The sequence below is a fragment of the Moschus berezovskii genome, chromosome 7 (genome assembly GCF_049115385.1).
Source record: "Moschus berezovskii isolate FMDL1 chromosome 7, NW_MosBer_1.0, whole genome shotgun sequence".
Taxonomy (NCBI): domain Eukaryota; kingdom Metazoa; phylum Chordata; class Mammalia; order Artiodactyla; family Moschidae; genus Moschus; species Moschus berezovskii.
Window position 1 is genome coordinate 3929811 of NC_142466.1, and position 72089 is coordinate 4001899.

General features: G+C 40.8%; 2 pseudogenes; one reads left to right on the forward strand and one right to left on the reverse strand.

The window, feature by feature from the left end:
* Window positions 1-2192: 2192 nt before the first annotated feature.
* On the forward strand, window positions 2193-54314 carry LOC129557832 (frizzled-3-like; annotated as a pseudogene).
* LOC129557831 (fatty acyl-CoA reductase 1 pseudogene) lies at window positions 17338-22417 on the reverse strand (annotated as a pseudogene).
* Window positions 54315-72089: the final 17775 nt, after the last annotated feature.

Consider the following 72089-nt stretch of genomic DNA (forward strand, 5'->3'; position numbering starts at 1 on the left):
GAACAAAACTAGTGGAGGTGATGGAATTCCAATTGAGCTATTTCCAATCCTGAAAGATGATGCTTTGAAAGTGCTGCACTTAATATGCCAGCAAATTTGGAAAATCCAGCAGTGGCCATAGGACAGGAAAAGGTCAGTCTTCATTCCAATCCCAAGGAAAAGGAATGCCAAGGAATGCTCAAACTACTGCCCAATTGCACTCACCTCACACGCTAGCAAAGTCATGCTCAAAATTCTCCAAACTAGGCTTCCGCTATTTCTGAATCGTCAACTTCCAGATGTTCAAACAGGTATTAGAAAAGGCAGAGTCACCAGAGATCAAATTGCCAACATCTGCTGGATCATGGAGAAAGCAAGAGAGTTCCAGAAAAACATCTATTTCTGCTTCATTGACTATGCCAAAGACTTGACTGTGTGGATCACAATAAACTGTGGAAAATTCTGAAAAAGATGGGAATACCAGACCACCTGACCTACCTCTTGAGAAACCTGTATGCAGGTCAAGAAGCAACAGTTAGAACAGGACATGAAACAACAAGCTGGTCCCAAATAGGAAAAGGAGTACATCAAGGTTGTATATTGTCACCCTGCCTATTTAACTCATATGCAGAGTACATCATGAGGAATGTTGGGCTGGATGAAACACAAGCTGGAATCAGGATTGCCAGGAAAAATATCAATAACCTCAGATGTGCAGATGACACCACCCTTATGGCAGAAAGTGAAGAGGAACTAAAAAGCCTCTTGATGAAAATGAAAGAAGAGAGTGCAAAGGTTGGCTTGAAGCTCAACATTCAGAAAACAAAGATCATGGCATCTGGTCCCATCACTTCATGGGAAATAGATGGGGAAAGAGTGGAAACTGTGTCAGACTTTATCTTTTTGGGCTTCAAAATCACTGCAGATGCTGATTGCAGCCATGAAATTAAAAGATGCTTACTCCTTGGAAGGAAAGTTATGACCAACCTTGATAGTGTATTAAAAAGCAGAGACATTACTTTGCCAACCAAGGTCTGTCTAGTCAAGGCTATGATTTTTCACATGGTCATGTATGGATGTGAGAGTTGGACTGTGAAGAAAGTTGGGCCGAAGAATTGATGCTTTTGAACTGTGGTGCTGTAGAAGACTCTTGAGAGTCCCTTGGACTGCAAGGAGATCCAACCAGTCCATTCTAAAAGAGATCAATCCTGGGTGTTCATTGGAAGGACTTATGCTAAAGGTGAAACTGCAATACTTTGGCCACCTCATGCGAGGAGTTGACTCACTGGAAAAGACTCTGATGCTGGGAGGGATTGGGGGTAGCAGGAGATGGGGATGACAGAGAATGAGATGGCTGGATGGCATCACCGACTCGATGGACATAAGTTTGAGTGAACTCCGGGAGTTGGTGATGGACAGGGAGGCCTTGCGTGCTGTGGTTCATGGGGTAGCAAAGAGTCGGACACGACTGAGCGACTTAACTGAACTGATCAGAACTGTGGTTATGATGATAATTTTAGTATCGTTTTATTTTTGGGGCCACTATGTTTTCTTTTTGTTTCCCAGTTTTAGCTTTGTTTACATCATGATATTTCAGAGTTCAGAGAACTTCAGTGTATGTTTTTAAGTTTTTCTTTTAATGTAAAAAGAACAGAAAGATATGAGACCAAAGTGTTATCTCTTCCTTTTCTTGCCTCCTCAAAATGTGTACCACTGTGTATGACAACTCTATACCTCTCCTACCCACTGCTTTCATTTTTTTTTCTCCTCTCCTATTGATAATATTAGTCGACAAAAATACAGAAATTGAAGTACATAAGGCAAACAAAATTGAAATCTCTTGTAATCCCATTATGAAGCAGTAATCAGGTTTCTGAGCATTTGACATGTATCTTTTGTGGGTTTTTCTATGTAAAATGGACTGTACTGTCATTCTCAGCCAGGCCTTTTCATTAGTATTGCCTGTAATAATTAAAATATCTGTATAGATTCTGCAATACACCTCATACTTAATAAAATCAGAATCTCTAGGGGTAGGGTATAGAGGGTTTTGTTGAAAAAACCAAAACGTCCCTTCAGAAAATTTTAATTGCCTTCAGAAATCTTTGCCTTCAGAAAAAACAAGAATATTGCCATATTATACGTGAAGAAAACTTTGACTTGTATACAACTCTCCAGCTAATGATTTAGTTTGAGGTTTTTCCTGTCCATTCCGCCCTGGGCTGAATTTGGACTGCTCTCGGGATTTCTGACATCTCTCTGTGCACTCTGTGCTCCTGTCTGTGTGGAGTACTGACGTGTCACACCTCCCTGCCGCAGGCTCTGTCAGCGGGTTCACAGTGAGTGCTCAAAGCTCATGGAGCTGTTTGGTGTTCCTTGGCCTGAAGATATAGAATACAGTAGGTACAAAAATGATAGATTTTTCATGGACCATGGATTTTTTTGAGGCATATTTAAAATTATTTGTCTTCTTTTTCATCCGTTTTTAAGAACTTTTGAAGTGTGTGTATTACTTATAATTTTGAACAGAAGTTTCATGCCTCAGAGCTGTTCATTTAATTAGGAGTTTGGAATGAAATGAAAAAGGTGAAAAAAGAAAAACATTTCTATGAAGAAAATTTTAAAATAATTAAGAAAAACATAATCAAGATATTGATTATTGATATCTTTCCCTTACAGTTTTTTTTTCTTTTCTTTTTTTTCTGGTTGTAAAAGTAATGCCATTTATAAAAGATTAGAAGATATAGAGAATATAATCATTTGTTGCCTCATTATTAAATATCTTTAATGATATAATGGGACTTGAATATCTTTTATGATTTTGGTGTTAATGACTTTAGTAGATCTGCCATTTCTGTTTTTCTTTCTTTCTTTTTTTTTTTAATTTTGTCTTTTGACTATGCAACATGTGGGATCTTAGTTCCCTGATCAGAGATAGAACCCATGGACTCTGCACTGGAAGCACGGAATCAACCACTGGACTGCCAGGAAAGACACTTGGTTCTGTTTTACTGTCATGTATTAACATACCCAGACCCAGAAAATGTCAGATACTTTTCAAATCACTTCCAATATATAGATTGCAAGCATTTCCTAAAGGTTTGAGGATATTTACCTGACAGTCTTATAGATTTGTATAAGAGAACATAATTGTTGTAATAACGTGTATGGTAGTAATACTGCATTTTTTTATACTATAATGTTGTGCCTTTTTGTGTTCTTAAATGTTTCAAGGATAAACCATAGACTGTCTAGCTTTGTCCAATAATATTTTGCAGTATTTGCTTCAGACTTTTTTTTTTTTGGCCACACCCAAGATCCCACATGGCTTGCAGGATGTTAGTTCCCCCAACTAAGGATGGATCCTGGGGCCCAAACAGTGAGAATACCAAGTCCTAACCGTTGGACCAGCAGGGAATGCCCCAGATTTCTTCAAGAAGGGGAACACATGTACACCCGGGGCGGATTCATGTCAATGTATGGCAAAGCCAACCAATATATTATTGTAAAGCAATTAGCCTCCAATAATATATATATATATATATATTAATTAATTAAAATCTTAAAAAAAAAGAAATAAAACAGTACAGGTAGAGTTGAAGATTCCTTCATTAGTATCCATCTTGATTTCATTTCCTTCTTTTCTCCCCAAAGATGAGATAATCATTGTGTTGAATTTGTTGTTAATTCTTCTTATGTTTGTTTTTGCACTTTTACTATACATTACAAGCATATCCATAAGCAACATTATATACTTTTTTACATTTCATATATATATAAATATATAATGTTATATATGTATCTGTGTTTATATCTGTATCTGTTGTTTATATTTGTTAGTCTGGTTCTTTCCTCATAAGTGTTGTGTAATGGCCAATTTTGTTAATATCACTCTCTGTAGTTTAGTCATCTTCTATTGATGGTCATTTAAGTTATTTCCAAAGGTTTGTTATTATGGGCAGTGCTGCACAGAACACCTTTTTTTCTTTTTCATGTTTAAAATTAATTTTATTTATCATCTGTCAATAGCCCTTGGAGATAGGTGAAAATCCCACGTTGTTACTGTCATTTCATAGATGGAGAAACTTAAAACATGTATTAGTTACTTGTAGTCAGTTCACTGTCAATTTGCTTTCTTTCATTTGTATACTCTATTTTTCACCTATTTGACATACGCTCTTGTCTAGACTCATCAAATCATTCATCCACTGTCTCCCCAAAACCTTATAATATTTATAGTTCCTCTTTTAGAAATCTAAATTTATCAGTATTTATAACAATAGTTATGAATTACCTCGGCAGGAATCCTATTTTGTGTTTTGTGTCTAGCTCCTATTGTTTAGTGGTCTTTTTATTTTAATAGATTATGTACAGTTATAGAAATGTCATTGTGATCTCTGTTTTGATGGTGTTAAATCTGTTTTATGTCCTCACTATTTTGCCTGGAGTTGCCTAACTCTGAATTCCTCCTTCAATTCTGACAAACTGATCTTCCATAATAACCTTTCATCTTTCACATCTCTCATACCCTTGTTCATACTCTAGCTGCTCGTCAGTTTCATGGATACCCCAGAGTTTTGGGGTTTTCCCCCACTTTTCCTAATAGCACCCTTCCTGATCCCATTTCTTTTCTTACTTAGGTTAAACTTTGTTGTCTGTCACAAAAAAAGGACTTTTGCTAACAATTTCAACTTATTCTGTCTACTGTGCTTGTTCAGATCTCTAGCTGGACCAATTCAACTAATTTCTTACAAATTAATTATGCTGCATATTTAATTATTTAAACCATAGCAACTCCTTTTTTTTTTTTTACTACAGTCCCAATTCTATCATTGTTTTATTATACTTGCTTTATCACATCTGTCCATCCCTCTACTGATCTACTAATCTACATTATTCTTTGAGTGTATTTCAAAATAAATTAGAGACAACAGTTATTGTCCTCACAAATATTTTATCAGGTCCTTTACCAAACATTTGTCTATGGGTTTTTTTCTATTTAAAACTTTACAAGGAAATGCACAAATCTAAAGATAGCACCTGAGTTTTGATGAAAACCTGCAGCTTAGAAAGCCAAATTCTTCGAAGGGTGTAGAACTGGATCGTTACCATTGCCTCACACTCTCATGCTCCTTGCTAGTCAGCCCATGTCTGTGCCATCCTCTGGAAGCAACTGCTGTTTTGCATCCTTCCTAGATGACTACTGTGTGTGTTATAGAGCTTTGTACAAATGAAGTCATACGTTGTATAACTGTTATTTTGCTTGAGTTAAGATTGCTCTTCTCTGCTCTGTTTTCAAGACTCACTAATGGTTTCGTGTACATTAATAGTTATTTCCTTTTTCTTGTCTTCCATTGTATAGATTACTGTATTTTGCTTATCCATTCTCCTATTGATGGACATTTTAAACCATAGCCGCTCTATTTGCTCTTTGTCTTCAGTCCGTTTCCAGTGTGGTTAACGGGAAATTTTCTATTCATTCTCCTCAGCACTTATGCCAAATCTATGTCACTCACTTCAAACCTATATTTCATTTCACCGTCATTCCGTATGTGACCCTTACTCCCCTCAACCTCAGTCTGTCCTTTCCTGAAAATCACTTCAGCATTTTGTTTCAAACTATTGTGGTCTGCTACATCTCAGTCCAGTCCTTCTCCATTTCCTTTCTTGCATCTTCTTCTTCTTCCTGGTGCTTCTTAGCAATCTGTTTCTGTTCTTTTTGATTCTACATGCTTCCTCTGGATAATTTCATCTCACTGGTTTTAACTGTTCCTCACATGCTGATGCCTCTTAAATCCAAATCTATAGCCTTGTCATCTTTCTGGTAAGTTCCAAATTTGCCTAACAAGCAGCGATTGGATATCCTAACCTGAATTTGTCTCAAGTACCTCAACTTCAGCATGTCTAAAATTGATTTTACTCCTTACCATTTTTTTTTAATTCCTATAAGGCATATTCCTCCTTCATTGACCCAAGCTCCCACATCCAGTCAGCTGTAGATTCTGTTGCTTTTATTTAACTAATTTCACAGCTGTCTCATTCTCACTGCCTTATCTGCTTTTAGTTATGGCTCATCAGATATCTCTGCTCTCAATTTTGTAAGGCTCAAATGTCTTCCAAGCTCCTTCTAGTCATCTTTCTAATTAACTTGTATGCGGAGTGAGTGCTCAGTCATGTAGAACTCTTTGAGACCACGTGGACTATATATATAGCCCATCAGACTCCTCTGTCCATACTGCCAGTACAGGCAAATAGTGATTCAAAAATCCTGTATTGAGGGACTGATATGAATTCTTTAATAATTTTGATTGCTTCATAAGTCGTTCTGCTGTTTCTTGTATTGTGTTTACAAGTTTGTGCCTTCTTTTGAACTCAAGTATAGAGTGTTTTTTACGGATTTTTCTCTTAAAGCCCTGGCTTACTGCAATGTTCTAATAAATGCCTCTGTGCAATACGTTTCTGTAATTTGGCTTTATAATCCAAGCCTTGTGAATAAAATGGTTTATATTAATCAGTATAAGGTTATACGTGTATTTGGCAAACTTAATATTAGTGACAGTTTATGAGATTGATAAGCCTCAGTGTAAGCTTATACATGTATTTGGCAAACTTAATATCAGTGACAGTTTCTTGGAAACTATTTGATCCACGTAACTAATGAATATCTAGTTGATGGGAGTCTGAAGGCTTAGAGACTGATGCTGCCAAGAAAACTGAAAATGCAGGAAGTTCATGAGAACAGTACTTCTGATCATGTGAGAATGTCTGCAGCACATCCTGTTTTTTTCTATACTGTGCATGTGATTCTTTCTCAAGTCTGGAAGATTGTCAAAATGAAGATTTCTTGGGCCCCAACATAGGCATAATAAAATAGAATTTGAGGTGGTGAAGAATGTCTCATCCTCTCCTACCCTCTCCCCATGTCCATAGTTTCTTCTCTGTGTCTGTTTCTCTGCTGTTGCCCTATAAATAAATTATTCAGTACTGTTTTTCTAGATTCCAATATATGTGTTAGAATACAATATTTATCTTTCTATTTCTGACTCACTTCATTCTGTTTAATAGGTTCTAGGTTCATCCACCTCATCAGAACTGACTCAAATGCCTTTCTTTTGATGGCTGAGTAATATTCCAATGTGTATATATACCAAAAATTCTTTATCCTTTCATCTGTCAACGTACATCTAGGTTGCTTCCATATTCTAGCTATTGTAAATAGTGCTGCAATGAACAATGGGATACATGGGTCTTTTTCAACTTTGGTTTCCTCAGTGTATATGCTTAGGAGTGGGATTGCTGGGTCATATGATGGTTTTATTCCAGCTTTATAAGGAATCTCCATACCATCTTCCATAGTGGCTGTATCAATTTACATTCCCATCAACAGTGCAAGAAGGTTCCCTTTCCTCCACACTCTCTCCAGCATTTATTGTTTGTAGATATTTTGATGATGGCCATTCTTGCCACTGTGAAGTGATATCTCATTGTAATTTTGATTTGCATTTCTCTAATAATGAGCAGTGTTGAACATCTTTTCATGTGTTTGTTAGCCATCTGTATGTCTCCTTTGGATAAATGTCTGTTTAGCTCTTTTTCCCATTTTTTGGTTGGGTTGTTTGTTTTTCTGGCATTGAGTTGCATGAGATATTTGTATATTTTGGAAATTAATCCTTTAGTCAGTTGTTTCATCTGCTATTATTTTCCCCCATTCTGAGGGCTATCTTTTCACCTTGCTTATTGTTTCCTTTGCTGTGCAAAATCTTTCAAGTTTAATCAGGTTCCGCTTGTTTAACTTTTGTTTTTATTTCCATTACTCTAGGAGGTGGGTCATAGAGTATCTTGCTTTGATTTATGTCATGGAGTGTTCTGCCTATGTTTTCCTCTAAGAGTTTTACTGTTTCTGATCTTAAATTTAGGTCTTTAATCCATTTTGAGTTTATCTTTGTGTAGGTGTTAGGAAGTGCTCTAATTTCATTCTTTTACATGTAGTTGTCCAGTTTTCCCAGAACCATTTATTGAAGAACCTGTCTTTAGCCCACTGTAAATTCTTGCCTCCTTTGTTAAAAATAAGGTACCATAGCTGCATGGGTTTATTTCCAGGTTTTCTATATTGTTCTATAGGTCTATATTTCTATTTTCATGCCAGTACCATACTATCATGATGACTATAGCTTTGTAGTATAATCTGAACTAAGGAAGGCTTATTCCTCCAACTCCATTCTTTCTCAAAACTGCTTTGGCCATTTGGGATATTTTGTGTTTCCAAATGAATTGTGAAATTTTTTGTTCTAGTTCTGTGAAAAATGCGATTGGTAATTTGATAGGGATCACGTTGAATATGTGGATTGTGTTTGGTAGTATAGTCATTTTCACAATATTGATTCTTCCTACTCAGAAACATGGAATATCTCTCCACCTGTTTGTGTCATCTTTGATTTCTTTCATCAGTGTCTTATACTTTACTGTGTACAGTTCTTTTGTTTCCTTAGGCAAGTTTATTCCTAGATATTTAATTTTTTTGTTGCAATGGTGAATGGGATTGATTCCTTAATTTCTGTTTATTATTTTTCATTGTTAGTATATAAAAATGCAAATGATTTCTGTGTATTGATTTTGTGTCTTCAACTTTGCTAAATTCACTGATTAGCTCTACTCATTTTCTGACACTGTCTTTAGGGTTTTCTATGTACAGTATCATGTCATCTGCAAACAGCGAGAGCTTTACTTCTTTTCTGATCTGAATTTTTTTTATTTCTTTTTCTTCTCTGATTGCTGTAGCTAGGACTTCCAGAACTATGTTGAATAATAGTGGTGAAAGTGGACACCCTTATCTTGCTCCTGATCTTAGGGGGAATGCTTTCAGTTTTTCACCATTGAGAATAATGTTTGCTGTAGACTTATCATATATGCCCTTTACTATGTTGAGGAAGATTCCTTCTGTGCCCATTTTTTGAAGAGTTTTAATCATAAATGGGTGCTAAATTTTGTCAAAGGCTTTTTCTGCATCCACTGAGATGATATGATTTTTTTTTCAATTTTTTTAATATGGTGTATCACATTGATCAGAGAAGGCAATGGCAAGCCACTCCAGTACACTTGCCTAGAAAATCGCATGGACAGAGGAGCCTGGTAGGCTGCAGTCCATGGGGTCGCTACTAGTGGGACACGACTGAGTGACTTCACTTTCACTTTTCACACATTGGAGAAGGAAATGGCAATCCACTCCAGTGTTCTTGCCTGCAGAATCCCAGGGACGGCGGAGCCTATTCGGCTGCCATCTATGGGGTTGCACAGAGTCGGACACGACTGAAGCGACTTAGCAGCAGCAGCTTCACACTGATTGATTTGAATATATTGGAGAATCCTTGCATTCCTGGTGTAAACCCAACTTGATCATGGTGTATGAGCGTTTTGAGGTGTTGCTGAATTCTGTTAGCTAAAATTTTGTTGAGGATTTTTGTATCTATGTTCATCAGTGATATTGGCCTGTAGTTTTCTTTTTTGTGTGTTCTCTTTGTCTGGTTTTGGTATCAGGTTGATGGTGGCCTTGTGGAATAGTTTGGAAGTGTTCCTTCCTCTGCAATTTTTGAAAGAGTTTTAGAAGGATAGGCATTAGATGTTCTCTAAATATTTGATAGAATTCTCCTTTGAAGCCATCTGGTCCTGGGCTTTTGTTTCTTGGGGGATTTTTGATCACAGTTTCAATTTCGGTGCTTGCAATTAATTGGGTTGCTCATAATTTCTATTTCTTCCTGGTTCAGTCTTGGAAGATAGAAGTATTCTAAGACTCTGTCAATTTCTTCCAGGTTATCCATTTTATTACCATATAGTTGTTCATAATAGTCTCATAATCATTTGTATTTCTGTATTGTCTGTTGTAACCTCTCCTTTTCATTTCTAATTTGTTGATTTGATTCTTCTCTCTCTCGATGAATCTGGCTAAAAGTTTGTCAATTTTGTTTATCTTCTCAAAGAAACAGCTTTTAGTTTTATTAATCTTTACTATTGTTTCTTTCATTACTTTTTCATTTATTTCTGTTTGGATCTTTGTGATTTCTTTCCTTCTACTAATTTTGGGGTTTTTTGTTCTTTTTTCTTCAGTTGTTTTAGGTGTAAAGTTAAATTGTATATTCCATGTTTTTCTTGTTTCTTGGGGTATGATTGTATTGTCATAAACTTCCCTCTTAAAGCTGCTTTTGCTGCATCCCATAGGTTTTGACTTGTCGTGTCTTCATTCTCATTTGTTTCTAGGATTTTTTTTATTTCCCTTTTAACTTATTCAGTAAACTGTTTGTTATTTAGAAACATGTTGTTGAATCTCCATGTGTTTGTATTTCTTACAGTTTTTTTCCTGTAGTTGATATCTAGTCTCATAGCGCTGTGGTCAGAGAATATACCTGATAAGATTTCAATTTTCTTAAATTTGCTGAGGTTTGATTTGTGACCTAAGATGTGGTCTAGCCTGGAGAATGTTCCATGTGCCCTTGGGAAGAAGGTGTATTCTTCTGCATTTGGATGGAATGTCCCATAGATATCAATGAGATCCATCTCATCTAATGTGTCATTTAAGACTTGTGCTCCCTTATTAATTTTCTGTTTTGATGATCTGTGCATTGGTGTGCGTGGGGTGTTAAAGTATCTTACTCTTATTGTGTTATCGTCAATTTCTCCTTTTAGTGTTTGTCTCATGTATTGAGGTGCTCCTATGGTGGGTGCATAGATATTTTTAATTGATATGTCTTCCTCTTGGACTGATCCCTTGATCATTATGTAGTGTCCTTCCTTATCTCTTGTAATTTTTTTTTTTATTTTAAGGTCTACTTTGTCTGATATGATCTAGTGGTTTTCCCTACTTTCTTCAATTTAAGTCTGAATTTGGCAATAAGGAGTTCATGATCTGAGCCACAGTCAGCTTCTGCTCTTGTTTATGCTAACTGTATACAGCTTCTCCATCTTTGGCTGCAAAGAATATAATCAATCTGATTTCGGGGTTGACCATCTGGTGATGTCCATGTGTAGAGTCTTCTCTTGTGTTGTTGGAAGAGGGTGTTTGCTATGACCAGTGAGTTCTCTTGGCAAAACTCTATTAGCATTTCCCCTGCTTCATTCCATGCTCTAAGGCCAAATTTGCCTGTTACTCCAGGTGTTTCCTGACTTCTTACTTTTGCATTCCAGTCCTCTATAATGAAAAGGACATCTTTTTTTGTGTGTTAGTTCTAAAAGGTCTTGTGGGTCTTCATAGAACCGTTCAACTTCGGCTTCTTCAGCATAACTGGTTGGGGCATAGACTTGAATTACTGTAATATTGAATGGTTTGCCTTGGAAACGAACAGAAATCATTCTGTCGTTTTTAAGATTGCATCCAAGTACTGCGTTTCAGACTCTTTTGTTGACCATGATGGCTACGCCATTTCTTGTAAGGGATTCCTGCCCACAGTAGTAGAAATAATGGTCATCTGAGTGAAATTCACCCATTCCAGTCCATTTTAGTTCACTGATTCCTAAAATGTCGACGTTCACTCTTGTCATCTCCTGCTTGACCACTTCCAATTTGCCTTGATTCATGGACCTAACATTCCAGGTTCCTATGCAGTATTGCTCTTTACAACATCGGACCTTGCTTCTATCACCAGTCATATCCACGACTGGATATTTATTTCGCTTTGGCTACATCCCTTCATTCTTTCTGCAGTTATTTCTGCACTGATCTCCAGTAGCATACTGGGCACCTACCGACCTAGGGAATTCCTCATTCAGTATCCTGTCACTTTGCTTTTGATACTGTTCATGCAATTCCAAGGCAGGTATACTGAAGTGGTTTGCCATTCCCTTCTCCAGTGGACCACATTCTGTCAGGCCTCTCCACCATGACCCGTCCGTCTTGGGTGTTCCCACACGGCATGACTTAATTTCATTGAGTTAGACAGGGCTGTGGTCCATATGATCAGATCAACTAGTTTTATGGGACTATGATTTCAGTGTGTCTTCCCTCAAATATTTTAGAAAAGGAAGAGGAACCAGATATCAAATTGCCAACATCCGCTGGATCATGGAGAAAGCAAGAGAGTTCCAGAAAAACATTTTTTGGCTTCACTGACTATGCCAAAGCCTTTGACTGTGTAGATCACAATAAACTGTGGAACATTCTGAAAGAAATGGGAATAGCAGACCACCTGACCTGCCTCTTGAGAAACCTGTATGCAGGTCAGGAAGCAACAGTTAGAACTAAACAGGGAAAAACAGACTGGTTCCAGATAGTAAAAGGAGTACGTCAAGGTTGTATATTGTCACCCTGCTTATTTAAGTTCTATGCAGAGTACATCATGAGGAACGCTGGGCTGGAAGAAGCACAAGCTGGAATCAAGATTGCTGGGAAAATATCAATAATCTCAGATATGCAGATAACACCACCCTTATGGCAGAAAGTGAAGAGGAACTCAAAAGCCTCTTGATGAAAGTCAAAGAGGAGAGTGAAAAGGTCGGCTTGAAGCTCAACATTCAGAAAAGGAAGATCATGGCATCTGGTCCCATCACTTCACGGGAAATAGATGGGGAAACAGTGGAAACAGTGTCAGACTTTATTTTGGGGGGCTCCAAAATCACCGCAGATGCTGATCGAAGCCATGAAATTAAAAGACGCTTACTCCTTGGAAGGAAAGTTATGACCAACCTAGATAGCGTATTAAAAAGCAGAGACATTACTTTGCCAACCAAGGTCCGTCTAGTCAAGGCTATGATTTTTCGCGTGGTCATGTATGGATGTGAGAGTTGGACTGTGAAGAAAGCTGATTGCCGAAGAATTGATGCTTTTGAACTGTGGTGCTAGAGAAGACTCTTGAGAGTCCCTTGGACTGCAAGGAGATCCAACCAGTCCATTCTAAAAGAGATCAATCCTGGGTGTTCATTGGAAGGACTGATGCTAGAGCTGAAATTCCAATACTTTGGCCACCTCTTGCCATGAGTTGACTGAATGGAAAAGTGTCTGATGCCAGGAAGGATTGGGGGTGGGAGGAGATGGGGACGACAGAGAATGAGATGGTTGGATGGCATCACCGACTCGATGGACGTAAGTTTGAGTGAACTCCGGGAGTTGGTAATGGACAGAGAGGCCTGGTGTGCTGTGATTCATGGGGTCGTGGAGATTCGGACACGACTGAGTGACTGAACTGAACTGAACTGAACTTGTCTGATATGAGGATTGTTGCTCCAGCTTTCTTTTACTTCCCATTTGCATGCAATATATTTTTCCATCCTCTCACTTTCAGTCTATATGTGTCTTTAGGTCTAAAGTGGGTTTCTTGTAGACAGCATATATATGGGTCTTGCTTTTGTATCCATTCAACCAGTCTGTGTCTTTTTGTTGGAGCATTTAATCCATTTGCATTTAAAGTAATTATTGATATATATGTTCCTATTGCCATTTTCTTAATTGTTTGGGGTCTTATTGTTTGTTAGATTTTTTTTCTTCTGCTATATTTCTTGACTGTATAAGTCCGTTTAACATGTGTTGTAAAGCTGGTTTGGTGGGACTGAATTCTCTTAACTTTTGCTTATCTGAAAAGCTTTTTATTTCTCTGTCAATTGTGAATGAGATCCTTGCCAGTTACAGTAATCTTGGTTGCAGATTTTTCCCTTTCAGTTCTTTAAATATATCCTGCCATTCCCTTCTGACTTGCAGAGTTTCTGCTGAAAGATTAATTGTATGGGGTTTCCCTTTTATCTTTCTTGTTGCTTCTCCCTTGCTGCTTTTAATATTCTTTCTTTGTGTTTAGTCTTTATTACTTTGATTAATGTGTGTCTTGGTATGTTTCTCCTTGTGTTTATCCTGTATGGGCCTCTTTGAGCCTCTTGGACTTGATTGACTATTTTCTACTATAATTGCTCAAAATTTTTCTCATACCCTTTCTTTTTCTCTTATTTTTCTGAGGCCCCTATAATTTGAATGTTGGAGCATTTGCTATTGTCCCAGAGGTCTCTGAGACTATCCTCAGTTCTTCTCATTCTTTTAATTCTTCTCGGTCTTTGTTAATTGATTCTTGCATTTTCTCCATTTTGTTTTCAAGGTTTTTTATCATCTTTACTATCTTTATTCGGAATTGTTTTTCAGATAGTCTGTCTATTTCCTCTTCATTTATTTGGAATTCTGTGTTTCTAGTTTGCTTCTTCATTTGTGTAGTATTTCTCTGCCTTTTCATAATTTTTTCTTAACTTGTGGTGTTTGAAGTCTCCTTTTCCCAGGCTTCAAGCAAAGTTGAATTCTTTCCTTCAACAAGGTTGGATTCTTTCTTTTGGTTTCTGACCTCCTAAGGCTGGTCCAGTGGTTTGTGTAAGCTTTGTGTAGATGTGTAGAGTGAGATTTGTGCTGTTTTTGTTTGTTTGTTTGTTTTTCCTCTGATGGGTAAGGCTGAGTGAAGTGGTAATCCTAACTGCTGATGATTGAGTTTGTATTTTTGTACTGTTTGTTTAGATGAGGCGTCCTGCACAGGGTGCTACTGATGGTTGGGTGATGCTGATCTTCTGTTCAAGTGGTTTTCTTTGTATGAGTTCTCACTATTTGATACTCCCTACGGTTAGCTCTCTGGTAGTCTAGGGTCTTGGAGTGCTCCACTACAAAGGTTCAGGGCTTGATCTATGGTCAGAAACAAAGATTCTGCAAGTGGTTTGTTATGGCATTAAGTGAGATTAAAACAAATATCCAGAAATGAGAAACCAAAGATGAAGCCCAGACAAATGGCAGTTACAAAATCAGGCAAATAATAGTTAAAATGATGGAATATACACATATACATATACACCCATGAGCAAAGTCAAAACAGTCCAACAAAAATAAAGTACAGTAGATTGATCAAGCAAATAAAGGAAATCAAAATTATATTTACCAGTTAAGAACAAAACTAACTAAAGCACAAACTAGAAAACAGAACTAAAGCAATGTGCCAAGTGGGGAAGAGAGCAATGAAAACAAAACTAACAAATATGTTGAGAGGAAAGGAAGGAAAGAAAAAATGGATGTGCAAATTTTAAAAGAGATAGATGAAGATTTATACACATTAAAGATTAACTGCAAAGGGAAAAAACAGTAGGAAAGTCAAAAAATGGATAAACATACAAAAAATACAATAGGTTTAAATAAATTAAAATTATAAAGAGGAGAAAAGGAAAAAAAAAAAAAACCCAGAAGAAGAAAGAAAAAAGAAAGACTCCATAGAACTACAAAAGGCCAATGTAGAGGCAGAGGTTTTATAACAACATTAAAAACTGTGACTGAATATGCACATATACATATAGGCAAAATTTAGAAAGTCCAACAACAATAAAGTACAATAGAATGACACAGTGAACAAAATAAACCAAAAATTATATCTACCAGAACAAAGCTAGCCAAAACACAAAGTGGAAAGCAAAACTAAAGCAAGGTGCCAACTGGGGAACAAAGCATTGAAACTAAAAATAACAACTATGTTGAGAGGAAAGGAGAGAAAGTAACAAAAGAAAGAATAGATATGCAAAGTTAGATAAAGGTAGATAAAGAAGGTTTATGTATGTTAGAGATTAACTGCAAGGGGAAAAGAACCATATGAAAAGCAAACAGAGGAATAAATATAGAAAAAAATAAAAGTAGGTGTAAAAAATTAGAAAAAGAGGAAAACTCCACAGAACTGCAGAAGCCCAATGTAGAGGCAGAGTTTTATAACAACAAAAATGTGACTAGAAAAAATTAAGCTCAAAAGCTTAATTGGATTTCATAGTGCCAGTAAAATAAACAGCTACAACAGAGGGGGGTGATAAGGAGAAAAAAGAAATCCAAAACAATCTACAGAACAAGTCAAAAAAATAAGAAAAATAAATGTTTTTCTTGAGTCATGCTGTCAGCATCCTTTCCCTCGCTGGAAGTCATAGTCCACTTTACCTCCCTATGATGCCCTCCAGCACTGTGCTGATCTCTGGACCTGCTGTGGGGGCAGCTTAGATTCTAATCTGGTCAAACTCCTATGTGTTCTTGCCTCCAGTGTCCACAGCTATCAGTACTAGTGAGTTTTCTTTTGTGGGAGCTCTCAATGACCTTTTATATATTCCATACACACAGAATCTGCCTAGTTGACCATGTGTATTTAACCTGAAGCTTGTAAAGCTGGTGGTAAGGTTTCAGGTTTCTTCCTTAGCCACACTGCCCCTGGGTTTCAATTGTGGCTTTATTTCCACCTCTGCATGTGGGTCCTCCACTGGGGTTTGCTCCTGAGCCTGCCCTGGAGGACTTGGGTTTGCCCCTGTGAGGGCCACGTATGGAGGTGGTTCAGATGCTTGGGTCGCAGGGGTTCTGGCAGCACCAGGTGCTCAGGGGAGTTGGTGACTAGAGCAGAAGGAAATACAGTGCTCTATAAGGTATGACAACCAGTATTGGCCAATACACTCCAGTATTCTTGCCTGGAGAACTCCCCTCCTCCCTGAAAGAGATGCCTGGAAGGTCACAGTTTACAGGGCAGCAAACAGTTGGACATGACTGAAGTGACCCTGTGGGTGTAGATGCAAGACTTTTTTTTTTTTTTGCCTGTGGCAGCTCTGCCCCAGTGAGAGTTGAGCATGAAGGTGGTGTAGGTACTTGACTTACAGGGACCCTGGCAGCGCCAAGTGTGCAAGGACACGAACTGTCTCCGCTGCCAGAGTTACGTCCCTATCAGAGCCTCTTGCAGTTGGCGATCAAAAGGCCTCTTTGGCCATTCCACCTGTAGCTCTACCTGTTCAGGCACTTAGAGGGCTACCTTGCCTGGGGTCCTTCTCTGTTGTTCGGTGTGTCAGGCACATAGAGGGGCCCTCCTGGCTGGGATCCTAGTCTGTAGGTTGGCACCTCTGGCACTTAAAGTGGCACCCTGGGTGGGGTCCTACTCTGTAGTTCAGTGCATCAGGCATTTGATGGGCCAGCCTCTCTAATGTTCAGCTGCCGATGCTGGCATGTGGGGAGAGAGAGGCTATGGTGATGGCTCCATCCCCTACCCGTGACTCAGCAGTATCCCTTGCTTCCATGGCTGCCTGGCTTTCCTCCTTCACACCCCCTCAATTTGTCTCTCCACAGTCAGTGGCAGCCCTCGCCCTGGGATTACTCCACAATCCCTAAACTCCAGCTCCCAGCCACTGTGCCTTCCAGGGTACCAGTGTTCCTGTCTGGGGTATATATGGCTTCAGCAAGGACTGTCTGATTTTCATTCCATTTAGGCTGCCATAGATCAGCTGTTTCACCCTCAGCCTTAAATGTTTTCCCTCTGACTCAGACAATTGCCCTGATGTGGGGATTGGACCCCTGCCTCAGTTCCCCCACCAGCCGAGGGCAGGTCCAGTCCTTCTTTTTTTTTTTTCCTGAGCTAAGATGGTTTAATGTCTTGACAAAAGGTGAAATGACTTAAGTACATTTTACATTTTATGCATTTAGACCACCATATGCATAGATGTTCTAATGCTAAATTCTTGTCTTCAGTATCTCATAGTGCTGGATGCTCGGAAATAAGACAGAAACTTGTAACACAGACTAACCACAAAGTACCAGATGTTTCTTGCCATTTGTGATCTTGCAATAAAAATGCGCCAAATCAGGATCACAAGGATAGTATTGAAACCGTAACGTATGTTCCTCAACTTGTTCAGATGTTTTCTAGCTGCAGGAAGGCCAGACATTTCTTCATTCAGTACATATTTCTTAGTTCCCATACAGTAGTTCTCTATATATTCTGCCCAATGTAACTGCCGTACATCAATATTAAAAGTCTTTTTATCTTCAGGGTTTAGTTGATTCATTAACATATTGACATTGTCAGTATTCCAAACCCAAGAATTCAGTTCAGTTCAGTCGCTCAGTCGTGTCCGACTCTCCGCGACCCCAAGAAGCACAGCACGCCAGGCCTCCCTGTCCATCACCAACTCCCGGAGTACACTCAAACTCATGTCCACAGAGTCGGTGATGCCATCCAGCCATCTCATTCTCCGTCGTCCCCTTCTCCTCCCGCCCCCAACATTTCCCAGCATCAGAGTCTTTTCCAGTGAGTCAACTCGTCTCATGAGGTGGCCAAAGTATTGGAGTTTCAGCTTCAGCATCAGTCCCTCCAATGAACATCCAGGATTGATCTCCTTTAGAATGGACTGGTTGGATCTCCTTGCAGTATAAGGGACTCTCAAGAGTCTTCTCCAACACCACAGTTCAAAAGCATCGATTCTTCGGCGATCAGCTTTCTTCACAGTCCAACTCTCACATCCATACATGACCACGGGAAAAACCATTGCCTTGACTAGACGGACCTTGGTCGGCAAAGTAATGTCTCTGCTTTTTAATATACTGTCAAGGTTGGTCATAACTTTCCTTCCAAGGAGCAAGCGTCTTTTAATTTCATGGCTGCAATCAGCATCTGCAGTGATTTTGGAGCCCAAAAAAACAAAGTCTGACACTGTTTCCACTGTTTTTCCATCTATGTCCCATGAAGTGATGGGACCAGATGCCATGATCTTTGTTTTCTGAATGTTGAGCTTCAAGCCAACCTTTTCACTCTCCTCTTTCACTTTCATCAAGAGGCTTTTGAGTTCCTCTTCACTTTCTGCCATAAGGGTAGTGTCATCTGCATATCTGAGGTTATTGATATTTCTCCCAGCAATCTTGATTCCAGCTTGTGCTTCTTCCAGCCCAGCGTTCCTCATGATGTACTCTGCATCTAAGTTAAATAAGCAGGGTGACAATATACAGCCTTGACGTACTCCTTTTCCTATTTGGAACCAGTCTGTTGTTCCATGACCGGTTCTAACTGTTGCTTCCTGACCTGCATACAGGTTTCTCAAGAGGCAGGTCAGGTGGTCTGGGATTCCCATCTCTTTGAGAATGTTCCACAGTTTATTGTGATCCACACAGTCAAAGCCTTTGGCATAGTCAATGAAGCAGAAATAGATGTTTTTCTGAAACTCTCTTGCTTTCTCCATGATCCAGAGGATGTTGGCAATTTGATCTCTGGTGCCTCTGCCTTTTCTAAAACCTGCTTGAACATCTGGGAGTTCACGGTTTACATACTGCTGAAGCCTGGCTTGGAGAATTTTGAGCATGACTTTACTAGCGTGTGAGATGAGTGCAATTGTGCTGTAGTTTGAGCATTCTTTGGCATTGCCTTTCTTTGGGATTGGAATGAAGACTGCCTCTTCCAGTCCTGTGGCCACTGGTGAGTTTTCCAAATCTGCTGGCATATTGAGTGCAGCACTTTCACAGCATCATCTTTCAAGACTTGAAATAGCTCAACTGGAATTCCATCACCTCCATTAGCTTTGTTAGTAGTGATGCTTTCTAAGGCACACTTGACTTCACATTCCAAGATGTCTGGCTCTAGGTCATTGATCACATTATCGTGACTATCTTGGTCGTGAAGATCTTTTCTGTACAGTTCTTCTGTGTATTCCTGCCACCTCTTCTTAATATCTTCTGCTTCTGTTAGGTCCATACCATTTCTGTCCTTTATCGAGCCCATCTTTGCATGAAAAGTTCCCTTGGAATCTCTAATTTTCTTGAAGAGGTCTCTTGTTTTTCCTATTCTGTTGTTTTCCTCTATTTCTTTGCATTGATCACTGAGGAAGGCTTTCTTATCTCTCCTTGCTATTCTTTGGAACTCTGCATTCAGATGCTTATATCTTTCCTTTTCTCCTTTGTTTTTCGCTTCTCTTCTTTTCACAGCTATTTGTAAGGCCTCCTCAGACAGCCATTTCGCTCTTTTGCATTTCTTTTCCATGGGGATGGTCTTGGTCCCTGTCTCCTGTACAATGTCACGAACCTCCGTCCAGAGTTCATCAGGCACTCTATCAATCAGATCTAGTCCCTTAAATCTATTTCTCACTTCCACTGCATAATCATAAGGGATTTGATTGAGGTCATATCTGAATGGTCTAGTGGTTTTCCCTACTTTCTTCAATTTAAGTCTGAACTTCGCAATAAGGAGTTCATGATCTGAGCCACAGTCAGCTCCTGGTCTTGTTTTCGCTAACTGTATACAGCTTCTCCATCTTTGGTTGCAAAGAATATAATCAATCTGATTTCGGTGTTGACCATCTGGTGATGTCCATGTGTAGAGTCTTCTCTTGTGTTGTTGGAAGAGGGTGTTTGCTATGACCAGTGCATTCTCTTGACAAAACTCTATTAGCCTTTGCCCTGCTTCATTCCGTGCTCCAAGGCCAAATTTGCCAGTTACTCCAGGTGTTTCTTGACTTCCTACTTTTGCATTCCAGTCCCCTAGAATGAAAAGGACATCTTTTTTGGGTGTTAGTTCTAAAAGGTCTTGTAGGTCTTCATAGAACCGATTAACTTCGGCTTCTTCAGCAGTACTGGTTGGGGCATAGGCCTGGATTACTGTAATATTGAATGGTTTGCCTTGGAAACGAACAGAAATCATCCTGTCATTTTTAAGATTGCATCCAAGTACTGCATTTCGGACTCTTTTGTTGACCATGATGGCTACTCCATTACTTCTAAGGGATTCCTGCCCACAGTAGTAGATATAATGGTCATCCGAGTTAAATTCACCCATTCCAGTCCATTTTAATTCACTGATTCCTAGAATGTCAACGTTCACTCTTGCCATCTCCTGCTTGACCACTTCCAATTTGCCTTGATTCATGGACCTAACATTCCAGGTTCCTATGCAATAATGCTCTTTACAGCACCGGACCTTGTTTCTATCACTGGTCACATCCACAACTGGGTATTGGTTTTGCTTTTGCTCCATCCCTTTATTCCTTCTATAGTTATTTCTCCACTGAGCTCCAGTAGCATACTGGGCACCCACCGACCTGGGGAATTCCTCATTCATTATCCTATCATTTTGCCCTTTGTTACTGTTCATGGGGTTCTCAAGGCAAGTATACTGAAGTGGTTTGCTATTCCCTTCTCCAGGGGACCACATTCAGCTGTGGTCCATGTGATTAGATCAGCTAGTTTCCTGTGATTATGATTTCAGTTTGTCTGCCCTCTGGTGCCCCCTAGCAATACCTACCGTCTTATTTGGGTTTCTCTTACCTTGGTCGTGGAAAATCTCTTCACAGCCGCTCCAGCAAAGTGCAGCCGCTATACCTTACCTTGGACGAGGGGTATCTCCTCAAGGCCACCCCTCCTGACCTTGAACACGGAGTAGCTCCTCTCGGCCCTCCTGCACCCGCGCAGCCACCGCCTGTTGGACGTGGGGTAGCTCCTCTCGGCCGCCGGCCCTGGCCTCAGGCGTGGGGTAGCTCCTCACGGCCGCACCTCTTTGCGTGGTTCGTTGCGCCCGGGCCGGCGACGAGTTATTGTTTTCATCATCCTTGGGCTTCTTCCAGTCATCCTGAGGTAGATATCATACAGGAATGCTGGGGCCTTATGGCTTACAGCAATCCAGTAATGATATAAAAGATGATTGGTGGTTAGATTTACATTGGGCCGTCTGAAGGCCTGTTCGAGAGGATTCCTCTTGAATGTAGAAATTACATGGTATTCAACTTCACCCCAGTGAAAGGGATTAGTGCTTCCTGTTGTACAGTTATACACCATGATGTTTCTTGGTCTATTTACTCCGGAATACCAGGCTGCCGCAAGACTCATTTTGACAACTACATCTACAGGAACAAGATCTGCAAGGGCATTGTTGGAGGCACGCATTGTTCGAAGAATTCCTTTCCCTGCTGCAATAAAAAGACCACTTGGTCCATTAAAGTTATCAATCCATTCTGGAAAAGGTTCTTTCCAACTGGCACCAACAAATGATGGCCTTAGAATCGCCACATTTAGCTTTGCTCCTTCTTGCTGTACAACATATTCTGCCAGTGCTTTTGTGTATATGTATGTATTAGGTCTGTCTCCTATCAATTTGGGTGTGATATCATTTACTAAGCCATCATCCATCCACTCTAAAGAATCAATCAGCTTTTTGGGATCCACAGGGGGTGGATAGACTACTTCATCAATATGCTTTCGATTGCAGTAGGCATATGCCGTTGATACATGCATGAACACTTCCAGATTCTTCATCTGTTGTGCAAGCAGAATAAGCTGTCGTGTAGCAGTCACATTTAACTGAACAGCATCTCTCAAATTTTCATTAAATCTTACTGTAGCTGCACAGTGGAATATAATATTGGTAGAATCTATGATGATCTCTTTATCTTCTTCACTAAGAGCCAGTCTAGGTTGGGTGAGTTCACTGTTGATTGCTATATTTTTCTCCCTAAAATCTGGATTTTCATCTCTCAATCTGTCAAAAAGCTTGCCACTAATGACTTCTTCTACTCGCTCCTGGGGTGTCTGTCCAGCTTTCTGTCTCACCAAAACATATACTGAATTCATCTTAGGGCAAGACCTCAGCAACTTTTCCAGAAGTACCTTCCCTAGGAAACCAGTAGCTCCAGTGAGGAGGACATTCTTGCCTTCATAGTATTCCGGGATGGAAACCATTCTGATTCTATGGACACCTTATCTTTGACAAAGGAGGCAAAAAAATACAATGGAGAAAAGAAAATCTCCTTAACAAGTGGTACTGGCAAAACTGGTCAACCACCTATAAAAGAACAAAACTAGAAAACTTTCTAACACCATGGTGGTGGTGGTGGTGGCTTAGTCGCTAAGTGATGTCCAACTCTTGCAATCCCATGGACTGTGCCTGCTAGGCTCCTCTGTCCATGGGATTCTCCAGGCAAGAATACTGGAGTAGGTTGCCATTTCCTTCTCCAAGGTCCAGTCCTTCTAACACTCCTGTTTTTCCCCAAGTTCCTTCATCCTCCCAAGTTTTGCATGGTTCTATATATTCTTTTCCACTGGTTACATACTCTTGTCCACTGTTAGCTGGTGTTCTGCATGTACTTCTGTCTCTGAAGGTGTATTCCTGATGTATTCTTGGAGAGAGATGTATTCCACGTCCACCGACACCTCTGCCATCTTGTTCTCCTAGGGAATATTTTTACTTCTTATTTTTAAGAAAGTTCTATTTGTGTCTAGGGTAAATTGAAGACTATCTTGTAATTAAACATTAAAAATATAACTTTTAGCTACTATTTTACTGGAGTTTTTTATTTATGTATGTTTACTATATATATATATATATACTTATTTATAGTTTGAAATCTTACTGTAAACTGTGTGTCCTGAATAAATAGTATTAATTACACTATTAATGGCTATGCCTGTTTTAATAAAGAGTAATATTTTTAAAGCCAAAACAAAATAAAGTATACATTTTCATTTTTTGCCAACTCTGGAATATCCCATTGTATGACCCACAAGCAAGATATTTGCATTATTTCTTTGACATATCGTAATGAACTGTACATGGAACAACAGACTGGTTCCAAATAGGAAAAGGAGTATGTCAAGGCTGTATATTGTCACCTTGCTTATTTAATTTATATGCAGAGTACATCATGAGGAACGCTGGGCTGGAAGAAGCACAAGCTGGAATCAAGATTGCTGGGAAAAATATCAATAACCTCAGATATGCAGATGACATCACCCTTATGGCAGAAAGTGAAGAGGAACTAAAAAGCCTCTTGATGAAAGTGAAAGAGGAGAGTGGAAAAGTTGGCTTGAAGCTCAACATTCAGAAAAGGAAGATCATGGCATCTGGTCCCATCACTTCATGGGAAATAGATGGAAAAACAGTGGAAACCATGTCAGACTTTATTCTTTTGGACTCCAAAATCACTGCAGATGCTGACTGCAGCCATGAAATTAAAAGACGCTTACTCCTTGGAAGGAAAGTTATGACCAACCTTGATAAAATATTAAAAAGCAGAGACATTAGAAAGCTGGTCGCTGATGAATTGATGCTTTTGAACTGTGGTGTTGGAGAAGGCTCTTGAGAGTCCCTTGTACCGCAAGGAGATCCAACCAGTCCATTTTAAAGGAGATCAATCCTGAGTGTTCATTGGAAGGACTGATGCTAAAGCTGAAGCTGCAATACTTTGGCCACCTCATGTGACGAGTTGACTCACTGGAAAAGACTCTGATGCTGGGAAAGGTTGGGGGCGGGAGGAGAAGGGGACGACGGAGAATGAGATGGCTGGATGGCATCACCGACTCTGTGGACATGAGTTTGAGTAAACTCCGGGAGTTGGTGGTGGACAGGGAGGCCTGGCGTGCTGTGATTCACGGGGTCGCAAAGAGTCGGACACAACTGAGCGACTGAACTGAACTGAATGTTCTCCAAGGACATAAGCCACAAGTGCTAAATGTGGAAATCCAAATCATTAGTTTCCCAATAAGTAAATGATTCTTGTCTTGTGTTTCTAGGTTCCCAGATTGTGATGAGCCATGTCCTCGGCTGGTGGACCTGAATTTAGCTGGCGATCCTACTGAAGGAGCCTCAGTGGCAGTGCAGAGGGACTATGGCTTTTGGTGTCCCTGAGAGTTGAAAATTGATCCTGATCTTGGCTATTCCTTTTTGCATATGCGTGATTGTTCAACTTCTTGTCCAAATATGTACTTTAGGAGAGAAGAGTTTTTATTTGCTCGGTATTTTCATAAGATTGATTTCAATCATTTGCCTCTCTGCCACGTTGTCTACTTTTTAACTTTTTTGATTGATGTGATAAGATTCCATTATCCTGAAAGACCCATTATGTTATATGCCGTCTGCTACATGATAGTGTCATTAATTTACTTTATTGGGTTTTTGCTTGAGGACCGAGTCACCTGCAATGCATCAAGCCCTGCAGAGTATAAGGCTTAAACAGTGACCCAAGGATCTCAAAACAAAGCCTGTATCATGCTTTTTATGGTACTCTATTTTTTTTTTTTTTTTGCTATGGCTGGCAGCATTTGGTGGGTGATTCTTACCATCACGTGGTTCTTGGCAGCTGTGCTAAAGTGGGGTAGTGAAGCTACTGAGAAGAAAGCCTTGCTGTATCATGCCAGTGTGTCAGTTCCAGTGGGGCATCCCTGGAACGTTGACCATCATCCTTTAAGTGATGAATAACATTGAAGGTGATAGCATCAGTGGCATGTGTTTGTTGGCCTCTGTAATGTTGATGAATGCAGAAATTCTAAGAATCAGTGAACTAAAATGGACTGGAATGGGTGAATTTAACTCAGATGACCATTACATCTACTAATAGGGGCTGGAATCCCTTAGAAGAAATGGAGTAGCCATCATGGTCAACAAAAGAGCCCGAAATGCAGTACTTGGATGTAATCTCAAAAACGACAGAATGATCTCTGTTCATTTCCAAGGCAAAGCATTCAATATTACAGTAATCCAAGCCTACGCTCCAAAGAGTAATGCTGAAGAAGCCGAAGTTGAACGGTTCTATGAAGACCTAAAAGACCTTTTAGAACTACACACAAATAAGATGTCCTTTTCATTATAGGGGACTGGAATGAAAAAGTAGGAAGTCAAGAAACACCTGGAGTAACAGGCAAACTTGGCCTTGGAGCATGGAATAAAGCAGGGAAAAGGCTAATAGAGTTTTGCCAAGAGAACACATTGGTCATAGCAAACACCCTCTTCCAACAACACAAGAGAAGACTCTACACATGGACATTAACAGATAGGCAACACCGAAGTTGGATTGATTATATTCTTTGCAGCCAAAGATGGAGAAGCTATATACAGTCAGCAAAAACAAGACTGGGAGCTGACTGTGGCTCAGAACATGGACTCCTTATTGACAAATTCAGACTTAAATTGAAGAAAGTAGGGAAAACCACTAGACCATTCATGTAAAACCTAAATAAAATCCCTTATGATTATACAGAGGAAGTGACAAATAGATTTAAGGGACTGGATCTGATAGACAGAGTGCAGGATGAACTATCGATGGAGGTTCGTGGCACTATATAGGAGACAGGGGTCGAGACCATCCCCAAGAAAAAGAAATGCACAAAAGCAAAATGGCTGTCTGAGGAGGCCTTACAAATAGCTGTGAAAAGAAGAGAAGTGAAAAGAAAAGGAGAAAACAAAAGATATAAGCATCTGAATGCAGAGTTCCAAAGAATAGCAAAGAGAGATAAGAAAGCCTTCCTCAGCAATCAATGCAAAGAAATAGAGGAAAACAACAGAATAGGAAAAACAAGAGATTTCTTCAAGAAAATTAGAGATTCCAAGGGAACATTTCATGCAAAGATGAGCTCGATAAAGGACAGAAATGGTATAGACCTAACAGAAGCAGAAGATAATAAGAAGAGGTGGCAAGAATTCACAGAAGAACTGTACAAAAAAGATCTTCATGATCAAGATAATAACGATGGTGTGATCACTAACCTAGAACCAGACATCCTGGAATAAGAAATCAAATGGGCCTTAGAGAGCATCACTACGAACAAAACTAGAGGAGGTGATGGAATTCCAGTTGAGCTATTTCAAATCCTGAAAGATGATGCTGTGAAAGTGCTGCACTCAATATGCCAGCAAATTTGGAAAACTCAGCAGTGGCCACAGGACTGGAAAAGGTCAGTCTTCATTCCAATCCCAAAGAAAGGCAATGCCAAAGAATGCTCAAACTACCGCACAATTGCCCTCATCTCACACACTAGTAAACTCTTGCTTAAAATTCTCCAAGCCAGGCTTCAGCAATACGTGAACCGTGAACTTCCATATTTTCAAGCTGGTTTTAGAAAAGGCAGAGGCACAAGAGATCAAATTGCCAACATCCGCTGGATCATGGGGAAAGCAAGAGAGTTCCAGAAAAACATCTATTTCTGCTTCATTGACTATGCCAAAGCATTTGACTGCATGAATCACAATTAACTCTGGAAAATTCTGAAAGAGATGGGAATACCAGACCACCTGACCTGCCTCTTGAGAAACTTGTATGCAGGTCAGGAAGGAACAGTTAGAACTGTACATGGAAAAACAACTGGTTCCAAATAGGAAAAGGAGTAGGTCAAGGGTGTATATTGTCACCTTTCTTATTTAACTTATATGCAGAGTACATCATGAGGAATGCTGGACTGCAAGAAGCACAGGCTGGAATCAAGATTGCTGGGAGAAATATCAATAATCTCAGCTATGCCAATGACACCACCCTTATGGCAGAAAGTGAAGAGGAACACAAAAGCCTCTTGATGAAAGTGAAAGAGGAGAGTGAAAATGTTGGCTTGAAGCTCAACATTCAGAAAACAAAGATCATGGCATCTGTCCCATCACTTCATGGGAAATACATGGGGAATCCGTGGAAACAGTGTCAGACTTTATTTTTTGGGGGGCTTCAAAATTACTGCAGATGCTGATTGCAGCCATGAAATTAAAAGACACTTACTCCTTGGAAGGAAAGTAGTTATGACCAACCTAGATAGCATATTAAAAAGCGGAGATATTACTTTGCCAACCAAGGTCCGTCTAGTCAAGCCTATGGTTTTTCCAGTGGTAATGTGTGGATGTGACGGTAGGATTGTGAAGAAAGCTGATAACAGAAGAACTGATGGTTTTGAACTGTGGTGTTGGAGAAGACTCTTGAGAGTCCCTTGGACTGCAGGGAGATACAACCAGTCCATTCTAAAGAAGATCAGTCCTGGGTGTTCATTGGAAGGACTGATGCTAAAGCTGAAACTCCAATACTTTGGCCACCTCATGCGACGAGTTGCCTCACTGAAAAAGACTCTGATGCTGGGAGAGATTGGGGCCAAGAGGAGAAGGGGACGACAGAGAATGGCATCACCGACTCGATGGAGGTGAGTTTGAGTGAACTCCAGTAGTTGCTGATGGACAGGGAGACCTGGTGTGCTGTGATTCATGGGGTCGCAAAGAGTCAGACACCACTAAGTGACTGAACTGAACTGCAATGTTGATGCCTTGAGGTATTTTGTTCTTGCATCCCTCAGCCTGTATGTGGTAGTTGGAGTTTCACTCATTTTAGCCGGCATTATATACCTAAACAGAGTATGAGTGTAGATTCCAGTAAAAAAGGAAAACCGGGATAAACTGGTAAAGTTTTTGATCTGCATTTGGTGTTTTCAGCACTCTGTGTCTCATACCACTCTTGGTTGTAATTGGATGCTACTTTTAAGAGCAAGCTTAGTACAGCATCTGGGAAACAACGTGGATACAGGAACGCTGCAGAGGATATAACATTCCATTTCCATATCAGGTATGGGAAACCTTGTTTTCAATTTCAGAATGTTTAGCAGTGAAAAGAGCTAATTTTAGCAGTTTTTTTTTTAACTCTTTATGAAAAACCTGAACATTAAAATTTTGAAGTGAAGTTAATGAACAAATTTATTGTAGTAAGAATGTCATACACACATTTCTGTTAACATCTTCCCTTTAAAAGATAACTTTTGTGAGTCCAAGCCATGGGCTTTTAAACACTTTACTTCTGTTATCACAAAATAGTTGCTTGTTGATTACTTAGAAGACTGCAGGTCTGAGGAGAAGATGTTGATGAAAAGACAGTGTCTGTGGAAATTTTACTGATACTTAGTACGGGAGTTTTAACAGTTTTGAAAAATAAATTAGAATGTATTTGTACAAACAGTTTCATCTTTTCATTGTTCTTCCGTTCCGTTCCGTTCCATCGCTCAGTCGTGTCCGACTCTATGCGACCCCGTGGACTGTAGCCTACCAGGCTTCTCCGTCCATGGGATTCTCCAGGCAAGAATACTGGAGTGGGTTACCGTTTCCTTCTCCAGGGGATCTTCCCGACCCAGGGATTGTTCTTAGATTTTCTTTTTTGCATACTGAATATTTTCTGATTTACCTTTTAATTTAAAGAGATCGGATAATCATAGAATTTTAGATCTAGAAAGGACCTTCAGTTCAGTTCAGTTGCTCAGTCGTGTCCGACTCCTTGCAACCCCATGAATCGCAGCACAACAGGCCTCCCTGTCCATCACCAACTCCTGGAATTCACTCAAACTCATGTTCATCGAGTGGGTGATGTCATCCAGCCATCACATCCTCTGTTGTCCCCTTCTCCTCCTGCCCCCAATCCCTCCCAGAGAAGACCTTAGAGATAGTTTATTCAAGTTCCCTCTATAATTTAGAGTTCTTAAACATCTATCTCATCTATCTCATCTTAACATTTCTCGCTTAGAAATGTTAAGTGACTTGCGCACTTTATTAAAGTACTTATGCATTATAGATAACTTCCGTTTACTTGTCTCTTTCCCCTAATAGACAGTGAACTGTTTAAATGCAAGAACATCTTTTTCATATTTTTTCAAAGCATGTTCTATAGGTTAGTAGATGATGGCATTGAGAATGGGAATGTGTAGATTGAGAAGAAAAGACATTAAAATAAAATAAAGACATTAATTTAAAATAAAGAAATGTTACAATTTTACTGGAAACAAGGAGTGTGTGATTAGCACATAGTCAATTCTCGTAAATACTTAATGACTGAAAATGCCATTTCCTTTTTTATTTTGTGGTATAAATAATTCTACACAAAATTACATTTTTATTATATTATTATTATAATATTATAATAGCATAAATATTAGCTACTGGCCTTTAAACAAACAATCTATAATTGAGAGACCAGAAAAAAATGAATAATTGAAATTTTATTACATTTCTTGATAGAATTGCTTATTAAAAACTCTTAATATGAGTTTTCAGGCCTGAAGCTAAGTAATCAAATTTTTCCTCTGATGAGAGAGAGATGATTGAATTACATCATATGCTTCTCCATGTAAGGTTTCTAGGATTCCAAATATATATTATCGTAGAACTATAAAAGAAATAATGTTTGGCTCTGAAATAATGATCTGAAAATACCAGACCTCAAACATGTAAATTAGTAAATTAGAGTATTTGGGACACCACTATTTTCAAGACATTCCTAAGAATCTTTTAGCATCTTTAGAACAAGTTTGAGCTATACAAAAATCTTGGTGTGTATTCATTTCTTTCCAGTCATAGGTTCTATAAGTGTTTGTTATTTCCAACTTACAGAAATAATGTCGGATTTCCAACATCCTAAAAAGAATAGAAAATGGTATAATAACTAACATAGTTATTAAGCTATAAAGTCTGGGTCAGGAATCCTGGCTTCATATCTGACTCTTATTATTTACTGGTTTTATAGCTTTAGATCAATTTCACCTCTTTCCACTTCAATTCCTCATCTGTAGAATGAGTAATGGAATCTCATAGTAATAAAAAGGTAATCATGCTAGATAGAAATAGTAGTAGAATCTGTCTCCTAGGACCGTCTTTAGGCATCTCCATGCAGTTAGAAGTGTGCTTTCTGTGTCATCAGTGCTCACATGTTGGTTCTGTTACTCATTTTTTCATTTATTGTTGCTGCTGTTACTGTTATTTACACACACACACACACACATATAAACTTTGTTTTAAACCATTCAGCACCAAACTTTAGCAAATGCCATGTTTAAGTTATTGAGAATATACATGACAGTATGTGTACCACTAACTTGTTCATTTTAACTGCAGCAGAGAGATTTAATGTACAAATATACGTTAATTCATTTACTCATTATTTTGCTGATGAACATAGAGTTTCCAAGTGTTTTACTATTGTAATACCTATCTTCCTTGCACATGACCAGGAATGTTCATGGGGTGTGTACCCAAAAGTGTAGTCGTGGCATTTTAACATATAGGCATCTGCAACTCAAGTGGTTATTTTAATTTACACTCACAGTATGGAGTTGGAACTCCCCATTTCATCCCGTCTTGGTGCGCTCAGGCTTTTAGGCTTTTGTCAACCTTTGAAACAATATCTCAAGCCTGTCTTGATTATTATTTTTATTTCCCTTATACCTCAGTGTTTTCATTTGTTTATTGGCTGTTTGGGGTTTCTGTTCTGTGATTTGCCTATTTGTTGCCTTTGTCCACTGCTCTGTCAGGTTATTTGCCTTTTGCTGTTATTCTTGTTTTATTTATTTGTTAGTTACTTGCATTGCAGATATATTATCCTGCTCTGTAGCTTGTCTTTTCACTTTGTGTTTTCTTTGCCTTTTGTGTTTTAAGAAATCCCTCCCTACCTCTAAAAACCATAAAACTGGTCTGCCGTTTTTCTTTCCAGCAGCTTTTTTTTTATTATTTGATTTTTTAATTCATGGCTCTAATCTCTTGAAATTCATTTTTATCTATGTTATGAGTAACACTTTTAGCTTTTCATATGAATGGTGTTTTTTGCACCATTTATCAAATAGCCCATCCGAATAGTAATGCATTGCTGTAATATATAAGTTCCATTTTTAGGCTCTCTTATTTACTGCTCTGTTTGAACAACCTTGTTTCAATCCCACATTTCTTCTACCTTATGCTTCTTCAAGATTATTTTAACTGTTCCTGGCATTGTTCTGTTTGAATTTTAGAATAATTTTTTCATGAGAAGCAGTTTGTATTTTGTTGAAATTGTTTTAGGTTTTAAATGAATCCAGGGAAAATATCTGTCTTTGTGATACTAAGTTTTAGTATCTTTTTGTTTCTTTATGTATATATTCATTAATTTGTTCCTAGGTACCTTACAGTTTTTGCTTCAGTTGTGAATGAGATCTTTTCTCTGTTACATTTTTCAGTTGGTTATTGCTGGTTTACAAGAATGCCACTGATTTTTATATATTGACCTTATATTGAGCATCCATGTTGAACTCTTCTGTTAGCTCTAATAGTGTGTAAATTATCTTATGCATTCTTTGTAGAAATCCTGTTGCTGCAGGCAAGGCTAAATTCATATCTCACATTCCAGTTCTTATGTTTTATTTAAGATTTTTGTTTCTATACTCATGAGGGATATAGACTGTGATATTAATAGTTTTTCTTTTCTTGCCACATATTTTTCCTTTTGGTGTCAAGGATGCAGTAGCTTCATAAAGTGAGGTCTTTTCCTCCTGTTGTTTGAAACAGTTTTTACAATGAACAGGGACTGTCTGCTCTTTGGAAGAGTCGGTATATTATGCTGTAAAAATGCTCTGTCATGGTATCTTTGAAGTAAAGAGAGAGAAATTTCATCTTTCCAAACTGAAATTCTGCAATTCTCCATTTCTCCCTGTCTCCTGGACTTTGGCAACCATTGTTCTACTTTATTTCTCTATGAAATTGACTGTTCTGGGTACCTCGTATTAATGAAACTCAAACACTAGAATTTTAATATTAGTTTTCATTCAGGATTTTACTTCAGAAGAATTTTATACAGACTTGTAAACTGAGCACTAGAGCTGTTGAATTCCTATTTGAAGTAATATCCATACATAATTGAATAAGATTTACTATTACTGAGCATGCCTAAAAGAATGCTTGTCAAGTTTTGATGATAATTCCTAATGAGAGGTTTTTAAAATGTATTAAGCAATGATGTTATCCTTGAGGTAGCCTCCTCAGGTGTCTTGGAGAACGTAATATTTGAATATATGTTCACGTGAATATCAGTGCGGTTTCTTTGTAGTCATTTCTCATATTAATGAAACTTTCAAACATTTGAAAAATGTTTCAGGTAGTTGATCACATTGCTTCAAAATATTCAGTTCGGTTTAAAGTAAATTGCATGTATTTAAGTCCCTGATTTGAAGAAAAGTGGGCTTGTGTAAAGTATTTTAAAATATTTAAAATGAATGTCCTTGCTGAAAACAAGAATTCACTGCTTGGATTTTAAAATACTTTACACCACCTGTTTTTTGCAAGAACACTTTTAAAAAAATGTCTGTTAAATAATTCTTGAGAAAGTAATATTTAATGCCTGAAAAGAGTTGTTCATGAAATATAGCTTGAGTTTTCAGAATAATGTATATTTTACAGTTTAAAATCAGTAAAGTTTATTCCTAGAATATGTTTCATCTTATGCATTATTTGAGTAACAGTAATTTTCCAGGTATTTAGGTGTTTTTTTTTTTTTAACTATTTCCTTCTATTTATTTAGGGACTTCTAAGAGGCTCAATGGAGAAGGCAATGGCAAGCCACTCCAGTACTCTTGCCTGGAAAATCCCATGGATGGAGGAGCCTGGTGGGCTGCAGTCCATGGGGTCGCTAGGGATCGGACACGACTGAGTGACTTCACTTTCACACATTGGAGAAGGAAATGGTAACCCACTCCAGTGTTCTTGCCTGGAGAATCCCAGGGGCCGGGGAGCCTGGTGGGCTTCCGTCTATGGGGTCACAGAGTCAGACACGACTGAAGTGACTTAGCAGCAGCAGCAGCAAGAGGCTCAAAGCATTTTATGAAAGCGTTACACATTTCAAAGTTTGTTGATATTTCTAGAAAGCCATTCACATGTAACTTATTTATTAAAAACATGGGGTTTAAAGTCCTGTCTGTAACATTTTTAGTCTCCGTTTCCTCACATTAAATATAGGGAATAATATGCTAAATAAAGTAATATCTACCTCATAGGTGGCTGTGAAGATTAAATGAGAAAATAAAGTTAAGCCTCTTACTAGAATGCCATGCACAAAGAAAAATTTCATTATTCTGCTGTTGCAAGTACATAATTCCTGAGGATTAAAAAAGAATTGCTCTTATATTCTGTATTAGAATCACCATTTTTTCTTATAAACATTGATTTTGAAAAGAACATGTTTCCTTTCCTAAAGTTTCCCCCTTCGTTTTTTTTTTTTCTCTTTCATCCATCTAATCCAATGATCTATGTCCCAAGGAATTTTGATACTAGAACCTGTGTTTCAATAATAGAAATGTGTTACCATAATAGAAGGAGCTTAGCTAAGACTGTTAAGTTCACATTAGAGACATTTGTAAAATTTTAAAAAAATTATTTGTGTAGAAAACAAACACAAAACCCATTATTTCTATTTGCAGCCACAGAAGGCAGCCCATCTGTTGTTTATTTAATCTTGATTCAGAAACATACAAAAATAGAATAATAACATCGTATCTAACTTATGATTTTAGCTTCATTTTGTGATAAGAGTGTTTCCCCTTTGCCAGACAATACCGAAAGGAATCAGCATGGTTTAAGAAAGGACCATAGGGAAATGGATGTTGTGCTCTTCCAACATTAATGCCAGCAAATAATTCTCTATAAATATATAGTATGTACTACTAATCTTTTTCTTTCTTTCCTGCTACTAATCTTTAAAGTGGTCAGTATCCTGCCTGTGACTTCCTAGCACCAAACTTATTTTTCCTCAAAATTGTTCAGTGCCTGTAACAGAGGGAAAGGGGGAGAGTTACTGAATATTCTAAGTCTCTTAAATGAAACATATTTTGAAATATTATATTTTAGAAGTGTAGAATATTAAATTTATTTTTAAAAGTATTCATAGTATTATGTACAGGCTGTAAAATGCTATCAAGGAGCACTGTTGGATAAATATCTTAAAATATACAAGTCATTTTGGCCTCTGCTAAACAGACTAAATAACCTAAGCCATGAGTTCCGTTTTAGTTTTAACTACAGATATATCTGTTGATGGTGGTGGTGTTCATTTGTTAAGTCGTGTCCGACTCTTTGTGACCCCATGAAATGCAGCACGCCAGGATTCCCTGTCCTTCACTATCTTCCGACATACACTATCTAGTGTACAAATGGTTTATACATATTTCAGAAAAAATTCAATGTTCTTGCCACAGTCTACTGCAGGGCAGAGCAAACATTCTCTGTAAGGTCATGTTGTAACAACTCAGCTCTGCTGGTGTAGTGCAAAATCAGCTATCAGCCACTTCAGTCGCTCAGTCAGGTCCAATACTTTGAAACTCCATGGACTGCAGCATGCCAGGCTTCCCTGTCCTTCACCAACTTCCGGAGCTTGCTCAAACTCATGTCCATCGCATTGGTGATGCCATCCAGCCATCTCATCCTCTGTCGTTCCCTTCTCCTCCCACCTTCAATCTTTCCTGACATCACGGTCTTTTCCAGTGAGTCAGTACTTTACTTCATGTGACCGAAATATTGGACCTTCCACTTTAGCATCAGACCTTCCAATGAATATTAAGGTCTGATTTCCTTTATGATGGACTGGTTGGATCTCCTTGCAGTCCAAGGGACTCTCAAGAGTCTTCTCCAACACAACAGTTCAAAAGCATCAATTCCTAAGTTTCTTTATATTCCAACTTGCACACCCATACATGACTACAGGAAAAACCATAGCTTTGAACAGTGACCCCACAAGAGAGTTGACCCAGACTTGCCTGTGAGTGTCCAGGAGTCTCTGGTGGAGGTGTGGATCAGCAGTGGCCTGCTTCACGATGGCGGGGGCGGGGGGGGCACTGTGTGTGCCAGTGCATGTACGAGACCTTTTGAATGATGTCGCCATTATCTTCATTACCTCCACAGTGGTTTGGTCTCAGGTAAAACAACAGGGAGGGAACACAGTTCAGTTCAGTCGCTCAGCCGTGTCTGACTCTTTGCGACCCCATGAATCACAGCACGCCAGGCCTCCCTGTCCATCACCAACCCGGGAGTTCACTCAAACTCATGTCCATCGAGTCAGTGATGCCATCCAGACATCCATTCTCTGTCGTCCCCATCTCCTCCCACCCCCAATTCTTCCGATCATCAGAGTCTTTTCCAGTGAGTCAACTCGTCGCATGAGGTGGCCGAAGTATTGGAGTTTCAGCTTCAGCATCAGTCCTTCCAATGAACACCCAGAATTGATCTCCTTTAGAATGGACTGGTTGGATCTCCTTGCAGGCCAAGGGAAACTCAAGTCTTCTCCAGCACCACAGTTCAAAAGCATCAATTCTTCGGCGATCAGCTTTCTTCACAGCCCAACTCTCACATCCATACATGACCACAGGAAAAACTATAGCCTTGACTAGACGGACCTTGGTTGGCAAAGTAATGTCTCTGCTTTTTAATATACTATCAAGCTTGGTCATAACTTTCCTTCCAAGGAGTAAGCGTCTTTTAATTTCATGGCTGCAATCAGCATCTGCAGTGATTTTGGAGCCCCCCAAAAATGAAATCTGACACTGTTTCCACTGTTTCCCCATCTATTTCCCATGAAGTGATGGGACCGGATGCCATGATCTTTGTTTTCTGAATGTTGAGCTTCAAGCCAATTTTTTCACTCTCCTCTTTCACTTTCATTAAGAGGCTTTTGAGTTCCTCTTCATTTTCTGCCATAAGGGTGGTGTCATCTGCATATCTGAAGTTTTTGATATTTTTCCCAGCAATTTTGATTCCAGCTTGTGCTTCTTCCAGCCCAGCGTTCCTCGTGATGTACTCTGCATATAAGTTAAGTAAGCAGGGTGACAATATACAACCTGGACGTACTCCTTTTCCTATTTGGAACCAGTGTGTCCAGTGTGTCCATGTCCAGTTCTAACTGTTGCTTCCTGACCTGGATACAGGTTTCTCAAGAGGCATGTCAGGTGGTCTGGTATTCCCATCTCATTCAGAATATTCCACATTTTATTGTGATCCACAGAGTCAAAGGCTTTGGCATAGTCAATGAAGCAGAAATAGATGTTTTTCTGGAACTCTCTTGCTTTCTCCATTATCCAGCCGATGTTGGCTATTTGATCTCTAGTGCCTCTGCCTTTTCTAAAACCTGCTTGAATATCTGGAAGTTCACGATTCACATATTGCTGAAGCCTAGCTTGGAGAATTTTGAGCATGACTTTACTAGCGTGTGAGATGAGTCTAATTGTTCGGTAGTTTGAGCATTCTTTGGCATTCCCTTTCTTTGGGATTGGAATGAAGACTGACGTTTTCCAGTCCTGTGGCCACTGCTGAGTTTTCCATATTTGCTGGCATATTGATTGCAGCACTTTCACAGCATCATTTTTCAGGATTTGAAATAGCTCAATTGGAATTCCATCACCTCCACTAGCTTTGTTTTTAGTGATGCTCTCTAAGGCCCACTTGACTTCACATTCCAAGATGTCTGTCTCCAGGTGAGTGATCATGCCATCGTGATTATCTTCATCGTGAAGATATTTTTGTACAGTTCTTCCATGTATTCTTGCCACCTCTTCTTAATATTTTCTGCTTCTGTTAGGTCCATATCATTTCTGTCCTTTATTGAGCCCATCTTTGCATGAAATGTTCCCTTGATATCTCTAATTTTCTTGAAAAGATCTCTTGTTTTTCCTATTCTGTTGTTTTCCTTTATTTCTTTGCATTGATCGCTGAAGAAGGCTTTCTTATCTCTCCTTGCTATTCTTTGGAACTCTGCATTCAGATGCTTATATTTTTCCTTTCGCATTCAGATGCTTATATCTTTCCTTTCCTCCTTTGCTTTTCGCTTCTCTTCATTTCACAGCTATTTGTAAGGCCTCCTCAGACAGCCATTTTGTTTTTTTGCCTTTCTTTTCCATGGGGATGCTCTTGGTCCCTGTCTCTTGTACAATGTCACGAACCTCTGTCCAGAGTTCATCAGGCACTCTATCTATCAGATCTAGACCCTTAAATCTATTTCTTACTTCCATTGTATACTCCTAAGGGATTTAATTTAGGTCATATCTGAATGGTCTAATGGTTTTCCCTACTTTCTTCAAATTAAGTCTGAATTTGGAAATAAGGAGTTCATGATCTGAGCCACAGTCAGCTCCTGGTCTTTTTTTTGCTAACTGTGTAAAGCTTCTCCATCTTTGGCTGCAAAGAATATAATCAATCTGATTTCGGTGTTGACCATCTGGTGATGTCCATGTGTAGTCTTCCCTTGTGTTGTTGGAAGAGGGTGTTTGCTTTGACCAGTGCGTTCTCTTGGCAAAACTCTATTAGCCTTTTCCCTGCTTCATTTCGTGCTCCAAGGCCAAATTTGCCTGTTACTCCATGTGTTTCTTGACTTCCTACCTTTGCATTCCAGTCCCCTATAATGAAAATGCCTTCATACATACACTGAAAGCAGGCAACACCCAATGATGAACAAGTTTCAGAGAAAGACATACCACGCAAACTCTCAAGCAACACAGGAACATAGCCCTGAGCTTCAATATACAGGCTGACCAAAGCCACTCCAAACCCATTGACATCTCAAACTCATTACTGGACACTTCATTGCACTCCAGAGAGAAGAAATCAAACTCCAACCACCAGAACACAGACACAAGCTTCCCTATCCAGGGAACCTTGACAAGCCACCCGTCCAACCCCACACACAGTGAGGAAACTACATAATAAAGAGAAAGCCACAAACTGCCAGAAGACGGAAAGGCCACCCCAAGCACAGCAATATAAGCAAGACGAAGAGGCAGAGAAATACCCAGCAAGTAAAGGAACAGGATAAATGCCTACCAACACAAATAAAAGAGGAAGATATAGGGAATCTACCTGATAAAGAATTTTGAAATTTGATAGTGAAATTGATGCAAAATCTTGAAAGCAAAATGGAGTTACAGATAAATAAATTGGAGACAAGGATTGAGAAGATGCAAGAAAGGTTTAATAAGGATTTAGAAGAAAGAAAAAAGAGTCAAAATACAATGAATAATGCAATAAATGAGATCAGAAACACTCTGGAAGGAACAAACTGTAGAATAACAGAGGCAGAAGACAGGATAAGCGAACTAGAAGATAGAATTGTAGAAATAAATGAAACAGAGGAAAAAAGAAAAATGAATTAAAAGAAATGAGGACATCTTAGAGACCTCTGGGACAATGTTCAACACCCCAACATTCGAATCATCGGAGTCCCAGGTGAAGAAGACAAAAAGAAAGACCATGAGAGAAAACTTGAGGAGGTAATAGTTGAAAACTTCCCTAAAATGGGAAAGGAAATAATCACCCATGTCCAAGAAACACAGAGAGTCCCTAACAGGATAAACCAAAGGTGAAATACTCAAAGACACATATTAATCAAATTAACAAAGATAAAATACAAAGAACAATTATTAAAAGCAGCAAGGGAAAAGCAACAAATAACACACAAGGGGATCCCCATAAGGATAACAGCTGATCTCTCAACAGAAACTCTTCAGGCCAGGAGGGAATGGTAAGACATACTTAAAGAGATGAAAGAAAATAACCTACAGCTGAGATTACTATATCCAGCAAGGATCTCTTTAAAATATGAAAGAGAAATCAAAAGCTTTACAGACAAGCAAAAGCTGAGAGAATTCAGCATCAGCAAACCAGCTCTCCAACAAATGCTAAAGGATTTTCTCTAGACAGGAAACACAGAAAAGGTGTATAAATTAGAACCCAAAGCAATAAAGAAAATGGAAACGGGATCATACTTATTAATAATCACCTTAAACGTAAATGGGTTGAATGCCCCAACCAAAAGACAAAGGCTGGCTGAATGGATACAAAAACAAGACCCCCATATATGTTGTCTACAAGAGACCCACCTCAAAACAAGGTACACATACAGACAGAAAATGAAGGGCTGGAAAAAGATATTCCACGCAAATAGAGACCAAAATAAAGCAGGAGTAGCAATACTCATATCAGACAAAACAGACTTTAAAACAAAGGCTGTGAAAGGAGACAAAGAAGGAAACTACATAATGATCAAAGGATCAATCCAAGAAGAAGATATAACAATTTAAATATTTATGCACCCAACATAGGAGAACTGCAATATGTAAGACAATTACTAACATGTATGAAATGGGAAATTAACAACGCAATAATAGTGGGAGACGTTAATACCCCACTCACACCTATGGATAGAACAACTAAACAGAAAATTAGCAAGGAACCACAAACTGTAAATGATACAATAGACCAGTTAGACCTAATAGATCGCTATAGGACATTTCACCCCAAAACAATCAATTTCACCTTTTTCTCAAGTGCACACGGAACCTTTTCCAGTATAGATCACATCCTGCGCCATAAATCTGAGAGGGTAACAGGCAGGAAGGCCAGGAGTCTCCAAGCGGAGGAAATAGCCTGCACATGTCAGACATTTTTATCTCTCTTAAGCGGCAGGAGGAAACAAACTAGTGATATTTTTTTTTTCTTCTTTATACAAATTTAAAAGGAAGTTTCTCTTAAAATAATGTGTTGCCATAATGACACCTGGTTTCACCTGAAGTTAACTATTCTCAAATCTTGAGTTAACCAATGCATTTTTCTTATGGAAATGTTGGTCTTAAGCTATGTTAATGTACTACAAATTTACCCCAGACTCTTATCTTCAAGTCGGTTCCACCAAATGGCTCAGAGCCTACTTGATAAACCTCTATGTTATACTTAGGTCAGTTCAGTTCAGTTCAGTCGCTCAGTCGTGTCCGACTCTCCGCGACCCCATGAATCACAGCACGCCAGGCCTCCCTGTCCATCACCAACTCCCGGAGTACACTCAAACTCATGTCCACAGAGTCGGTGATGCCATCCAGCCATCTCATTCTCCGTCGTCCCCTTCTCCTCCCGCCCCCAACCTTTCCCAGCATCAGAGTCTTTTCCAGTGAGTCAACTCGTCTCATGAGGTGGCCAAAGTATTGGAGTTTCAGCTTTAGCATCAGTCCCTCCAATGAACATCCAGGATTGATCTCCTTTAGAATGGACTGGTTGGATCTCCTTGCAGTATAAGGGACTCTCAAGAGTCTTCTCCAACACCACAGTTCAAAAGCATCGATTCTTCGGCGATCAGCTTTCTTCACAGTCCAACTCTCACATCCATACATGACCACGGGAAAAACCATTGCCTTGACTAGTCGGACCTTGGTCGGCAAAGTAATGTCTCTGCTTTTTAATATACTATCAAGGTTGGTCATAACTTTCCTGCCAAGGAGCAAGCGTCTTTTAATTTCATGGCTGCAATCAGCATCTGCAGTGATTTTGGAGCCCAAAAAAACAAAGTCTGACACTGTTTCCATTGTTTTTCCATCTATTTCCCATGAAGTGATGGGACCAGATGCCATGATCTTTGTTTTCTGAATGTTGAGCTTCAAGCCAACCTTTTCACTCTCCTCTTTCACTTTCATCAAGAGGCTTTTGAGTTCCTCTTCACTTTCTGCCATAAGGGTAGTGTCATCTGCATATCTAAGGTTATTGATATTTCTCCCAGCAATCTTGATTCCAGCTTGTGCTTCTTCCAGCCCAGCGTTCCTCATGATGTACTCTGCATATAAGTTAAATAAGCAAGGTGACAATATACAACCTTGACGTACACCTTTTCCTATTTGGAACCAGTCTGTTGTTCCATGACCGGTTCTAACTGTTGCTTCCTGACCTGCATATAGGTTTCTCAAGAGGCAGGTCAGGTGGTCTGGGATTCCCATCTCTTTCAGAATGTTCCACAGTTTATTGTGATCCACACAGTCAAAGGCTTTGGCATAGTCAATGAAGCAGAAATAGATGTTTTTCTGGAACTCTCTTGCTTTCTCCATGATCCAGCGGATGTTGGCAATTTGATCTCTGGTGCCTCTGCCTTTTCTAAAACCTGCTTGAACATCTGGGAGTTCACGGTTTACATACTGCTGAAGCCTGGCTTGGAGAATTTTGAGCATGACTTTACTAGCGTGTGAGATGAGTGCAATTGTGCGGTAGTTTGAGCATTCTTTGGCATTGCCTTTCTTTGGGATTGGAATGAAGACTGACCTCTTCCAGTCCTGTGGCCACTGCTGAGTTTTCCAAATCTGCTGGCATATTGAGTGCAGCACTTTCACAGCATCATCTTTCAAGACTTGAAATAGCTCAACTGGAATTCCATCACCTCCACTAGCTTTGTTCGTAGTGATGCTTTCTAAGGCCCACTTGACTTCACATTCCAAGATGTCTGGCTCTAGGTCAGTGATCACATTATCGTGACTATCTAGTGTTCCCTTAATCTATGTAAAACGAAACTATTTGTATGGCAATCTGCCCGTCTGCAAGGTTCAAGTTAAACATTTTATGGCCCGGGATGAATCGTCGGGGGTCAAAATTATCCCAAAATGCATGTTATGGGTGAGGGGCCTGGTGCCATTATAAGCCTTAAGACAATCCTTTCTTTCATTAACAGACTATAAGTGTTAACCGACATTAAGTGACTATATAACATCAAGCTGAAGACTAGCAAGGGGGCACTCTTTCTGCCCCCTTCTGATGTCTATGTCAGAAGCTTTCGCTATCTCCTTTATCCTTTAATAAAATTTTATTACACAAAAGCTCTGAGCAATCAAGCCTTGTCTCTGGTCCCGGTTTGATTTCTCCTCCTCTGGAGGCCAAGATCCCGGTGTCTTTGTGTTATTCCGGAACAACCTTTCAAATCTATCCTTGGTAAATTCAAAAAAATTGAAATCATTCCAAGCATCTTTTCTGACCACAATGCAGTAAGATTAGATCTCAATTACAGGACAAAAACAATTAAAAATTCCAACATATGCAACCTGAACAATACACTTCTGAATAACAAACAAATCACAGAAGAAATCAAAAAAGAAATCAAAATATGCATAGACATGAATGAAAATGAAAACACAACAACCCTAAACCTGTGGGACACTGTAAAAACAGTGCTAAGGGGAAGGTTCATAGCAATAGAGGCACACCTCAAGAAACAGGAAAAAAGTCAACAAAATAACCTAAGTCTACACCTAAAGAAACTAGAAAAGGAAGAAATGAAGAACACCAGGGTTAGTAGAGGGAAAGAAATCTTAAAAATTAGGGCAGAAATAAATGCAAAAGAAATAAAAGAGACCGTAGCAAAAATCAACAAAGCCAAAAGCTTGCTCTTTGAGAGGGTAAATAAAATTGACAAACCACTAGCCAGACTCATTAAGGAACAAAGGGAGAAGAACCAAATCAATAAAATTAGGAATGAAAAGGGAGAGATCACAACAGACAACACAGAAATACGAAGGATCATAAGAGACTAGTATCAGCAATTATATGGCAATAAAATGGACAACTTGGAAGAAATGGACAAATTCTTAGAAAAATACAACTTTCCAAAACTGAACCAGGAAGAAATAGAAAATCTTAATAGACCCATCACAAGCACGGAAATAGAAGCTGTAATTAGAAATCTTCCAGCAAACAAAAGCCCAAGTCCAGATGGCTTCACAGCTGAATGCTACCAAAAATTTAGAGAACAGTTAACATCTATTCTACTCAAACTCTTCCAGAAAATTGCTGAGGAAGGGAAACTTCCAAACTCATTCTATGAGGCCACCATCACCCTAATCCCAAAAGCTGGTAAAGATATCACAAAAAAGAAAACTAGAGGCCAATATCACTGATCAACATAGATGCAAAAATCCTTAACAAAATTCTAGCAATCAGAATCCAACAACACATTAAGAAGATCATACGTCTTGACCAAGTGGGCTTTATCCCAGGAATGCAAGGATTCTTCAATATCCGCAAATCAATCAATGTAATACACCACATTAACAAACTGAAAAATAAAAATCATATGATTATCTCAATAGATGCAGAGAAAGCCTTCGACAAAATTTAACATCCGTTTATGATAAAAACCCTCCAGAAGGTAAGAAGAAGGAACATACCTCAACATAATAAAAGCTATATATGACAAACCCACAGCAAACATTATCCTCAATGGTGAAAAACTGAAAGCAATTCCCCTAAAGTCAGGAACAAAACAAGGGTGCCCACTCTCACCACTACTATTCAACATAGTTCTGGAAGTTTTGGCCACAGCAATCAGAGCAGAAAAAGACATAAAAGGAATCCAAAGTGGAAAAGAAGTAGTAAAACTTTCACTGTTCGCCGATGACATGATCCTCTACATAGAAAACCCAAAAGACTGTACCAGAAGACTACTAGAGTTAATCAATGAATACAGTAAAGTTGTAGGATGTAAAATCAACACAGAGAAATCCCTTGCATTCCTATACACTAATAATGAGAAAATAGAAAAAGAAATTAAGGAAACTATTCCATTCACTGTTTCAACGAAAAGAATTAAATACTTAGGAATATATCTAACTAAAGAAACAAAAGACCTATATATAGAAAATTATAAAGCACTGGTGAAAGTAATCAAAGAGGACGCTAATAGATGGAGAAATATACTGTGTTTGTGAATTGGAATAATAAATATTCTGAAATGAGTATACTACCCAAATTAATTTATACATTCAATGCAATCCCTGTGGAGCTATCAATAATATTTTTCACAGAGCTAGAACAAATAATCTCACAATTTGTATGGAAATACAAAAAATCTCGAATGGCCAAAGCAATTTTGAGGAAGAAGAATGGAACTTGTGGAATCAACCTGCCAGATTTCAGGCTCTACTACAAAGCCACAGTCATCAAGACAGTATGATACTGGCATAAAGACAGAAATATAGATCAATGGAACAAGATAGAAAGCCCAGAGATAAATCCATGCACCTATGGACACCTTATCTTTGACAAAGGAGGCAAGAATATAAAATGTTGAAAATCTCTTTAACAAGTTTTGCTGGGAAAACTGGTCAGCCATTTGTAAAAGAATGAAACTAGAACACTTCCTAACACCATACACAAAAATAAACTCAAAATGGATTAAAAATCTAAATGTAAGACCAGAAACTATAAAACTCCTAGAGGAGAACATAGGCAAAACACTCTCTGACATAAATCACAGAATGAATCTCCATGACCCACCTCCCAGAATATTGGAAATAAAAGCAAAAATAAATAAATGGGCCCTAATTAAAATCAAAAGCTTCTGCACAGCAAAGGAAACTATAAGCAAGGTGAAAAGACAGCCTTCAGAATGGGAGAAAATAATAGCAAATGAAACAACAGACAAAGAATTAATCTCCAAAATATACAAACAACTCCTGCAACTCAATTTCAGAAAAATAAATGACCCAATCAAAAAATGTGCCAAAGAACCAGACATTTCCCCAAAGAAGACATACAGATAGCTAACAAACACATGAAAAAATGCTCAACATTCCTCATAATCAGAGAAATGCAAATCAAAACCACAATGAGATACCATTTCACACCAGTCAGAATGGCTGCCATCCAAAAGTCTACATGCAATAAATGCTGGAGATGGTGTGGAGAAAAGGGAACCTTCTTACAGTGTTGGTGGGAATGCAAACTAGTACAGCCACTATGGAGAACAGTGTGGAGATTCCTCAAAAAACTGGAAATAGAACTGCCATATGATCCAGAAATCGCACTCCTGGGCATTCACACCGAGGAAACCAGAATTGAAAGAAACACATGTACTCCAGTGTTCATTGCAGCACTGTTTATAATAGCCAGGACATGGAAGCAACCTAGATGCCCATCTGCAGATGAACGGATACGAAAGTTTTGGTACATATGCACAATGGAGTATTACTCAGCCATTAAAAAAAATACATTTGAACCAGTTCTAATGAGGTGGATGAAACTGGAGCCTATCATACAGAGTGAAGTAAGCCAGAAAGACAAACACCAATACAGTGTACTAACGCATATATATGGAATTTAGAAAGATGATAATGATAACCCTGTATACGAGACAGCAAAAGAGACAACAGATGTATAGAACAGTCTTTGGGACTCTGTGGGAGAGGGTGAGGGTGGGATGATTTGGGAGAATGGCATTGAAACATGTATATTATCATATGTGAATCAAATCACCAGTCCAGGTTCGATGCATTATACAGGATGCTCGGGGCTGGTGCATGGGGATGACCCAGAGGTAGGATAAGGGGAGAAGGGAGGTGGGAGGGGGGTTCAGAAAGAGGAACTCATGTACACCCTGGGCAGATTCATGTCAATGTATGTCAAAACCAACCATTATAATATTGTAAAGTAATTAGCCTCCAATAAAAATAAAATAAAATCGATCATTAATTTCCAAACAAGTGGAGAATTTACCATTGTTGAGCTATACAGAGGGCAAGTGTGCTTGATTAGAGCATTAACTGTACTTTCACATTAGCTGATGTGCTTTGCACTCTGTTCTTGTAGATTTATTTTGTTGACAGTAGACTGATGTCAAGTTTTTGTAAATATTTTTACTTGGCACTTTTACTCTGAGTGTACAAACTGATTTTAAATGTGATTGTATATTTTTGTTATAAATTGGAAATTTGTAATAAAAATTAAATGATTTGTTCTCTATTTGTCATCAGTACCTGATTGAGTGTAATTTTCTACATCATCTACACTGCTATTTTTAAATTATGTTCCATATTTTATGTTTTTCTAATTACTGATTTTTTCATTCACAATAGCATAGACTCCACAGTAATCTGGTATATAGCTATATCATTCCATACTGTATCTCTGGAATATACCTACATTGTTCTGAATGCTCTCCCATCTCTATTCATTATTATATCCCCATGCATACCATTACCAGGTACATAACAGGAGGAAAAGATGAATGCATCAAAGTACCTGTATCAATTTCCCCAATAGGAAGTCCTACCCATGTAAGCAAATCAGATTTTTGTTTTTGTTTATCCATACACAGGACAGCCAATTAAGACTTAAACTGGTACTAGAGTGTTTTTTGCCTAGATCATGCATTCTTTAGTTGGAAGGGACCTTAGAAATCATGAGATTCAACTTCCAACCCAGTACCAATATCCTCCAAAACCAGCTTTTATAAGCCTTTGTTTGAATGATTTCAGTAACAGGAAGCTTACTATTCTAAGGCCTTCCATTCCATTTTGAAGTCAGCTGACAACCAAAATGAACAAAGTAAGCAAGGAAATTAATTCTATCCTAAATTCTTCATAAAGGAGCTGCTGGCATCTTCATTTCAGCCCCGTGAGACCCATGTCAGACTTCTAACTTACAGAAGGTGATAAGTTGCTTAAGTGTTGCTTACGCCCATAAATTTAAGGTAATTTATTAGAGCAGCAGAAAAAAACTAAAATATTCAGCCTCACACTTGCACATATGCAAAGCATGGGCAATGAACAAGCGAGGAATGGAAAATGGCCCAAGGAATCCATTAAACACCAGAAACATTGTACAGAACTGGCCTGTTGCCATGAAACAGACTGTTGAGGTGGCTTGGAGAAGCTGGAGGTACTGAGATTAATAAGAGCAATCAGTCTCTGGAGCCCTTCTTCCAATATTATCCTTCATTTTTTTTCACCATTATTGTCCAGTTTTCTTTTTATTCCCACTTCTTTATCTTCTCTTCCTGTACTTTCCTCCTTTTTAAAGCAATGCTCTTTATTTTTCTCTGCTAATCAAGTGTATGTTTTTATCAACCTCACACTCCCACTAGCATACCCACCCAATTTGTTGGAAGGAGGTAAGGAGCAGAAAATGAAAGGAGCCTTGAGAGATGTTTGAGATTTTCCAGCGTGCCAAGAATTAAAAAGGTAAGGAATGTAGCTTTACCACCTGGTCTCTGAGTACTCCAGTGCAGCACACAAATTCACAAATGAGGGTTATATACAAATCCACTTATTAGAGAAAAAAAAAAAAACTAAGCAGGCACGCAAAAGTATTTTGAAAATAATAAAAGGTTTTTGCTAAGGTACTGATTAGTGACTGTCTTCTATTTTGCTGGTGAAAAATTATGTTGAGCCCTTTTCACTATCTCTTAGCTCAAAACTAAGGCCACCTTAAGGAGCTAAGGGAAGGTTTTCATCAATTTCAAGTAACATTAGATGAGGTACTGAACAATAGTAAATACAGTAGAAGCATCTAAACACTTAAGTGAATCAGTGAAGCATGTTCATTTTTATTTTAATGATTGTTTGGCACCAGATTTTTAGGAAAGTGTTTGCTGAGTATGATGACTAAGATCCAAGCACTAATGTCTGTGGTACAAGCTTCTGATTTCCCACATGTCCTGCTGGCTACAGGGGCAGAAGGGACATTGTTCTCTGGCGACGGATTGGGATTTGGTGGAGCCAGTTTAAAGGCACTATTGGTAATAATCCCAAGGGCACAAGCATTACCTCAGTCATCAGTCTAATAGATTCCAAACGAACTTTTAGCACAAAACAAGGAGAGAAGTCTCCTTCATTTCCAATGTGATGATAAGCATTTCTGGAAATTCAAAAAATTATGTGGGCCACATGACTGTCAGAAATTGGCTTGTTTCTAGAGCCATTGATGCAGCAGTAAAATTGATGAGCAAGTACAGAGGAGAGCAAAGTCATTTAACCTGAAAGTCCTTTTCTTCCTCTCTTCTGTCCTAGTCATTGTCAGGAGTTCTTTTGCCAGAAGCGTGACATATTTAATCAGAGGCTTGTTTTTGCTGTCACAGTTTTAGTTGTTTTCCAGAATCAAAGGTTATGTTCATATTGTTTTTCTTGTTTGTTGATGAAAGTAATTTCAGAAAATGATTTTTCAAGTCTCTGTGACTGTTCATTAGCATTCATTCATTTATTCAGTAAACATACATTTGTTTACCTACTCTTTATCAGGTAGTGAATAAGACCCTAGAAATTCAAAGAAGAAAATGTCATGATTTATACTTCTGCAAAGTTCACACTCTGGTAAGGAGATAAGCTTGTAGACATCTGAGTACTGTAATGGTGGTGTGTTTAAAATGTTATTTGAGCACAAATGTGGAAGTAGTTACTTCTATCATGAAGACTGGGTGTTCAGAGAACTATTTAAATATGAAAGATTCAATCGACAGGAATTTATTAATCACCTAATAATTGCTGAGGTTATGGTAGGGAACAAATAGACAGTTGTCCTGTTGTAGTTCTGTAATTGAAATTTTGAGTCTAGAGAGAGGAAGCAGACAATAAGTAAAGACAATAGCAGATTAGTTTCAGATACTAATAAGTGTTATGAGATAAAACTAAGTGTCCTATAGGGAAAGGCTTAAGGGTCTTGGTTAAACAGTATGGATTTTATTCAAAGTGCAGAGGTGTGCCACTTCAGTGCTCAAATTTCATTTTAGTTAAGGGGTTAACATGACTAATTTTCCTTTTTAAAAAATTATCCTGCTGGCTCTATGAAAATCAAGAATGTGCACAGGGAAACCAATAAAAATGCAAATGCATTAGTTCAGGTTAGAGATAATAATGACTAGGACTCAGGTGGCAGTTGTAGAGATGGACAGGAAAGGGAAAATTCAGGATGTCTTAAAAGTAGAGTCAGTACCACAGACTTAGAAAATTAACTCATGGTTGCCAGAGGGAAGGGATAGTTGAGGACTTTGGGAATGTCATGTACACACTGTTATATTTAAAATGGATAACCAGCAAGGACCTACTTTACTGCGCATGGAACCCTGCTCAGTGTTATGTACTGGTCTGGATGGGAGGGGGTCTTGGGGGAGAATGAATACATGTATGTGTGTGACTGAGTCCCTTCACTGTTCACCTGAAACTGTCACAACAGTGTTAATTGTCTGTATCCCAATAAAAAATGCTTTTGGGGTTAAAAATAAATGAAATTTTATAAATAAATATTGCAAGGTAAAATAGAATCAGTAAGATTGACATACTGGATGTGATATGACAGGAAGGGTGTGAATGAAAGATGACTGCTAGTTCTTTGGTTAGAGCCGCAAGGTGGAGTCAGGGCCACTTACTGTGGTGGAGAAAACTGAAGGAAAAGCTGCTGGAGGGGAAAACCAAGAGTTCTGTTTTGGAAAGGTTTAAAGTGACCATTACCCAAGTGAAGATGCCAAGTAAGCAGCTGAATATAAGTATAGAGCTCAGTTCAAGATTTTGGCCTGAGTTTACTCAAGTTCACGTCCATCAAGTCAGTGATGTCCTCCAACCATCTCATCCTCTGTCACTCCCTTCTCCTGCTCCCAGTCTTTCCCAACATTAGACTGCTTTCCTCCAAAGATATGCATTTGCTTCTGACAACTGCATGAAGTAACAAGCAATCCAGGAGACTTTGAGTTATATTCTTGGCTTAAGGTTCAGGTCAAAGAAGTTATTGAACATATAATATTATACTGTGAAAAATCAGTAGGCAGGTTTGAAAAAAAGAGGCCTCGCTGAATGTCTAGATATGACTGTTTTAGTAACTGAAATTAGAAACAGTAGATTAAACACAACTCATGAGAGACGACTGAACTGAAACATGCAAGCTCGGTTGTTCGGTCAAGGCCAACTCTTTACAACCCTGTAGGCTGTAGACCTCTGTACAACCAGGCTCCTCTGTCCATGGAGAAGATTATGGAGACATTTATGTGGTGATTTTTAAAAATTTATTTTTTTGGCTATGTTGTACAGCATGTGGGATCTTAGTTCCCCAACCAAGGGTGGAATGTCTACCTCCTGCAGTGTAAGTGTGGATTCTTAACCACTGGACTGCCAGGGAAGCCCTGTGTAGTGATTTTTAAATGTTTAAAATTCTTTGATATTCTCCTCTTCAGGAGGTGGAGCTTCATTATCCTTCCCTTAAGCATAGATCAGCCTTCTTGATTTGCTTCTAACAAACTGAATAAAGTGGAACTGAGGGTGTGTGATTCAGGGACTGGGTCATAAAGGATGCTGTGGCTTCCTGCTGCTGCTTTCCTTCTCTCATACCTCAGCTTGGGGAAGCCAGCTGGTCTGTCCAGAGACTACTCAGGCAGCCCTCGGAGAGACCCCTGTGGGGAGGAATGGAAGTGAGCCAACCTGGAAGCAGCTTTCTCTCCAGCCCTGGTCCCACCCTCTGTTGATGACAGCCCCAGGGTCACTTGACCTTCACCTTGTGAAAGACACTGAGCCAAAACCACCCAAGTCATTCCTGGATTTCTATCCCCCAGAAACTGTATGAAGTAATACATGTTTGTTGCTTTCAGCAGCTAGGTTTGTTGGTAATTTATTATACAGCAATAAATAAGTAATACAAGATTAATTTGAAGAAATTACCCTAAAGTCAGCACACGGATAGAAAGCGATAGAAAACATGAAATAAGATTAATCAATATTCCAGAAAGAATAATGGGAACAAAGAAATATTTGAAGTATTAATTGTTGGGAAATCTCTAGAATTGTTGAAAGACAATAATCATTAGGTCCATGGAGCCCAGTGAATCCTAAGATGAATTTTTTTTTTTTTTAACAGCACTTAGACATCTTATAGGAAAACCGATGAATACCAGATGGGGAAAATATTCTTTAACAACACAGCCAGAGAAGAGGAAGCTCAGTCTCAAAGGGATGGCAATTACACTGAAAGCTGATTTCTCTATAGCAATAATGGAAGTCAGGAGCCAGGAATATATCTCGATTTACTGACTGCAAGACGACTGTAGTTTGAATGTTCTTTGAACATTGCCTTTCTTTTGGATTGGAAGGAAAATTGACCTTTTCCAGTCCAGTGGCCAAAGTTTTCCAAAGTGGCAGCACTTTCACAGCATCATCTTTTAAGATTTGAAATAGCTCAGCTGGAATTCCATCACCTCCACTAGCTTTGTTAGTAGTCATGCTTCCTAAGGCCCACTGACTTTGGCCTCCTGGATGTCTGACTTTAGGTGAGTGATCCACCATTGTGGTTATCTGGGTAATAAAGATCTTTTCTGCATAGTTCTTCTGTGTATTCTTGCCACCTTAATACTTTCTGCACCTGTTAGGTCCATACAATTTCTATCCTTTATTGTGCCCATCTTTGCATGAAATGTTCCCTTGGTATCTCTAATTTTCTTGAAGAGATCGCTAGTCTTTCCCATTTTATTATTTTCCTCTATTTCTTTGCATTGTTCACTTAGGAAGTCTTTCTTATCTCTCCGTGCTATTCTTTGGAACTCTGCTTTCAGATGGGTATATCTTTCCTTTTCTCCTTTCCCTTTAGATTCTCTTCTTTTCTTAGCTATTTGTAAGGCCTTGTCAGACAACTATTTTGCCTTTTTGCATTTCTTTTTCTTGGGGGTCTTGATCACTGCCTGTATAATATTATGAACCTCTGTCCATAGTTCTTCAGTCACTCTATCAGATCAAATCCCTTGAATCTATTTGTCACTTCCACTGTATAATCATAAGGGATTTAATTTAGGTCATACCTGAATGGCCCAGTGGGTTTCCCTACTTTCTTCAATTTAAGTTTGAATTTTGCAATAAGGAGTTCATGATCTGAGCCACAGCTCCTGGTCTTTTTTCTGCTGACTGTATAGAGCTTCTCAATCTTTGGCTGCAAAGAATATTATCAATCTGAATTTGGTATTAACCATCTGGTGATGTCCACATATACAGTTATTTCTTGTGTTGTTGGAAGAAGGTATTTGCTATGGCCAGTGCGTTCTCTTGGAAAAACTCTATTAACCTTTGCCCTGCTTCATTCTCTACTCTTAAGACCAAACTTGCCTGTTACTCCAGGTATCTCTTGACCTCCTACATTTGCATGTCAGTCACTTATGATGAAAAGGACATCTTTTTTTGTGTTAATTCTAGAAGGTCTTGTAGGTCTTCATAGAACCGTTCAGCTTCTTTGGCATTGGTTGGGACATAAACTTGGATTACTGTGATATTGAATGGTTTGCCTTGGAAATGAACAGAGATCATTCTATCAATATGCCAGAAAATTTGGAAAACTCAGCAGTGGCCACAGGACTGGAAAAGGTCAGTTTTCATTCCAATCCCAAAGAAAGACAGTGCCAAAGAATGCTCAAACGGTATACCACACAATTATACTCATTTCACATACTAGCAAAGTAATGGTAAAAAGTCTTCTAGCTAGGCTTTAATAATACATGAACTGAGAACTTCTAGATGTTCAAGCTGGATTAAGAAAAGGCAGGGGAACCAGAGATCAAATTGCAAACCTCTGTTGGATCATAGAAAAAGCAAGAGAATTCCATAAAAACATCTACTTCTGCTTCATTGACTACACTATAGCCTTTGACTATGTGAATTACTACAAAGTGTGGAAAATTCTTAAAGAGATGGGAATACCAGAGCACCTTACCAGCATTCTAAGAAAGCTGTGTGCAGATCAATAAACAATAGTTAGAACTGTACATGGAACAACAGACTGGTTCTAAATTGGGAAAGGAGTCCATCAAGGCTGTATATTGTCACCCTGCTTATTTAACTTATATGCAGAGTACATCTTGTGAAATTTGGGGCTGAATGAAGCACAGCTGAAATCATCATTGCAGGGAGAAATATTAATAACCTCAGATATGCAGATTACACCACCCTTAGGGCATAAAGTGAAGAGGAACTAAAGATCCTCTGATGAAAGTGAAAGAGGAGAGTGAAAAAGCTGGCTTGAAACTCAGCATTCAAAAATCTATGATCATGACATCTGGTCCCATCATTTGACAAATAGATGGGTAAACAATGCAAACAGTGACAGACTATTTTCTTGGGCTCCAAAATGACTACAAATGTTGACTGCAGCCATGAATTAAAAGATGCTTGCTGTTTGGAAGAAAAACTATTATAAACCTAGACAGCATATTAAAAAGCAGAGACATTACTTTGCCAACAAAGTTCCATCTAGTCAAAGCTATCGTTTTTCCAGTCATGTATGGATGTCAGAGTTGGACTATAAGGAAAGCTGAGCACTGAGGAATTGATCCTTTTGAACTGTGGTGTTGGAGAAGACTCTTGCAAGTCCCTTGGACTTCAAGATCAAGATGGATTCTAAGAAAGAGGCTTCTGAGTAGGTTGATATCACATACTAAGGGGTTGCAACCCCTCATTTTTTGACCTTGGAGGAGCCTTTCTGTACGTGTGCAGTTTGGAAGATTGCATTGACTTCCAGAGTGAGAACCATGTGGTTTCTTCACCTCTTATCTGGGCAGGCTCAGCTCTTTCTCATTCCTGCTATTACCTTCATCTTAGAGTATCTGTCTACTGGGGGACAGACTCCAGCTCTCAGCCTGGGGCCCACTACCTCAAAGTGGCATGCGTGGAGGGGTGTGAAAGCTCCATGTTGTCTCCCCACACCTTGCTCTGGGCATCTCACCCATCTGGCTCCTCCTGCATTACCTCATTTTATACTAAGCCAGTGATCTGGAGGCTCCATATGAAGACAGTGACATCAGATAATGGAAGGGGACTCTTGACGTGCACTTCCCTGACAATTAGTGATGTTGAGCATCTGTTCAGGGACCTGTTGGCCATCTGAATATCTCTTTGGAAATATGTCGGCTCAGGTCCCAGACCACCCAGCACCACAGGATGCCCTCTGCCGCTGCCCAGCTTTCTCCAGTCAGATTTCCCGGATGGGCAGGAACCGAGGCCAAGTTATTTGTTTCCTGCTGAAGTGAGGCAGAAGAATGAGCTGGTTGGACCCCTTGATTGGAGTCTCAGGTCAGGTGGAACTGCCAAACAACCGTATTCTCTGGCCAGATGGAATCCCCAGCAAAACCACTGGCTGGGATGTCTGCTCCAGCACATGGTAAGTGGGTACATGGTTCACAGAGGGCCCCAAGCAGGTCCCTGCAAACCTGGCACCCTGTGTCTATTTGATCCCTGATGGTGGAGCCCTGCCACTTCCCCAAGTAATTTCTTTGAGGCAAGACCCAAACAGACCTCCCTGGAAGCACGTTCCACAATCCTGGGAAAGCGGGGTGTCCATTTAGGGCTCTCTTTTTGCCTGCCAGATAAACTAGGTAGGGGCGGGGATGGGGGGCTCTTCAGGCAGTTCTATGCCAGCCTGGGGGAGAAACAGCATGGTCAGACTGTAATTGCTCCTTCTGCCTTCGAATGTGGTGCTCCGCAGTCTCCGTGGTCCAGATGGGTGCTTCAGCCCCACCCCTACGTCTTACGATTTTGTCTGTGAAAAGATGCTGGTTGATCCTCTTGTGAGAGGGGCTGAAGTGGCTTGAGGCATGGCTCCATCCTTATGAACTTACCTTGGGGAAGATGCTGCTGCAGGCCCAGTTGGGGCACTAGGGCAAGCTCTTAATGGCCCAGAAAGTTAGCTGGTGATGACAGGATCTGCTATTATTGGAGGGTCTCCTCTCAGGTGGTTGGGCGGGGCCTGTGGCTCACTAGGGGGAAAAGGCCACTGGCGGCAGTAGCTGTGGGGCGTACTCACTGGTGTGAGCCATCCTGGAGACCACCGTCTTCTTACCAAGACCTGGCCCACCCAGCAGCCTTGTTGTTGTTGTTGAGTCACTAAGTTGCGTCTGACTGTTTACAACCTCATGGACGCTGCACGCCAGGCTCCCCTGTCCTTTACTATCTCCAGGAATTGGCTCAAATTCATGTCCACTGAATCGGTGATGACATCCAACCATCTCATCCTCAGCTGTCCCCTTCTCCTCCTGCCTTCACTCTTTCCCAGCATCAGGGGTTTTTCCAATAAGTCTGCTCTTTGCATCAGGTGGCCAAAGTATTGGAGCTTCAGCTTCAGCATCAGTCCTTCCAATGAATACTCAGGGTTGATTTCCTTTAGGATTGACTGGTTTGATCTCCTTGCAGCCCAAGGGACTCTCAAGAGTCTTCTCCAGCACCACAAATTGAAAGCATCAGTTTTGTAGCCCCTCAGAGATAAAGACTCAGTAGGTCTGAGGTGGGACCCAGGAATCCAAATCTGGAAGCATAAGGACCACACTTAGAAAAACATTGCTACACATTATAGATTCTCGAACCCATTTGGCAGCAAGCACATCCTCTGTATCACAGAAGGACAAATGAGCAGGTGATGATGAGTTGTTTTGAATACTTCTTGGGATTTTCTTTTTTCTTTCCCGTTTGTCCTGGAATCCTTTGCTCTTCAGCTGCTTGCCTGTGCTGTGGGGTGGGCACATGGGAAGTGTGGACACCTGCCAGCCAGCCTGGTGTGTGCAGCGCAGCTCCAGGGAGGGACAGGGCAGTTCTGAGTCGCCTTTCCTAATGAGCATTGCTTGCTGACTGACTGGAGGGGAGGAGCTCATTATTTATGTTTGGCCCAGGGCCTTCTCTCTTGATTGCAAAGGAACAGAGTCCCCACTGCTTCCACCATGTTCACCTCTGTGGAAGAAAAGTAGAAAGATCATCCAGGCAACACCTTAGTTCACCCTTCTCATTGAAAAGAGTTAAATTAGCTGGAAGGAAGCTCATGAGGCTGTTTGGCAGATAATTTTCACACTTGATCTATTCCTTTCTTCCTCCATCCATTACCTCTTGCCCAGCCCACCTTGATCCCTTGAATAGGAACATTGACTGCTCCAAGTCATCCAAAATAAAGCCCCTGTTCTTTTGAGCAATTCCTGCCGCCCCAGTGCAGCCCCTAGATGCTTCAGAAACATAACTCTTAAGAAAACAACATGAGGTTAAAGAATATCATGTCAGTAACCCTATTCCTGTAGAACGGCTGGCCTAACCCAGAAACTTCATTTCTCATATTGTTCTGTTTCAAAACCCTACCGTACCTTTTTCTTGGTCTCTTGGTAGAACTCTAAAATAAAGCCCCTAGAGTCAAACAATCTTTGGAGTTAAAAATTAAGTTGGGAAACAGGGTGGAATTTGTGGAGCTCAACTCCAAAGTGCTTTCCTGAACCAGCCACAGCCAACACTTCAGGATGATGATTTCAACATAAACAACCTTCTTTAATCATGAGATGGCTATCTACAGAGGCATAAGGGGAGTTTCTTCCCTTCCCGGAAGAGGAAGGTTCACTTCATCCTGGCCCCCGGTTCTGTAGCCCACAGGGACTGGAAAGGAGAGAAGCCTTAGCTCCTCTTCCTCCAGCCTTGGCTCCAGTTCTCCATCCATGGCAACCAGGACTCATACTGGCCCCTGAACAACTTCTGGGCTAACCTTGTATTGATTCAAAAATGTCCGTTTTCATCTGTGGGAGTCTCTTCACTAGGTCTTGAGAGGCGAGTGATTTGCTAAGGTAACACTGCTCAGCGGGGTAGCTCCCATCTGATGCTCCTATCATCAAGTTTTAATTGATGGCTAAATTCATCAAGTTTTAAGACCACGGTGCTCCCTTTGAACGTGGGTCATAAGTTTAGATGAGAGAGAAGCTGGGGTGGGGAGGAGAATGCCCATCTTCCTTTCTTTCCTTTCTGCTCTTTTTGCCCATTTCTATATGTTTCTGCTTCGTGGAATCTTTCTCTTTGCTTTTGCTCCTCTGTAGCTCTGTTTAAGGCTTCCCTGGTGACCCAGAGTTAAAGAATCCACCTGCCAAGCAGGAGACTCAAGTTTGATCCCTGGGTTGGGAAGATCCCCAGAAGGAAATGACAACCCACACCCGTATTTTTGCCTGGAAAATCTCATGGATAGAGAAACCTGGTGGGTTACAGTCCATGGGGTCACAAAAGAGTCGGACACAACTGAGTGACTAAGTAGCAACAGTCTTGTTTAAACCAGGAGCTCTTTTTTTGGCTGCACCACTCAGCTTGTGGGATCTTAATTCCCTAAGCAGGGATTGAACCCAGGATATGGCAGTGAAAACCCAGAATCCTAACCACTAGTCCGCCAGGGAACTCCATTAAACCAGGAGTTCTGAACTTATGGTTCACGGATCCCTTGAATATACAAGAATATGTCTATTTTATGGGGAAAATCTCACAGTTTTCACATTGTCAAAGTGGACTGAGAAAAAAGAACTTCTAAACTCTCCCTCCATTTTCCTTTCTCTGACACTCTGGCTGCCCCCTTAGGATTCTGACTCTTGTACTGTTATGACTCTTCCTTCCTGATCCATATCTCTCCCGTTTCTTCTCTCATGTGCTGAGTCGCTCAGTCATGTCTGACTCTTTGTGGCCCCAGGGACTGTAGCCCACCAAACTCCTCTGTCCATGGGATTCTCCAGGCAAGAGTACTGGAGTGGGTTGCCACGCCCTCCTCCAGGGGATGTTCCTGACCCAGGGATCAAATCCCTGTCTCTTATGTCCCCTTCTTTGGCAGGCAGGTTCTTTACCACTGGCGCCGTCTGGAAGGCCCTTCTCTCCTCCCTTCTCTATTTCTCCTTCTGTCTTTGGCTTATTGCCCCATGCCATCTTTTTTTTTTTTTTTCTGAAAATAGGGTATAAAAAAAAAGTGAATACTAATAATTGTCACATATTGGACAGTGTTCAGTAAAAGAAGGTTTAATTTCCCTAGGTATGTTCTTAATTTTAAAGCCACTGAACTGGATATTTTTCTCTAAAAAAAAACAATCATGAGGGGTAACCGCTGGCTACTTTTTTAAAAAGTCATCTGTGACGGTTCACTTTACCCACTGTGAGCCCTCAGCTATGAATGAGAGCATAGCTTCCTGCCCGCGGTCTAATCAGACATCGGGAGGGCAATTGCAACCCCTCGTGTCACAGTTTTATATTGCATGTTGCGTTAGATGAGGGAAGGTACCTCCAAAGGCAAGAAATCTACTTATTTAATAGAACTTGAATCCATGAACAGGATTGCTTTCAGCAGCTTGCTGGTCTATCCTAACGGGGCGCTTCAGAGAGACAGAGGCATAGGGAACAGGAAAGGGTCTGACTCTTTGTCATCGGAGCAATACAAGACTCCTCAACCATTAGATAGAGTGGATCTTTGTCCTTAAAGAGTACAGACTGCAACCCCACCTTCTGGTGTTTTGATGTTTTGATATATTAATATTCCAGTTTTTTGCTGGCATAATGCTCCCATTACGGTAATGTAAAAATTTTGTAATTCATCTTGAGATACATTTAGAGAGTTAGACACTGCATTAATTTTCAAATGGTAAAGTTTACTCATCTGGAAATTGTTCTTTTATGCCTATATAACATTCAAGAAGAGAAAGAAAATCAACTGACAGAGAATCTCTTGCAAGAATGAGTCTCCATTTTCAGATTTTAGAAACTTCATTTCTCATATTATCCCAGGAGAAGGAAATGACAACCTACTCCAGTATTCTTGCCTGGGAAATTCCATGAACAGAGAAGCCTGGCGGGCTACAGCCCATGGGGTGACAAAGAGTCCAATGCGACTTAGTGACTATCTCTGCTTCAAACCCCTTAAAGTACCTTTTTATTGAAACTCTTTATCTCTTGGTAGAACTCTAGAATAAAAACCCAAGAGCCATGCTTATAAAAATTAAGTTGGGAGTTAAGGTGGAATTTGTGGAGCTTAATTCCAGAGTACCTTCCTTGGACCAGCCCCAGATCACACCCCAAGGAAAGGGAAGAAGCCTGGGGCAAAGGGCAGCATTAGACACTTCAGGTGGAAGGTTTCAACACAGATATCCACTTTCTTTAACCATGAGACTGCTCTACACAGAAGTGCAAAGGGAGGTTCCTCCCTCCCCAGAATTCTATAGTGTCCAAATGTAAAATCGTTGTTGTTCCCTGGGCATTCATCTTATTCCTATGTAATGTACAAAATTGAGATCCATCCGGGGATTGGAGAAGGAGAGCATTCATGGGAGTCTCAGGGACCAAGGGAGGAGATGGTTCTAAGGTGAAAAACAATGATGGTGTTAGAGGCTGTTGTCAAAATGTTCCTACTTCAAAGCAGCTCACCGAACTCTCAGAAACCTAGAAAAATAGGCAGTTACGGAGTCGCCAGGGAAGGAACCATGTCAGGGCAGTTTATATTGATTGCAGGCCAAATGGTGGGAAGAAATTAACTTAGCCTCTCATCTTTTTTAAGGGACATGGGATGAGGTGGTGTGAGATGGGAGTGAGAACCAAAAATTACTGAGCACCTACTGTATGCCACTCGCTGCCTCTCATTTAACCTTCAAAACAGCGTTGGGTGGTAGGTAGTATTAGCCCTAGTTTTCAGGAATCGAGAACTGAGAATCAGGTTAAATGGCATGATTTTTTCATGTTCCTGTGATGAATTTTCTGAAGTATCCCACAGTAACTCCCTGCAAATCTGAATCAAAGATGCGGTCAACTGTAGTTGCCCAGACATCAGTCTCTAAGGACTCTCCATCCTTGCTGGAATGTAGTAACGTGGAGAACGTTAATTCCACACCCACCCCCGCCCCATCCAGCACTTTCTCTTAGGGATAATAGAATAAAAAGCTGTAAGGAATAGTCGATGGGCTTCTTGGGGTGAAGTGGAGTTATAAGCCCTGGCTCCTAGCCGTCCTTCTGGAATGTAGAGAAGGCAGTGATCAACTCATAACTCTGGTTTGTTGAAGTGGTATGCAAGGTTAGAGAGAGCCGAAGGTTTGGGACCGCGCAGGAAGGGCGGAGCTGCTGCCACCAGAGGGCGCCCTTCCTCCTGCCTGCACCCCGGACCCGTCCGCACCCACCGCGTAGTTCTAGCTCCAGACAGGTCTCCACCAACATCTCTTTCATTTCTCCAGTCTTTCTCTTTCTCCCCGCCCTCCTCCCTCCGCGCTCCCCCGCTCCCGCTCTTCTCTCTGAGGATCATAAGGTAGCAATGAAGGAAACCTCCTAGAACTGCTTTTCCACCGCTAGGCACTTTGTTATCATGTCCATCCATGGAGGTCTTTTGACAATTGTATGTGACCTTCACTTTGAGTAAATCTTTTCAGTCCTTAATAACAACGTTGCTGGAAACTGTTTCACCAGGAGGAAAATAGTAAGCCCACCATACTAGAATTGCTTTTTAACTTTTAGAGTGACAGCTAGTTAAAAAGCCAATTTCCAGGTGATCACATAAATATGCGTCTAAGTTAATGGGAAAGGTGTTTCATAAAACAAAATCTAGCCTTTTTCCAAATTCCTTTTAAAAACGAAATAATCCAGAATGTTGTAGAAAATAGTTGGATCTTTTCCCAACATGATAAGAGGAAAGACGTAAGAGGGAAGATTGGGAAGAGAGAGGGGATCACACAGAGGGATGGGGTAGGAAAAGAAGTAGGAAGATAAGGAAGACATAGTGGGAGGAGGGCACAGAGTTTGACCTGAGGAAAAGAGGGTGAAAAAGTGATGGAGAGAAAAGGGAAAGAAAAGAGCCATAATGGTTTCTGTATCACGTGCCCGGAATGACTTAAGTGGGTAAAAATTAAAGCCTGGGTGTTGTTAGCACCTTAAGTTTTCCTTGCCTATGAGGTGAAAGGTGAGGGGGAAATCCGGGGAAAAGTGTCCTAGAGAAACTGCTAACTCCGCCATCCTTCTCAGAGCATGAGCTCATCATACCCACAGCAGAGGAAACTGCAGAAGGAAAGTCCAAATCTGTTCCCCTCAGAACGGGTGAGGTGAGTGTGCTTCCATCTGCCAGGCTGTCTGCTTGCTTTGCACGTCTCCCCCAATCATATGCAAACAGCACCCATCCTCTGCCATCCTGGCACGAGCCCAAGAAGATGCAGCTAAATTAGAATGCGGGGGAGAGGAGGAGAGCACGGCTAGTTTTCTGCTCTAGAATTTGTGGTAATTCATGAGTCACTGCTGCTGTTTAGTCGCTCAGTCATGTCCGACCCTTTAAGACCCCATGGATTGTAGCCCACCATTCTCCTCTCTTCATGGGATTCTTCAGGTAAGAATACTGGAGTGGGTTGCCCTTTCCTTCTCCAGGGGCTCTTGAGGCCTTTAGAGGTCAGGACAATTGAGATCCTATAGAAAAGTATTCAGGGTTTTGTGTTGGGCTTGCCCAGTCTCTCCTCATTTCCTTTGACCTGGTTGGTGTGCTTCTGAACATCAGCAGATTTTTGTGGGACAGTCTTGGGATTCAGTTAAAATGAATGCTCCTCCAAGATAAGGCTCTTTAGTTCACTTTTGGTGGTCTGGAGTTCATTCCTTTTTCAAGTCAAACAAGTATTTGTTGCATGACTTCCACATGTCAGAGCAGGAAACAGGGTGGATTAATACCACAGAGATTCTCTTCTCACAGAGTAGGACCAGCAATAACCAAAGAAATAGACAAGAAATCTATCAGCAAGTAACATGAGTTACACAGAGAATTACAATAAGTCGCCGTAATAGTGAGTGAAAGGGTGGTCTTCTGGCACGGGTCATCTGAGCTGGTGACATCACTTGGAGTACCAGAGGCCCCTTCCCTGCCAAGATATGAGGGGACACATTGCAGGCTGATGCAAAGGCCCAAGCCCAGGAGTAACCTTGGGACATTTGAGGAACAGAGACAAGGCTAACTTGTCCTGAGCCCAGTGATGAGCAGAGAGGTGTGGGGTGAGTTGGAAAGACAGTGGAGGGTAGGGGGGATCACTGAGGCTTTTCTGACTCAAAAGAAGGAATTTGGAATATTTTTCCAAGTGCAATGGGAAATCATTGTAAAGCTTTAACCTTAGGGGTAATTTGATGTGGTCTATATTGACTCAGATGGTAAAGAATTTGCCTGCAATGAAAACTCGATCCCTTTGTCGGGAAGATCCCCTGGAGGAGGGCATGCAACCCATTTCAGAATTCTTGCATCGGATATACCATGGACAGAGGAGCCTGACGGGCTACAGTCCATTGGGTTGCAAAAGAGTTGGACGTGACTGAGTGACTAACACATGCACACACATATTTTTAAAAGGTCACTGGTGGGTTTGTATAGAGGGAACAAGTCTGGGATCAGGGTGGATACCACAATGGTAAAACAGAAATTCTCAGGGCCCAGACTTGATGGTGGTGGAGTTGTCGAAATAGAGATATAGAGAAGAGAATGGATTAGGGTGCATTGTGAATGTAGCATTGAAGGCCCTGAGGAAGATGAAAGAAGGAGACCTGGGAACATCCCTAGATTTTTGGCTTAAGTAACCAAGTGGATTGTGTTGCCCTTTTCTGAGATGGGGTGCTTGAAAGAGGAGCTGGTCTGAATGTGGGAAGTTAGAGTCAAGAACTCTCTTCTGAGCAAGTTCATTTGAGATGCCTGTGAAACCATTCAAATCTTCATCTAGAGTTCTGGGCAGAGGTCAGGGCTGAAAATAGCAATTGGGGAGCCATTGGGCAGTAGGGAGAATCCCCTAGTGCTGTTTTTTAAATTGCTAGTGCGTTTGTCTTCCTCTGCTTTCCTGGTGGCTCAGATGGTAAAGAATCTGCCTGCATGCAGGAGACCTGGGTTCGATCCCTGGGTCTGGAAGATTTCCTGAAGAAGGAAATGGCAACCCACTCAAGTATTCTTCTCTGGAGAATTCCATGGAGAGAGGAGCCTGGCAGGCTACAGTCCATAGGGTCACAAAGAGCTCGATACGGTTGAGCAACTAATTATTTCCTTCCTTTTTGTCTTCCTCTGCCCACATTCTCTTCACCTAAGACCATGCAGCCTTCTATTCTTGATCTACTGGCTTTTTCTTTGTATGTATGATGACCTAGGCTGACCAAAGTCCTTATTGACCTTGATCGTCTTTCCATGTTGAAAATATAGGAATAGGTATCCCCAGTTATACAAACATACACACACACAATTCTGGATCTTACAGCATATATATGTAAATAAAGGTTAAGGAAAACTCATTGAATTGAGCAGTTGGGGAGGCTTCCAAAATATCTATATCAAAAGATAATATCAATTTTTAATGACATTTACTGGTGGCTCAGAGGTAAAGAATTTGCCTGCAATGTGGGAGACTCAGGTTCGACCCCTGGGTAGGGAAGATCCCCTGGAAAAGAGCATGGCAACCCACTCTAGTATTCTTGCCTGAAGAACTCCATGGACAGAGAAGCCTGATAGGCTATAGTCCATGAGGTAACAAAGAGTCAGACATGACTGAGCAACTAACAGACCCACACCCTATTTCTCTGATGGAAAAACTGAACTGCAGGTGGATCTAGGTTTTCATGTACAGCTTATCAGGGTAGAGGCAGAAACTAAGCCCCATTCTATATCTCATTTGCTGGAGAGCAGAACTACAGAGACATGGTAACACATCTGGGGTCCCTTCATCCCCAGCCTGAACTTGATACCTGCAAATACTCTGCCTGTTGCTGTCACTGGGACCAGAGGAAACAGGAATGTACTGTGACTCCAGAACCCAGCACTGAGCTCTAGCTCTGACCCTGAGATCCAAAAGAAAGAAGGAAAATTATTATTGAGGATTATTATGTGGCAAAACTGTACCAATGCTCTTCAGGTTTCAGTCTTAATTTAAACAGCAGTCCTGTGAAGTGATTCCTATTATGCCTATTTTACAGATGAGGAAACAAGGGCTCAGACGGGTGCAATGACTTCCTGGTGTTTGGGAATCAAGCCCTGATCTATTGGAAGCTATTGTCCTGTGTTGCTCCACCTTGTCATGTACCCAAGGGCCAGATTGTTAACCTCTCTGCCCCAGAGTTTCTTCATTTATTAAATGGAACATGACATTTTTTATTTTTATGGGTTCATCTAACTCTGATATTAAGGATTGTAAAATGCATTTGAATGCTTAATTTACCACTTTTCTAAGCAAGAGTTTTGAATCATACTGTGAGTGACGTACTTTAGCCAGAGTGTGACTTTCACCCTTTCACTGCAAGAAGGGATAATTGACCTCGCTTGTGGAGTGTATTTGTTACCCTGACACCCAGGAGTGAAAGGCTACTTAGACACAGAAAGGATACTGATATAGCTTCTTTGTTCACCTTGTTTATACCTCTTGGTTTCTTCTTCCTTTTCTTTGTCTCTGGAAAATGCTTCTCATATTCTGAATCCCTGTGCTTTGAAGACCAATTTTGCCAGAGAAATATCAAAGGAGACATGGGGTTAAATATGGAATTGATTCATTTCACTTTGAGCTGTAGTAGCCTGACTGTCATCCCAGACCTCGTCATCCTGGTGAGAGCAGAGGCTTGGCACTCTGGGATCACCACTTCCTTTGCCAAAGCAAAGGGCAAAGGGTTCTTTCTTAATTGATGTTTGCCTGTCTGGATCCTGAAGATCATTCTGATGGTAGAAAGGAAAGGCAGCACCCGGCTGACAGCATGATGTTTTGGTCAAAATCTATCTTCACCGAAGAAATTCTCATGGTGTTTTAATCTCATCCCTTTGGCTGGTTGTCCATTTATAACATATTTTAAAACTTTAGCAAGGCGAATCTTCTTAGTGTTCTTGACAATTATCTAGTCATGAAGAATTGTTATTATTAATTTTGTATAAAATATATCATGAATGGGGGTTGGATTTTGTAAAGTACCTTTACTGTATCTATTAGTATGTTCATATGATTTTTCTTCTCTAGATTGATATGCTGGGTTCCTTCAATTCACTGATTTTGGAGGGTATGCAAGGCTGGAGTTTTGAACTAGCCTTGTATACCCAGGATAAATTTCACTTGGTTTTATTTATACCATTACAGAAGAACGTTATAAAATTCTTTTCATATAATGTTGGCTTCAACTTACTAATAATTCTTTAAAGATTTTTTGCTTTTGTGTTCATGGGAGATACTAGTCTTGTTTTCTTTTCTTGTGAAGTCTTTGTCTGGTTTTGGGATTGAGATAGTGCTGTCTTCACAGAATGAGTTAGGAAGTGTTCCTTGTGCTTCTCTTTTCTGGGAAAGATGCTAAGGGAATCGATACAGTTTCTTGCTTAAATGTCTCTTAAAAGTCATCAGTGAAACTGCCTGGGCCTAATGCTTTCAGTTTTAGAAGGTTATTAATTATTGATCCACTTACTTTCTTTAATAGAGAAAAGCCTGTGAAGATTATATATTCTCTTTGTGTGAGTCTTGGTAGAAAACAGTTTCAGAAAAAAAGACCTGCATCTTCAAGGAATTGACCCATTTCATCTAAGTTATCAAATTTGTAGGCATAGGTTTGTTTATTATATTCCTTTATTACTCACAACAACCATGGGAGGTGTAGTGATAGCCCCACTTTCGTTTCTGATATTAGTAATTTCTATTTTCTCTCTTTTTTTCTTTACTAGCTTGGCCAGAGGTGTATCCATTTTATTGATCTTCTCAAACAATTGGCTTTTGGTTTTTCTCTGTTGCTTTCCTGCTTTCAATTTTATTTATTTCTATTCTAATTGCAATCTGCCTCCCAATGCAGGAAACTTAGAGATATCGGTTTGATCCCTGGGTCGGGAAGATCCGTTGGAGGAGGGCATGGCAACCCACTCCAGTATTCTTGCCTGGAGAATCCCAGGGACAGAGAATCCTGGTGGGCCACAGTCCAAAGGGCCTAGAGAGTTGGACATGACTGAAGTTTGTGAGCACACATGCATGCACAGTCTAAGCTTAGATTACTGGCTTTAGATCTTTCTTCTTTTGTAATAAATGTATTAAATGCTATAAACTTCCCTTTTTGCACTGCTTTCTCTGTATATGATAAATTTTGATAAGTTGTGTTTTCAATCAGTTTAAATTTTTAAAATCTTCTCTTGAGTCTTCTTTGACCCATGTGGTATTTAGAAGTGTATTGTTTAGTCCCCAAATATTTCAGAACTTTTCAGCAATATTTTTGTTATTGGTTTCTAGTTTATTTCCACTGTGGTTTGAGAGCTTGCTTTGGTTTCTCTCTCCTTTTTTTTTTTTTTTTTAATTTGTTAAGGTATGACATGGAAGCAACCTATGTCTACAGACAGATAAGCGGGTAAAGGAGATGTGGTATATACATACACAATGGAGTGCTTCTGCTTCTGCTGCTGAGGCCTCAGTCATAAAGAGTGAGATACAGCCATTTGCAGCAACGTGAGTGGACCTAGAGATGATCATACTAAGGGAGGTAAGTCAGACAGAGACAGATATTGTATGATACTGCTTATATGTGGAATCTAAAAAAAAAAAAAAATGATACAAGAGAACAAAACAGAAATAAACTCACGGACATAGAAAACAAATTTATGGTCCCAAAGGGGAAAGGGAGGGAAGGATAAATTAGGAGTTTGAGATTACCATTAAAATAGGTAACAAGGATTTACTGTATAGCACAGGATATTATACTCAGTATCTTGTAATAACATATAATGGAAAAAGAATCTTAAATAGAATATATAGTTTTCTCTTGATTAGTATTAATGTGGTGTATCTTTCTCCATTTCTTGGATTTAAAAAACTATTGTATCAAATCTATCACTAGTGAAATTATTACTTTAAAGAATGTAACCACTCTTCCAAACGGCAGGATAGTAAGCCATTTTCGGTCATTCACACCTTAGTATAAGTCAGTGTATAAGCTCCTTTCAGTAAACAGATAAGGACAATTTTATGCGGAAGGAAATGGAGAAGCTGTAAGAGATGATGAGTCAGTAGTTGAGAAAGGGAGATAGAAGCCCTACAGAGAGAAAGGAGTGGTAGTCAGATGTAAAAGGCAAATCTTGTTCTCCTTAAGATTTTTGCTCAAGGCTGATAGTGCCTGAATGTGTGGGAGTTTTCCTTTCTAGGTGAATTCATCAGTAACTGTGTACTGAGTGTGGACCTGTACCGAAGTCCCTGCTTCGGTTGAGTCCAGGAATACCCTCAGGATGAGCAGCATCAGCGAGAAAAGGAAGAAAACAAAGCAAGTCAAGTCTTGGTTGAGTGTTGAATCAAGACTAATTTATTTTTTCACATCAGTGTTTATATACCCTAAACTAGTGTTGGGCCGGCCTTAGCCTGGACCAACGTCTGGGTGGGCGACCCTGGGACCCAAGCACCACGCCGACAGATGCAATCAGCAAGAGGATTTTTATTGAGCGTTTGCGCAAACGGGCCCTCCACACCTGAAGTGAGCAGAGGACCCCTAGCAACAGTTATAGACAGGTTTTAAAGCCAAAAACCACGTAATTAACATATCACACGGGTAGGTACATGATTGGCTCGTTTAAAGGTCAGGGAATGCAGCTCAGGGACTTTCCTTGCGAAATATGAGCCTCCGGGGTGGGGCTGTTTTTCTTTCCGCAAGGCGCTTTTCGGTTGCTCAAGTTCCAGGAATGCCTGGGTGTGGGCTTTTCTTTGGGTTAACGTTCTCAAGGCGGGGGGAGGGGGTATTTCATTCCCTCCTCTTGGTGTGGACAGATTTTAACCTTAAAATCTCAGAGAATTTCTGATTCTGTGGCTTTTAAGGCTTGGTATTGCTGGGTTAGTACCAAGGCTTGGGTAACAGACAACCTGTCCCGGATAAACCCTAGAAGTCGGTTAAGGATGCAGGGACCGAAGGTTAGTAATAGTAGCAGGATAGCTAAAGGGCCTAACACGGCGGAGATCAACGTGGTCATCCAAGGGGATTGGTTGAACCAGCCTTCAAACCAATTCTGCTGGGCTTCTCTTTCTCTCTACCGTTTGTCGAGCCTGCTCCTAAGTTTGGCCAGGGAGTCTCTAACTACCCCGGAGTGGTCTGCGTAAAAGCAGCATTCTTCTCCCAAGGCTGCGCACAGTCCCCCTCCTTTTAGGAACAGTAGGTCTAAACCCCTTCTATTCTGCAGAACTACTTCGGAGAGAGAGGTACTGTTCTAATTTAGAGACAGACTGTTCTAGGGTCCGGAGGTCTTCGTCTACAGTGGCCTGAAGCTGTAAATAGCGTTGGGATCCCTGTACCAGGGCAATAGCCCCGGTACCTACCCCAGCTGCAACTCCCAGTCCCAACATGACGGCAAGGGTCAAAGAGATAGGTTCGCGTCGGGAACGAGAGGGATGGCTGTCATATTGGTTTTCTAGAGTCCCTGGGCTTCCCTGGTGGCTCAGCGGTTAAAGCTTCTGCCTCCAATGCGGGAGACCCGGGTTCGATCCCTGGGTCGGGAAGATCCCCTGGAGAAGGAAACGGTAACCCACTCCAGTATTCTTGCCTGGAGAATTCCATGGACGGAGAAGCCTGGTAGGCTACAGTCCACGGGGTTGCAAAGAGTCGGACACGACTGAGCGACGGAACAGGAACAGAGTCCCGGCAGGGTGGTAAAATATTCGGGGCATGATCTGTACCATGATACAGAAATCATTTGACTGGTTTAAAACCTGGGTTGATATACAAGGGGTGAGGCCCTTGTTACAAGCCCACCACATTCCGGGCAGGGGTACAAGGTAGAAGGAGGAACCTATCGGGCCTGCTGTAGTGTTACAGAGCCCCTGATATCTTGGGGGAGGCTTTCCTACACATGTCCCTTTTCTGTAAATGATACCCATAGGGGGTGGCACCATGTCTTGCAGCTTGAGGGGTCGTGGTCTAGTGGTTCGTCTGTGCCCTTGGGAGGGGGAGGATGGGTGTAGTTGGCTTTGACAGTAATATAATCCCAGGTGGAGGAGGGATTCCAATATGTGTCCCCCATGGTCTCGCACCCCCAGCTCTTACAATAGAAGTACTCTCTTCCTCCACATTGGGGATTAAACCCGCGATCTCTGTGATACCCAGGGCAGACATAGAAGGGGAGAGTACTCAGCATGGCTCTTCTGTCGGGGGAGTTGCATCCTGCCCTACCGGCCCACCCGTTTTGCTCGGTGGGGGCCTGAGCATTGGGGTCGTGGCCTTCTAGGTCCCATGGGTCAGGGTTTCCTATAGCCAGTCTGCACAAATCAGGGTACAAGTTGGGCCACCATGTCCCTACGGGGGCAGTTTTGGTCGTTGACCAGATTACATCACCCCCAGAGGTCAGCACTTGCCAGGTTAGTAGTTTTGGGGCATGGGGGTTAGTGAGGGACACAGGGGACAGGAAACCTAAAATTATAAAAACTACAGTTATGCAATCTTTGAGAGTCTTATCTTGAGTGGATTTTGAGAGTGCTGGAGTCTCCATTGAGGTAACACGTCTGGGCTGTCCTGGCTGACGTCGGCGGAGCTCGCTGGTGGGGCATGCTTAACATGCGAGGAGTGGATCCAAGCAGCGATGCCGTCTACCTTTAGGGCCGTTGGGGTGGTCAGGAGCACGGTGAATGTTCCTTTCCAGCGGGATTCAAGAGTTTTAGACTGGTGTCTCCGGATGTAGACAGAGTCCCCGATCTGGAACTGATGGGGGATGATGATGTCCCCGGGGCGGTAGACCTCAGCAAGGGGCTTCCAGACCTGGCGCTGGATGATCTGGAGCGCTTTTATACGGTCCTGCAAACCGGGAGCATTAGCCAGGGAGTCAATAGCGGGTTCTAGGAAGGTCGTTATGGGGGGAGGGCTACCATAGAGGATCTCGAAAGGGGTCAATCCATGCCGGGCCGGGGTATTCCGGACCCGGAACAGAGCCATGGGCAGGAGTTGGACCCAGTCTCTAGTGCCAGTCTCCAGAGCTAATTTAGTCAAGGTTTCTTTTAGTGTCCTATTCATCTGTTCTACCTGTCCTGAGCTCTGGGGCCTGTAAGCACAATGTAATTTCCAATTTATCCCCAGTAACTTGGCCACCAACTGACTTACCTGGGAGACAAAGGCCGGGCCATTATCTTACCCTATTACCTTAGGCAAGCTGAACCGGGGAAAGATGTCTTCCAGTATTTTTTTTGACGACCACCTGGGCAGTTTCTCGTCTGGTAGGGAAGGCCTCTGTCCATCCTGAAAAGGTGTCGACGAACACTTAGCACAAGGGACACAGGCCTCAGTTATCTGCTGGACCAAGGAGTTGAGTTTAGGAATGTAGTAAGTTTGCTCCTTTGTTTGGAGCAGTGTCTTTAGCTTTTTGTGTCCGAGGTGGGTCCATTGGTGGAGACGGGTCACCAGTTCTTTTGCCTGCCGTTGGGGCAGGATCATCTTTTCTTGAAGTTTCCAGGCCTTCAGTTGCTCATCGTATCTGGCCCCCAATTGCTGGGCGGTTTGCAGGTCGTCGTCCGAATATTTGAGGAGGAACTCTTCCGGCATCTGGGTGGCCTCGGGCACGTCTTGTAGGAAACTGCTGCCATCGGTATACCAGGTCATCTCGGCATCCGGCAAGGGCTGGTCTTTTAAGTCTTCCCGGGTACTGTGGACTTCTGCAAGGATCTGGTGACAGTCATATGTGACCGGGGACGGGGAGTCGGAATCAGGAAGCAGAGTGGCTGGGTTTAGAGAGGTGGATGTCCCAAACTGCACTCGCTCTGGGTTTAGAAGCATGGCCTGATAATGAGTGACTCGGGTGTTAGAGAGCCATCTGTCGGGCTGGCGGATGACAGTCTCTACGGCATGGGGGGCCACCACCGTGAGGGGCTGGCCAAAAGTTAATTTGTCAGAGTCTTTTATTAGAACCGCCACCACGGCTATCATGTGGAGGCATGGAGGCCATCCTGACGCCACATTGTCCAGTTTTTTTGAGAAATAAGCCACAGGTCTTTTCCATGGCCCAAGGGTTTGAGTCAAAACTCCCTTAGCTATTCCCTTTCGTTCATCAACATAGAGGGTGAAGGGCTTAGTCACATCCAGGAGGCTTAACGCGGGAGCAGTCAGTAGGGCCCTTTTTATCTGGTTGAATGCCAGTTGTTGTTTTTCTCCCCAGTGGTAGGGCACATTTGCCTTGGTGAGAGGATATAAGGGGATCGCCAATTCCGCAAACCCCGGTATCCAGAGGCGACAGAACCCAGCACTCCTGAGGAATTCCCGTAGCCCTCTGGCATTGGTGGGCATCGGGATTAGAGCCACGGCCTTTTTTTGTCCCTCACTTAGCCATCTTTGACCCCCTCCAGGAGGTACCCCAAGTAGGTCACTCGCTGCTGGCATATCTGAGCCTTTTTAGCAGAGGCTCGGTACCCCAGCTCTCCCAACCTCTGAAGCAGAGCCCCTGTACCTGCCATACAGTCCTGTTTGGTTTTGCTGGCCAGAAGCAGATCATCCATGTATTGTAGGAGGACGAGATCTGGATGGTCCCTCCGGAAGTCAGCCAGGTCGTGGTGTAGGGCCTTGCCGAACAAGGTGGGGGAATTTTTGAACCCCTGTGGCAATCTTGTCTATGTGAGCTGCCCTGAAATCCCTGCTTCGGGGTCTTTCCATTCAAAGGCAAAAATGAGCTGGCTCTGAGGGCTGTCCGGTACTCAGGTGGACCTTCCGCTCAGTCGTCCATCGGTACAGTTTGCCCCCTGTTGCTCCTTGAACCCACGACATTTTAGAGCTCAGGGGTCCTTTTGCCTCTGTCAGAACTGGATGTTGGGCTCCCGTGTCAACCAGAAAGGTTACTGGTTGGCCCCCCCACATCAAGGGTTATCCGGGGCTCGGGGGGGGGGGGGGGGCTCCTGGCCCTGACGCCTCTAGTCTTCATCTTCTAGGGACAAGACAGGGATGGGCTTTTCCTTGGGCCCCTGAGGTTGGGTCTTCTTTGGGCAGTCTTTAACCCAATGTCCTCTCTCTTTGCAATATGCACATTGATCTCTGTCGACCCGGGGCTTTCTTTTGTCTCCCAGGTCCCTAATCTGTCCTGACCTATTCTGCCCTGAACTCTGTACTACGGTGGCCAATATCTTAGTCAGCTGTTTACTGCGTTTTTTATCTCTTTTATCCTCTCTTTCTTCCTGTTCTCTATGGAACCTCTCTTCTCTTTCTTCTGGAGTTTCTCTCTTGTTGTAAATTTTTTCTGCCTCTTTTACCAAGTCTTGAAGAGTATATCCCTGTAACCCCTCTAGCAGCTGTAACTTGTTACGAATATCTGAGGCCGACTGCTCGATGAAAGACATAATTATGTCGGGCTGTCTGTCTTCAGCTAGGGGGTCAAATGGGGTATACATACGGTAACCCTCAATTAGTCTCTCTAGAAACCCCACAGGCATCTCATACTTTCCCTGCATTATAGCACGTACCTTTGCCAAATTGGTGGGGCATCTCCCCGCCCCTTTGAGACCCGCTAGGAGTACCTGGAGATAGAGACGGAGCCGCTACCTACCAGCAGCCGTATTGTAGTCCCAGGTCGGGCAGGTCAAGGGGAACACGTCCTCAATCTCATTAGGCAGTTGGTTTGGTCTCCCAT